This window comes from Silene latifolia, chromosome 9, assembly GCF_048544455.1.
Source record: "Silene latifolia isolate original U9 population chromosome 9, ASM4854445v1, whole genome shotgun sequence".
NCBI lineage: Eukaryota > Viridiplantae > Streptophyta > Magnoliopsida > Caryophyllales > Caryophyllaceae > Silene > Silene latifolia.
In genome coordinates, this window is record NC_133534.1 from 186,762,032 (window position 1) to 186,834,120 (window position 72,089).

The 72,089-nt window shown below is 39.5% G+C and overlaps 3 protein-coding genes across 3 annotated transcripts; 1 reads left to right on the forward strand and 2 right to left on the reverse strand.

Annotated features, from left to right (window-relative positions):
* Positions 1-18,515: 18,515 nt before the first annotated feature.
* Positions 18,516-22,969, reverse strand: LOC141600288 (putative glycosyltransferase At5g11130). The gene is made up of 4 exons (XM_074420486.1): positions 22,539-22,969; positions 22,148-22,305; positions 20,259-20,619; positions 18,516-19,245 (listed from the first exon to the last, which is right to left on the reverse strand). Exons 1-4 carry the CDS (start codon positions 22,620-22,622, stop codon positions 18,571-18,573), a joined length of 1,278 nt encoding a protein of 425 aa, XP_074276587.1. The 5' UTR covers positions 22,623-22,969; the 3' UTR covers positions 18,516-18,570.
* A 28,365-nt stretch (positions 22,970-51,334) lies between these two features.
* On the forward strand, positions 51,335-54,748 carry LOC141601995 (uncharacterized). Its single transcript, XM_074422303.1, has 4 exons — positions 51,335-52,415; positions 52,717-52,781; positions 52,972-54,012; positions 54,101-54,748. Exons 1-4 carry the CDS (start codon positions 51,335-51,337, stop codon positions 54,746-54,748), a joined length of 2,835 nt encoding a protein of 944 aa, XP_074278404.1.
* Positions 54,749-54,840: 92 nt separating this feature from the next.
* LOC141600290 (putative vacuolar membrane protein YML018C) lies at positions 54,841-59,698 on the reverse strand. Its single transcript, XM_074420487.1, has 8 exons — positions 59,329-59,698; positions 58,368-58,748; positions 57,270-57,487; positions 56,484-56,554; positions 56,288-56,389; positions 55,841-55,958; positions 55,604-55,739; positions 54,841-55,176 (listed from the first exon to the last, which is right to left on the reverse strand). Exons 1-8 carry the CDS (start codon positions 59,407-59,409, stop codon positions 55,114-55,116), a joined length of 1,170 nt encoding a protein of 389 aa, XP_074276588.1. The 5' UTR covers positions 59,410-59,698; the 3' UTR covers positions 54,841-55,113.
* Positions 59,699-72,089: the final 12,391 nt, after the last annotated feature.

Below are 72,089 nucleotides of genomic sequence, written 5' to 3' on the forward strand. Positions count from 1 at the left end.
TTTAAACGACCCTCCCCGATAGTCGACAGACTCTAAAATGTTCCCGACGACAGGTCCTTGGTTCAAACCCCTTGAGCCGCCTCGCGTCGCCATAGTCGTCAGGTTGTAATCTTCGATTGACCTGATGGCTATACTTTGACTTTCGCCTTGTCCAAGCCTCAGTCAAAGTGGGGGCTCTGTAGACACCTCGTTTCTGCACCCCTCGCAAACCACCCGGTGATGATTGGGCCGCATGTTTGATTCGCGGAACGATTTGTGACAGTTCGTAAGATTATCGTCAAGTGATTGCTCAAATATTAATGTCTACCTCTTAGTTGTCATCTACGCGCCGATACGGTCGTTTTGACAGTAATTAGAGTACATTTGGAGTCCGGGTCAAAAACCGTCTTCATTTTCTAAAACCGTCAAATCCCGAGTCAAAACAATGTGCTTGTCTACCTAAGGTTAGGATGTCATAAAATGTTGAGATTATATCTCATTTTGAGTCCCATGTCACTTCATTAGGCTAAACTAAAAGTTTACATTACAAAATGTGCATTTCATTTAGTTAAAATGACAACCCGAGCTTTAGGCCCATTTTACGAGGTCATAACGACTTTTGTGGGTCAGGCCTATTTCACATAAAGTTCTAGATCTTTCTTTTAGCTTTCAAACGCCACCGAAATCACCTAAATACGAGTCTTGTAGAGAAAGTTATGCCTAAAATACGACAGGCTGTCAAACGCGTTTTCTACGCGCAGAGGAACCTACCCGGGAAAGGACGCAGCAGGTGCTGCGCCTCTTCCAAGGGACGCAGCACCTGCTGCGCCTTTTCCCAGGGCTTTCTTTTTGTCCAAGTTTCCGCGTTAAACCTAAGTCGGTTGTTTCCGGATCTTTCCTTCCGTATCCTACTCTTACCATAATTCCTCCGCGTGATTAGTATAAATAGGAGCTTTCGTTCCTCATATTTCTCACGCGAGTGTCCGCCCTTCTCTTCTCCCTTTGCATTCTAGACTTCGTTCTTACTAATTGGCGCCTACGTGCTTGGACTTCCGACCACGTAAGCTCGGATCCTTCCGGGTACCAGCCTCTCCGTTGCATGACCGACCAATTTGACCACTACACTCAATCAATCTAATTAATCAATTTGTTAAATCGTTTTCCTCTTTCGAGGGCATTCTTTCCTTGCATTCGCGTCGAGCATTCACTAATCGATCTTCTTAGTTCATCTCGTTTCGTCAACATGTAAGTCTGAGGGTGTAATAATTCTCTTTATTTATTGTATTTTAATTATTGTATCAATTGTAAGGTTTACGTCGAAAGTACCATTAAAATCGATTTCTAAAACCCTTTGTTAAAATCTGTTTTTGCGGATTTCCAGTAAGTAACCGTCGAGAAAAGACGCAGCAACTGCTGCGCCTCTTCAAAGGAGCGCAGCACCTGCTGCGCCTCTTCGTGAGGCTGCCGCAGTTCCTGCTTCTTTTCTTCTTCGTTTATTCTCTGTAATTCGTTCGCGATTTTGTTTGTGTCGTTTGTTTTTGTTAATTCCTCGTCTTCATAAAATTATATCCCACATGTATATTTATTATTCATCATTAACATGTTTAGTTCGTCATTAATCCGTCTTAAATCCCTTATAACCAATATTTGCGGGTTTTCGTCATTAAATTCAAACCCGGATTTTAGAGATTCAATTTGCTCATATTGAGTCTCTGGAATTCGTCATTGATACATTCTAATCTGTTTATTCACATGCTCATCATTAATTCATCATATATATATCATCATGGTTAGTCTAATTAATTAGTTTAGTTTGTTTATAATTCGTTAATCACTCATTCATGTAAATTAATCCGTTTGCATCCGTCTAATTCATGTTTTACTGTTTTTATGGCTTTAATAGCATGTAAATAATCCATTAATTACTTTCGTCCGGGTAGATAATTTAATCGATCCTTAAATTAACCAATTAACATTAACGGTTTGCAGTTCCGGCTTCACAGCCAGAACTCACCCTTGGAACAGACGCAGCAACTGCTGCGCCTCTTCCAGAGGGCGCAGTCTCTGCTGCGCCTGTTCCAGGTTGAGTTCTGCCTCTGAACTCCTTTCTGCTTTGACCTAGTTCGTTTAGTCTACGTAATTAACTAACTAATATTCGTATTATCGCTTGATTCCTGTTCGTTAATTTATTTATTTATTTCTTTTATTCCTTTTTCTCAAATTATCCGTTTTAAGGGTGTTTTCGACATAAATCGCCTTTTCCAATGTAATTATTCCAATGTAATTATTGTAAGTTTCTATCATTGTAATCTTTATTCTTTCATTGCTTGTATGTTTTCACATGTAATCAACATTAAATCCAACTTCGACATTAATTGTATGCTAATTACGTGTCAACCGACTTAGTTAAATCTCACATGCTAGGATTAATCTATGGATGTTGCATTGCATGCATATAACCGACGATATATCAAGTACGAATAACTTCCCTAATCATTAGTAGAGGCCGCTATCGAGGCGGGCGGGATTAGGTGTTCGATCAAAAGAGGTTCCTAATACGTACCCTCACCCCTTACTCCAGATCTCCGTGAGCACCCGTGTTCATTGGCATCCACGAGAGTCATTCTAGACATAGAATGCTAAGGGTAACGATTGCTTAGTGTTCATGTCACTACTTTGTGTCTTGACATGACACGAGGTATTCGAACGGTTCCAATTTCCCATAAAAATTGGTGGCGACTCCATACAAAATGCAAACGCTTGTTTTCGAGCCCCCCTCACCAAGCGCCCCCGTGGGCGGCCCGCTGTCCACAATATTTTTTTTCTAAATTGTATACCGGGGTTAAATCTACTCTTGCTGCACACAACGTTGGTGTTCCTCTTAAACCTAGAGATCAGACCGATGATTATAAGAAAAAATTGAGTACTCCAACGTTCGTAGCTTTGCACCAGCTTGCTGAAAGGAAGCTAGCTGTCGGGGAAGTACTCATGATTGACATCGAAGAGGATGTTATGGGTTTCGGTTTCACTATTTATATGGATGGGGAATCACTGTGTCAGTTTCTCGACCTTGACGAGTTAGATGCTATGCACATTGGAATTTGGATGAAGTAAGTTTTTTAATTAAAACTTGGCATTTGGTTTTACGAATAGTGATGTTTATTTAAATCATCAATGAAAATAACATTCTTCGTTCCATTTGACGTAATAGGTACATGTGTACACACATGGCTGAGGGGAACTATGTTTCTCATGACTACGGATTCGGTCACCTGAATTGTTCTCTCATAAGTCCTTTGGATACACATACAAAGAGTACAACGATAGAATTGCTGAACGGTTGATGATGCCCAAAAGCCTATGGTTTTCCCCATACAATGAGAATCAATCTGTATAGTAGTTTATTATAATGAATCACGATTCTATTCATTTATTAACACGCTTACATGCATGTATATGAACTAACAGTTCAATTTTCAATATTTCATAGAAAGCATTGGCTTCTAACAGCAGTCAGTGTGCAAAAAGGCATAGTGTACTGGACTGACTCTTGCGGACATCCTCCCACTGAGAAATTTGTAAAGATGATGACGGAGTAAGTTTACAACCTTACATTATAATGTCAATTGTTATTGTATGACCTTTAAAGACTAGGATCCTTTTAATGTCCCATCAGTATTACTGAGCCAAATGCTAATTATAATTTCCTGTATATATTTATGAAGTGGTGTGTTTCAAACAGTAGGAGCATCAAGTCCAACTTTTGTCACGATAAAAGTAAGTGTATTCTTAATAATTACTCCTATTATTTAATTTATGTTTATGCCAGAGGTTGATCTAATTTAGCTTATTTGTATGTGATTTATATAATAGTCTTTTGTACAACAACCAGGCAGCAACGAATTCGCCTTTTTCTATTGTCGGTCCATGTGGGAGATTATCACCTGAATTATATCAACATACCCTCACCGGTTAGTGTGTTTTAATAACTATTTCAAACGTAACTTGGGTTTAATTCTGTGTAATATTTCACTTAATCTGTCTATTTTGATTAAATATATTTTTATTTGTAGCTCCCACCTTCAAGCAACAACAAAGACCCAACCTATTCGAAGGAAGACATCGCTGACATGAGAAATAAGTGGGCCACTTATTATCTTTCATTATCAGAGTATCAATAGTTCGCTCATTATGTATGTGTGTATATAGAGCCATGTGTATTTAGTTTTGCTCACCATGGTTATAATATTTTGATGCTGGGTTGAATAGATCATATTTTGATGTTGCAGGATTGAAATTTTGCAATGCGCAGCTGCTGAAATGCTATTTTGCAGTAGTATTTCAGCGGAACCTGCTACTGCAAAAATTAGCATTTCAGCAGCCGTTGGAACCTGCTAAAACAATTTTTTGAAAAAAATATTTATAAATTCAATCACGGTTAAAAATAAAACCGTGGTCAATAAATCTATTGAAAACGGTCGCATTTAAATAGAAACCCATTGACATATTCATCCATAATATAACGGTTTAATAATCACAAACCGTTGTCGAATTCATGGCATTTAAAACGGTTTAATAAGCATAAACCGTTGTCATATTTACTATTTTACAACGGTTGTGTTTTAGTAAAACCGTTGTCATAGGTTTCCATAGAGCATTCAGACTAATACTACCACGGTTTCAATATTATAGACAACGGTTTTTGAACCGTTCTTAATATTGTATTACGGTTATCTGAACCCGTTATGTACATTTCATAACGGTTCCGCCTTTTTAACAACCGTGGTCACGAAATAACAATGGTCGATGTAATAACGGTTCCGTATTTTGTATTACAATGATATATCATTTTATCTAACCGTTGTTGCACCAATTATTTGGCGTAGTGTGGTGGTGGTGTAGGCTATGACGAGCGTGGTGGAGTAGCCGGCGAGAAGCGGTCATGCTATTACCGACAAGGCGACTTGAAATATGAGAACAGAGTGGTGAATGTTGTCGTGGACGGCGATGGTGCCAGAAAAGACTCCCACATTGGTGGTTGCCGATCACGCACAATGGTGGTTGATGCACACTGGTGGTTCACCTAATCTAGTGTTCGCTGAACATTTTTTGTGTTAGGGTTAGTGTAGCACTAGATTTTAACTTTTGAAGGGGAGTGAATAAGTTAAAGGGTAATATTACTCCGTGTATATATTATTATAGAGCGAGATTTTTTGCGCCAAATATTAATAGTTGGATGCACATCAGATTTATTAAAATATATGATGTAATTTTTATTAGAAATACATAGGTTATTATAATGTCCGATGTGTATTAAAGTTATAATTAATAAACATCGGTTTGTTAAAACAACTGATGTATATAGAATTAAATAGACATCAGTTTTCTTTAAAACTCTGATGTCCATTTTTTTTTACAACGATTTTTTAGAAACTTCATTGTCCATTAAGTGATGTATATAAGAAGTTTTGTAGTAGTGAGAGGCGATGTTCAAATATGAATGTGGTTTGATTGATCGGGATTTGTGGTATAGTGAGTGGTGGAGGTTGGAAGGAGGGCTTTAGCGGTGCCTCTGGGTGGAGAAGAATCACAGTCGGGGGGGGGGGGGTGTGGAATTGTTGTTGTTTTGGTGGAAGATGCGGTGAGGTGGGAGATATGATGAGGGGAGGTGACAATGGAGCAGAATTAGGTCCGGCTTCATTTTGATGAGGTGTGTTTGTTTTTTCTGAGTTTGGGGATTTTGTTTAATTATTGGGTTTTGAATGATGGGAGAGAAGAGGTTTAATAAAGAATCTAGTGGGAAAGGGAAGGGTAGGTTGATAGAGGAACGGATTAAAGGTTTGTGACTCAATTAAAAAATCAAATTTGAATGAGGAGAAGGGGGAAGGTATACTGGTGTTATTCGCCATATTAAAAAGGTCTAGGGCGGAGGGAATGAGAGCTTGATTTAGGTGGGGTGCAGTTTTTGGAGTAAATATAGGGAACTTACTTTTCCCTCTAAATGGAACAATAGTCCAAATGTTATCCTATGACATATTTGGATTTGTCTTTTGTTGTGAGCCCAGAATTGTGCCATCACCATCACCAGAGACTTTTCTGGGACCCGCCTCCACCGGAGCATCTGTCTTGACCACACAAGACTCGTTGCATCTACACTGACACTTGAAACAGAACACTCGATTGTCGGCGAGTTTGACTTCTTGACAGAAAGAGCCAATCCACACTTTGGTTGGCGGCGGTCGTGATTGATCAAGGTGGACAGAGAGGCGTGAAAACCTCGCATTATTATTATTTAAACCATTTGGATCAAATTTGATGAACCCACCAAGGGAGTTCCCAATTGCTTGAAGGATATCAGGACGGTGGTACTCAATCGGCAATTCAGGAAGGATTAGCCATGTTTGGTCGGAGTTAATAGTCGCCATGGAAGGTTGGAAATTAGGACATGATATGTAAATAATGCCCAAGAACAAACCAAGGACCATTATTATTGATGTTATGAAGGTTAAAGGCATGATCAATTTTGCATGAGTAAAAACCCTTTCCTAATCTAATTAATTTGAACGGATTGCGACATTTCCATAAGGAGCGAAGGGAGGTTATCAGATGGTTCGAATCAACTGATTTTCGGTGAGTTTAATGATGAGAGTGTTTTCCCAAGTTGATCTAATAGAATTGATAACCGCCTGATACGCCGTCGCAACTTTATCAAAAATAAACCAACCTGCTCAACTAATATAGTAGAGGTAAGTCGGGTATCATACTCCACAGGGAGGCTATTATATCTACTTGTTATCCTAGTCCGTCACGGTCACAATTGGGGTGTTTTGATTTGTTTTCTAAACTACTAAATGAGATTAAGGCAGAGAAAAAGAGCGATAAAAATAGTAAATGAAATAAGTTGTGATTAAATAAAGAAAAGAATGTTAGGGTGTCGGTTCACCATGGTATTTAGCCAATTTAGTCATAAAGAGAACAGTCGGTCTAATGTGAGAAGGGGTAAAAGAAAGGTCCTCTCGGTCCGCTATCTGCCCTAAAATACTACTAACTTTTCTCTCGCCCTCATTAGTGTAGTCTACTATTCATAACAGGTCTGTTGATTCCAATCTCTCGATCTAGGTCTGAATTTAACCGGATTAACTAATTAGAAGCGTGCAGTCAACTAAACGATTACGATTAAATTGCTATGAAATAGTTCTCACAATCAAAACTGTCTAATCTAGTTATAACATCATTGTTTTACTACCATGGCTCCCCTAATCCTAGCATAGAAGGATTTAGCTGCTCATGGCGATGAAATAAACAATAACAATAATTAATGAAACGAAAAAAGACATGATATAAAGAGGATGATTAATAAGAAATAACATAAACCGATAATAACACTAATTAAACAGAAATTAAGAATAAGAATTAAAGATAAGCAAAGAGAGAATTAAATTAAATCAAAGAGTAAAGAGAGATTACAAAGTTTCGAGATCCAGCAATGAACCGTTGAACAAAGGAAGAAAATTAGTCTACTGAGTAACTAGGAGTAAAGTTTGCTGAAAGATTGATAATTAAACCTAATGACGTCCTCTCATTTATATAGAGAATATATTTTATTAACCTAAAATAACTTAAGATAATAATTAAGTTATCGCGATATAAAATCTCGCGTATTAAAAGAAATCTTCTCGATCGAGTAGAATGGAACTCCTCGATCGAACACTTCCTTGGCATAACCTCTCGATCGAGCAAATCAACTACTCGATCGAGGAACCTCAAATGCCACCTTTCGATCGAGTACAACAAGGACTCGATCGAGCATTGTTGACCACCATATTCACTCGATCGAACAGAAAAGGCCTCGATCGAGTACTTAGCCACTGAACCAGCTCTATCTGGAGGGTTCTTCTCTACTCCTTGGCCGCTTGTCAAAATACTAGCAGCTCTATCTCTCTGGGCGATCTGGCCCACATGTATAATATCAGGTCCCTGGGTAGGGGCCAATTCTCACTCTGGGGCTCTGGAGAGGCTCCTTTCAGGTATGTGTCCAAATCCCGAGATGAGAAATGGTTCGAGGACTTCTTCTTTGTGAGGAAGGTTTCTATCCAGTCGCCTGCCGATTACATCTTTAAGACATGGGTCATAACCTCGAGTAGGTAGCTTCCTTGTCACCTTATTTGTTTATCTTGCTGCTTACTATCTTACTTCATCGTCCTCGTGCAGGTCCCTGCTACCTGACTCGTATCGGTGCCCAGATCCCTGCCCGCAACAAGTTGTTCTGCATCTCTGAATCCGAGAGAAAGTTGCCTGACCTGCTTCCTGGTTTTTCGCCTGCTTGTTCCTCCAACCCACTTCAATCAGCTCACAACATGTCTTCCGGTAAGCTTCTTACAGTCGTTTCAGTTTGCATGCAACCTTACTGACAGCTCAATTTTTCTGGCGCCTGAAATGATGCCTGCCCGTTATTTCTACTATCTAACAATCCGTCTGCCTACAGGTTCCAAAGTCGACCTCCTGGAAGTCATCCTCCAGAGTGCCAAAAGAAAAAGATCTGATGCAAGCCCTGATGTGGCATCTGCCTCCAAGAGGAGTGCTCCTGCTACCTCTTTTCAGACTCTTCCTACTCACTCCAGCTCTGCTAGGCCTGAACCCTTGGAGGTCGACCTGCTGTCTCGTCATCCCTCTACTCCTCCTACCATTCCTCGTGCCTCAGCTAGCGGAGGCATCATTGCTCACTTCCTAGAGGGCTTTGGGAACGTTAATAAGGTGCATACTGGCCAGAGATCGACCAACTGCTTTTTCCTCCTCTAAGAGAGGCCTTCTCAGAATTTTCTCCAGAGGAAATAACTGAGAATGATGTGCACAACGCGTTCATGGTGAGTGATCTTCGTCTTCCACCTGTTATAAATTTTTACCTTTAATTCCCTGCTAACTTTTAATTTTTCTCGCCCCAGAACCTCCAGTCTGCTCTTTATAACAGGAAGATGATCAACATAGTGCAGACCACCAGCCGTGCCACCAATGTCAAAAACCAAGAGCTGAAAGGGACGATTGCTGACTTAGCGCAACAGCGATCTGACCTAAAGGAACGCGTAGTGGAGCTGAAGGCCGAGCTTGCTGGTGCCAAGAAGAAGTATAAGGAGGGGGCTGATCAGCTGGCTCACACTCAAGAAGTGTGCATCACCTTTTCAAATTCCCTCAAGCGTTCTGACGAGAAAATCAGCGAGCTGATCTCCCTGGCCACCAATGTCGTTGCCTATGCTACTTGGCGGGGAAAAATCAGCGGGATGCTTGCTCCTCTTGAGGAGGCTCCAACCCAGAAAACCATAGAAGAGGAGGGGAGGCAGCTGGAGATGCTCTAACCCGCTCAACCTGATCTGAGTGCGCTGATGCCTGAGGTTGGTGAGGTGAATTCTCCTGCGCTGGCTGAGCAGGCTGCTGCTGGAGGTGCTGGGTTGCCCTAGGATGCTGCTGACGGAACTCAGGAAGTTATGGCAGCTGAGGGTGTGCAAGCTGGTCCGGTACCTGAAACAGAAGGTCAGCAGGCAGAGGAGATGCCAGATGTGGAGGTCATTAATGTGACCGATATTTAAGAAGTTTTTTTTTTATATCAATAAAATTTTTGGTAGTCTGGCCCAGTGGTGGCAGACTTGTAAGTTTTTGAACTTGTTCTGGTAGCTCGTCATGGTGGCGATTAAACTCTGGGGCCGTACTTTTGGCCTTTTTTTTTGGAATGCCCCTTGCCCTAGTTTGGCAAGTTTAGATTACATCCTGTGTGCTTGTCTCTTAGGTTTCCTTAGTTTAGGAGGTTGCCGTGTCAGCCTGCTGGCTGATTTAGGCGATTCCTGTCACCCTGAGGGGGTTGACTTTTAGACTCAGCTAGCTGCCGTTCCAGTCTGCTGACTGTCTTAGGCGTATGCCGCAATGTAAGGAGGGGTGGCCGTGTCAACTTGAGAGGTTGATTTAGACCAGTTGTGTCAGCCTGAAGAGGCTGATCCAGACTCAGCTAGCTGCCGTGTCTGTCTGATGACTGATTTAGGCATATGCCGCAGTTTTGGACTACTTAACCTTGTTCATGACGCAAGGTGTGTTCATCATGTTTAAAGCCAACAGGGGCGTAATTTAGGCAAGTTTATCGTCGTTCTAGGACCGATGGGACGCTGCAGGATTCTGGTAGCTCAGAGATCCCTACGTTCCATATTTGTGTGCATGCATGCTGGGGCCCTGATTAATTGCGATTAGCGCGAGCTATGTTCAAGGGGTGGTATCAGGGGTAGCTGGGTAAGCGTGTTTAGCTGTCAACCAGGCTCCCTTTCGTATGTTCCACAGTCCGCCTGGTGAGGGTGCTCTTGATGGAGAAAGTAGGTTAGGCATGTTAGAGTGCCATGTGCCTTGTCACCCCGCATTGGTAGTTGACAGTCCTACTAGATACACTTTCAACATACCATAGACATTAGGATTCAGGGTGATGTACTTAGAGAAGCCTGAAAACAGAAAAGCCTATTAGAATGATGTGAAGTACCTGACGCCATCTCATGGGGTACCAGAGCAATTGTGGTCCCAGGACGCTGTCAGACCACACCATCCAATAGTAGTTTAAAATTTGAAAGAGTCAGAGACATCAGAAATGAGAATGAAATTCGTAGTATGCCTACTACCGGACTTTCTTTTATTTTAAAATAATTTGGCTTTTCATAGTACATTACCCTGTAAGCTAAAATCTACTTATTATTAAAAGTAATATCTCTTCAGGTGAAGTATGTTCCATGGGCGTTGTATGATTTGACCGTCCATAGTCATTAGTCTGTATGCGTCATGGCCAATAACTCCTTCTACCTAGTATGGTCCTTCCCATATGTAGGCAAATTTGCATGCCTTTCGATTTTTAGTGTTTTGGAACACTTCTCGGAGAACCAACTCTCCTACCTCCAGGAGCATGACTTTCACATTCTTGTTGTAACTCCAATCCACTGACTGCTTGTAGGCAGCTAGACGTATTTTTGCACTTGCTCACAGCTCGTCTATTGTGTCCAGGTTCCTGACCATCTCTGCATTGTTTAGTTCCCCCGTCATACATCCATACCTGTGAGTTGGAACCAGAACCTCTGATGGAATGACCGCTTCCGCGCCAAACACCAGGCTGAAGGGTGTTTGGCCTGTTGCTTTCTTTGGTGTCGTTCTATCTGACCATAATACCAGTGGCAATTCATCTGCCCACTTTCCTCCTAACTCCTGTAACCTCCTTCTCAGATTGTCCATGATAATTTTGTTGCTGGACTCAGCTTGCCCGTTGGACTTTGGAGTCCTAGGTGCTGATTCTTTAGGGTGATGTTCCACCTGACACAGTATCCCTCAGCATCGTTGGAGATGAATTGTTAGCCATTATCACATATGATTTCTGACAGGATACCAAACCTGAAAATGATGTTGCGTTTTATGAAAGAAATGACTTATTTGTCCTTTACTTCCGTGAATGCTTCTGCCTCTATCCACTTGGAGAAGTAATCTGTCATCACCAGCATCCATATCCTATTTCTTGTGGCTCTTGGTAGAGGTCCTACTATGTCCATACCCCATGTCATGAATGGCCAGGGAGAAATGATAGGGTGTAAGGGCTCTGCTGGCTGATGGATCATTGGTACTGAGCGCTGGCAGGCGTAACACTTGCGTGCGTATTCTGCTACATCTGCCTTCATCATGGGCCATAAGTATCCTTGTCTGAGAGCCTTATTTGACAGACTCCTGCCCCCTGCATGGTTTTCACATTCACCACTGTGGAGAGCATGTAATACGGTCTGTGCTTCCTTCTTGTCCAGGCATCGCAAGTAGGGACCTGCCAGTGACTTCCTGAATAGTGTATCATCAATAAGTATAAACCTGGAGGCTTTTACTCTAAAAGCCCTCACTTCCTTCTTGTCAACTGGTAGATTGTTATGGCACAGCCAATCTAGGTAGGGTGTGCGCCAATCCCAGTTATCTGCCTGTTTAGCTGGTTGGTCAGACGGCTGGTCGCCTGGTTGGGAGCCTTCCACTCCCTCCGTAGCTTTCTGGACTCCCACTTCGTTCTACGAATCCTCCAGTTCTCCTTTATCTATTTCATCTGCCTTTTGGATAGAAGGCTCTAGCATGTGCGCGATGGGAATGCTGGAAAGTTCTGTCGGCTTGAATGTTGCCCCCAGAGTTGCTAAGGCATCTGCTTCCACATTCTGATCCCTGGGAATCTACTTGAGCTTGCAAGTTTTGAATTTCTGCTTTAACTCCTTTGCTACATTTAAGTATGCAATCATCTTTGAATCTCTGGCTATAAACTCATCATTCACGTGGTTGACTATTAGTAGAGAGTCACTGGATATGTGCAGGTGCCTGACTCCTAACTCCAGAGCTAGCTGCATTCCTAGTATCAAAGCCTCGTATTCTGTTTCATTATTGGTTGCCTTGAATTCACATCTTACTGCTTGTGCTATCAGATCTCCCTGCGGTGACCGCAGGATCAACCCTACACCTGCCCCCCTTTGGTTGGAGGCTCCGTCGATGTGCATCTGCCAGACCTCTACCTCCATGTTCCTCTCTAAGGTGAGGATTTCCTCATCTGCCATATTTTGTATGGCTGGACTGAAGTCTGACACAAAGTATGCTAGTGCTTGTGATTTGATTGCTGTTCTGGGGTCATACTGGATATCATACCTACTAAGGTGTACAAACCACTTTGACATTCTGCCTGACAGTTCAGGTTTCCTCATGATAGACTTCAGTGGTTAGTTGGTCACGACATGTATGGTGTGGGATTCAAAATAGGGGCGGAGCTTGTAAGATGATACTACCAGTGCTACTACTAATTTTTCGAGAGATGTGTACCTGGTCTCTGCCGGCAGCAGAGACTTGCTTGCATAGTATACTGGCCTCTACTCCTTCTCCTGCTCTCTGACTAGAACAGCACTCACTGCCACCTCTGTGACGGACAGGTAGAGGAATAGTGGTTCTCTTGGTTCCGGTTTTGACAGCAGTGGTGGATTGCTGAGGTCGTGTTTCAGTTCTCTGAATGCTTGCTCATGGTCTGCGGTCCACTCGAACTTCTGGCTCTTTCTTAGTATATCGTAGAATAGCCTGCATTTATCTGAGGACCTTGAGATGAACCTGCTTAGGGCTGCTACCTTGCCAGCTAGTCTTTGAACGTCTTTAGGTTTTTCAGGTGACTCTAATTGCAAAACGGCTTTGATCTGCTCGATGCTGGCTTCTATCCCTCTTTGAGTTAGAATGTAGCCTAAGAATTTGCCAGAGGATACCCCGAAGGTGCATTTAAATGGATTTAGCTTCATTTTGTATTCTCTCAGGGTGCTGAATGTTTCTGCCAGGTGCCGCATATGATCTTTGGCTTTTTCTGATTTTACCACCATATCGTCAATATATACCTCCATAATTCTTCCTATATGTTCTTTAAACATGCGGTTGACCAGCCTCTGATATGTGGAGCCTGCATTCTTTAGGCCGAATGGCATGACGTTGTAACAATATATTCCTCTTTCAGACATGAATGCCGTCTTTTCTTGATCTGCAGGATCCATCTTGATTTGATTGTATCCACTCCATGCGTCCAGGAATGTCAGCATCTCATGTCCAGCTGCCGCATTTACCATTGCATCGATATGGGGTAGTGGGAAGGGATATTTAGGACATGCTTTGTTAAGGTCGGTGAAGTCCACACATACCCTCCACTTTCCATTCTTCTTAGGCACCACTACCACGTTAGGCAACCACTCTGGATACTTTATTTCCCTTATTTTCTTTGCTGCCAGAAGGCTATCTACCTCTTGATTAATTACCTTATTCCTTTCTGCTGCAAACTTCCTTCTTCTCTGCTGGATGGGTTTACACTTTGGGTCCACACTGAGCTTATGCGTTATGATGGACGGATATATTCCTATCATGTCGTCGTGTGACCATGCGAAACAGTCCATGTTATCTTGCAGAAATTTGACTAGTTGTTGTCTCAAGCTTCCTGTGCATCCAGCTCCAATTAGCACGAGTTCTCTCGGGTGCGGCTTGTCCAGGTTAATTTGATCTAGTTCTTTATTTGGGGGCTCAATGTACTCGTCCCGGACAGTCGCTTCTATAATTGCTATCTTTGGAGGGTGGGGCGGTGCACTTTAGTGCCTTCTTGTAGCAGCCTCTAGCTTCCTCCTGATCTCCTCGTATTGTCTCTACTCCCCATGGCGTGGGGAATTTTATGCACTGATGGTACGTTGAAGGGACTGCTTTCATCTGGTGTAGCCACGGCCTTCCCAGTATGACGTTCTAGGTAGAGGGTCCGTCTATGACCATGTACCTGATCTGCTTGTTGACTCCTCCCACGTAGGTTGGGATGACTATCTCGCCCAGTGAGTTGGCTGTCTCCCAGCTGAAGCCTACCAGCGGGATAGTTTTCTTCTGTAAATCCTTTTCGCTGAACCCCATGTTTTCTATAGTCTTCAGCATGATCAGATTGACCGAGCTTCCTGTATCTACCAAGACCTTTCTAACTGTGCAGTTAGCCATTGACAGGGTGATAATGAGTGCGTCATGGTGTTCTCGTTCGTCATATGTATCTCCTTCATCAAAGGTGACAGCTGGTAAATCGCTGTGAGAAATTCTGCAAGAATTTGCTGGTCTATCTCCTTTGGTCTCGGTGGCATGCCTTTTAGCTGCTAAGTATGTCAATCCACTTAGGTCTGAGCCGCATGTTATCACGTTTATGATTTTGGTGCAGGTGGGTGGGGTTGCAGGCTTCGTAGAGCCTACCTTATCCTGCTGCTTGCCCTCACGTGGTAATAGGTGGCTCAACTCCCCTTGCTCATACATGCGCTTGATCTCTTTTCGTAGTGTGTAGCAATCTTCAGTGTTGTGCCCAATGTCACGATGGAATTCACACTTCTTTTTGCTATCTTTTCGCCATGCCTGTCCTTCTACTGGTGGCTTGGGCCACCTTACTCCATCTCCCATCTCCCTGAGTGCCTTCAGGATTCCTCCGATGCCTATAGTGAATCCATATTCTGCCAGAGTAGGGAGTTGCTGACTTTCTTCGACTCTGTTGACTCCCCTTCCATATGGCCTATATCTCTCATCTTTTTTGCTGGTAGTTTGCTTTCTTCTTGATTTCTCTACGGCTGATGTACTGGAAACGCTTGGTGTATTAGGTAGGCTTGCTCTGGCTAGGATGTCTTCCTCTAGTCTGATTGCGGCAGCTACCTTTTCTTGCACTACTTCAAAGCTGTGGCAGGGATGCATGGTCAGCTGCTTGTATAGGTCAGAGTCATGGTGGAGGCCCCTCCTGAAGGCTTCTACTGCTGTCGAAACATCACATTCTCGTAATGCCACCTTTTCATTGTTGAATCTAGTATTGTATTCTCCAATGGTTTCTCCTGCCCCCTGGACGATTCTGTATAGATCTCCTGCATGCTTTTGCGGTTTCCTGCTGCTTGCAAACTGCTGGGTGAACGCGTTTACTAACTCAGCAAATGTGGATATCGACTTGTTGGGTAGACTTACAAACCATCGAAGTGCCGGTCCCGTTAAGGTGGATCCAAATCCTTTACACGTGCAAGCCTCCTTGACTTGTCCTACGGCTGTTACTGTCATCATTTTTTGCTTGTACTGGCTTATATGGTCAAAGGGATTTGTTGTGCCGTCAAAGAGAGGCATATTTGGATTTGTGAATCCCTTTGGCATGGCTGTGATGGATAATGGCGTCCACGAATGGCGAGTCGGCATAACTGCCAGGTGCTGCTTTCTCGAGTGGGGGTGGCAGTCCTGGGACCCTACTTAGTATCTCTCTTAGCTCCAAGTACTACTGATTTGTTATGCTGCCTGAGTCTGGGGTCCGCCTGTCAGCTGCTGGCTTATTCAATACGCTACCTCCTGACCCGAACTCTCGAAGGTTCTGATGTGTCTCAACAGCTAGAGGGGTTGAGGTGACGATCGTTCCCTGCTGCCAATTCGCTTGCTGGTTCACCTCGGATCCTGCTCCACGTGTCTGGCCGGTTGCTGCGAAATTGCTAACAGGGGTGCCACCTGTTCGTGCTTCCATACGGCTGGCTGGCGGCCAGTTATCCGGTGTGAGGTATCCCAGCCCTTGTGGAGTTATTCTTCCATCTAACGGTATTGTAGCTAGATCCAACCTTGTTACCAGTTCAGCTGGTATCTGCCGAAGTGAATTCCTGCTGCCTGATGCTCCCTATGTCAGATCCACTACCGGGGATCTTCCTTCACTTGTCCTGCTTACTGGGGTGACAGTCTACTATTTTAGGATATTTATCTGCGCCCAGAGCTCTCTGTCTCTCTTCATTGCTTCAGCTTCAGCTTTCTTCTGGTTTTCTCTCATGTTTTCCATGGCCTTCTGAAGGTTCTCTACGCCAGCGAACAAGATTTGTGTGGGACTGGGTGGCGGGGCGAGGCCTGAGCTTGCTGTTCCTTTATCTGATCTAGCTTGGGTTGTGACAACAGGAGTTCTAGGAAGCAAAGAGGTTTTTGCCGTTGGTGTGATTCTTGAGGTATGTCCGGGAGCCTGCGTTGCCACCGTTGATGCTGGATTTTGAGTAGAGGTCGGCGGTAGCGACGGTTGACTGCTCCCTGACATGGCTTCCGATGCTTGCTTATCCATTGCGTATTTAGGTTATCAACGATTGACGACCAAAATGCCCCACGGTGGGCGCCAAACTGTTTAGGTGATTTTTACCAAGTTGATTGTATTAGGTCAATGCGGTCTTACTCGTTGTCTATTTGATGATTATCCGTATTCGATGCGTAAATAAGGAAATAAAGTGTGTAAAGTAAATTGACACGTAAGATTTAGTCACGCGGAAAACCCAATGTGGGAACAACCGCGGGAGGGGCGGTACCCTGCCAAATATTGCACTATTCTTGTATAGGAGGATGAATAAAATTGAGGCGTAATGTAAATCTTGCTAACACGAGGTATTGTGTGTATGAGATCTTGAATTGAATGGTTGAATGTATGTGTGAATGTCCTTCTTTGATTGCTTCCTTGGCTATTTATAGGGTAAGAACCCTAGACGTATCCTACCTTGATTATGGAAAGGGAATATAACTTCCATAATAACTCTTTCCATGTTTGGCCGTCTCCCTCAATTCTCCCTGACTTCTCCCTGACTTGTCTTTCCTAAGTTCGGATGCCCCCTTCAATGGGCTTTAGCCTTCTTCTCACGCGCGTACTGGCCCAATCGTCCTATCTTGTGTTTTCTCCATCCACGGGCTCCCCTTCTCCTACTCCTTCTTTCATGATCCACTATTTATTAAGTGGGCCTTTCTTATTACGTGATTTTTAGCCCAAATAGGTTTGTATGGCGATCGTGCGGTGACTTCCTCGGGAGACCCATGGTGGTGGTCGGAATGCTAGGGATGGAGCCAGGAACTCTCGGTGGTTGACGATGTGGTGGATCAGATGAGTTAGGGTTGGATTTAGTTTCCGTTATCACTCTTTCTCACTTTCTCACTCTATCTTACATCTCTCTAGAGTATTGAAATTATAATAACATTTTGATTATAACCCAAACATGTGTAATGACTAATGATAATGATCTATAAACCACAATTACTTATATATAACGGTGTTACACAAATACTTCATTTGTGTAAAACCGGTAGTTAATGGATTTAAACATTTCTAAAGTGATTACTTATAATACCTTTAAGAAATTAGGGTTGGTTGTTGGTTTTGTATGGCGATCGTGTGGTGACTTCCTCAGGAGACTCATGGTGGTGGTCGGAATGCTAGGGATGGAGCCAGGAACTCTCGGTGGTTGACGATGTGGTGGATCAGATGAGTTAGGGTTGGATTTAGTTTCCGTTATCACTCTTTCTCACTTTCTCACTCTATCTTACATCTCTCTAGAATATTGAAATTAGAATAACATTTTGATTAACCCAAACATGTGTAATGACTAATGATAATGATCTATAAACCACAATTACTTATATATAACGGTGTTACACAAATACTTCATTTGTGTAAAACCGGTAGTTAATGGATTTAAACATTTCTAAAGTAATTACTTATAATATCTTTAAGAAGTATTTGTGTTATTAGTTTTACATATTAAACGGATTTACGTAAGACTTTATATTAGGGTTTGGAAGGTACTCCAGTATAAACTTGTTTAAATTTGAATGTTCTATGCATAGCTAGGAGTATGTTGAAGAATTCGGCGAGCATTCTACAGTTGTACGAGTAGTTTCCATGCATGATAATGATTACAAACGGCTAAATATGTTATGACATATACTATGCATATACGATCTACTCGTCCTACGTACAATATATGAATCATTACATTTATCCTAGGCAATCCATCCTTGACACCACTAATTTAATAACCAGGTCGTGCATTCGTACCACCCAATTATATCTATTATGATCCAGAAAGGAATATTATATACTAATCATCTACAAGTACTAACTTTTTATATCGGACAAACGGATTAAACAGGTTAGATCATTCAGGTATAGTAGAATTCGGGTCGGATCAGACATCATGTTACTAACTAATAGCCTCATATGATCATGCAAATTAAATACGTTTATATACAAAGTTACGTTGTGTACGACACATACTACATCAAATGATCATAGGATAGTTTAACATTAAGCCTCCTAAGCCAAATGGAATGAAGAATCATATGAACTGCATCAAAAGGCTTAGCAGGCTTATTAATCATAAAATGTGGCCTAACTTGGATCACTCTCTTTTGCATCATCAGGTATCTTCTATTAGAAATCCCTTCTAATATGCTCTTTATCTTAGGAATTTCCGCCACCGAGACCTGAACGGAGAACTTAGTCCAATCCAACACATCACTAAAGGGCAACGTATAATTGTCCGAAACAATTACCGGGACACAACCCGTGTATATTGACTCGACTACCCTTGGGCTAGCCACTTCCCAACCACTAGGGCATAAACAATATTTGCTTTTACCCATCAAAACATTGTAGTTTTGTCCCTTGGGTAGGTACCCGTGTACTTGGATCGACTCATCCTTGTCTTTCCAATGCTTGAACAGGATGTTTCGGACATCACCGTGGGGTCCACCCGCGAAAAAGGCCAGTATTCGACGATTGCGAGGGCTTTGATTGATGATAGGGGAGCCTAGGGTTCCAAAAGGGATGTAGATTTCGGGAAGGGATACGTCACGTGAGGGACGGAAACCTTCGCTCACGTTAGCATTGCATAGTACTCTTATGAAGTTTTTGAATAGTTCAGGATGAGCTGCTGACACTTCCGGCGCCTGAAAATATCTACATAATTAGTGATTTTGCAATTATAAAAATCTACTGAGATTGAGAGACAAACTTGAGATATATTTTTTATATAAAAAAGCTGTGTAATTTGTAAAGATTTTGTATAAAGCAAATTAAACTTCAATTGGTTAGGTTATTGCTATGGACCTATGGTAGTCAAAATACTAAAAAAAGAAAATCATAGATGTCTTATAATTAAAACAAAAAAAGTTAAATGCTAAAGTTTTTAAAAGACCATTTTTATTTACCCTTCGACTTTTTCGTAACCTCATTATATATCATTGACCGTGATTTAGAGTTACTCTCTCATTTGGTACCTCTTTCATAATGAACGAGCTTTTTTTTTAATCGTATATTATGACCAATTTTTATTGGTAAATTATTTTATATTTTATGTAACTTTTTATTACCATTGGTGCCACTTTTACGTTAAATTATAAAAGTTTTAATAACTTATTTCGTAAAAGCCATCTCTGAAGAGACTAAAAGTTAAAATGTAAGGATGTCATTAGAAGTCAAGAGATCTATAATTTGCTTTCATAGTAGTATGAATCATATTCTACATTTATAGCCGGCATGATGACACTATTTTTCATTGAATACCCTTAATTCCCTAGACCCTAGAAGAGTATGTTTGGACCAACATTGTTTGATGAAGCAGTCTTGTTAACTATAGCTAAGTTAACCTTATTAAGGATGCCCTCATGAGTTGGTATGGGCTTGTGGCAGTCTCAACAATGTTACCATGAATTTCGTTCTTTGGGACCATACTTTACTAACCTGTCACAAATAATGGTCCATGCATGTGTACTCTACTCCTACTAAATTCCCATTTTACATTGCTAACTCTATTCATATTGCACGGAACTTTGTTGATTCTCTTTGTAAATTTGATTCAGCTACTGTAACTTTGTCCCCTAAACCGTCCCTTTTGCCTAAAAAACCAGGTGAAGAAAATATTGACGATGATGATGAAGAAGAACATAAATAGGAAACATACCCAGTCATGACAAGAAACGAGGAAATGATCAGCACCATTGCTTCTATTCCAATAAGGATACTTGTCCGATATAACCCTAATATAGTCAGCCACAATGTTCTGAAGGCGTTCCCGGGAATAGTTGGTGTACGGCCGGTAGACGTATTGGATTATGGACACAATGCTAACAGGAACGAAATAGGCTAAAGCTTCATTAGGGTTTTCAGCCATGAACTTAGATTGAGTTGCTGCATTACTCAGCTCATCTATCATTTGCCCTTCTATGGAGTAGATGTTATTCATAGGACCATGATGAAATATTGGTGCTTCTCCTTCTTTGTATGTCCATATTTTTAATCTCTTTTCCATTTCTATATGACTTCTGTAATTTTGTAACAAAACAACGACCAACTTTATTATTAAGTCTTAATATATTTGTACGTGTTAATTGAACCAGACTTTTAACAAATAAAATTAGGCTTGGATGCTTGATTATTCATTATTCATTATTCTCCGACGAGCCAAAATAAAGTATCATATACGGGTCCAATGAGCCAAAGACTTTTTACATATAAAGGTGGTTATTTATAAACACTATTATTATTGGGTTTGTGCTTTGATTATGTTAGTCGTCGCTTCGAACGACTATATTTATAAACTCTATATTTATAAACTCTTTAAGCTTCTACCTAGGAGAGGTGTTTATCATACCGTCTGAATCTGTAATCTGAAAACTCCTCACATATCAATAAAACTCTCTCCCTTCTGCCATGTCGACGTAGCTAACACGCCGTTAGTGAACGGCATAAATCTGTAAATTTGTCTCTTTATTGCTCTTTATTTGTTTTTTCTTACTTAAGAAAGTTAATTTGGACCACACAAAATACACTACCCCACATGCAATTGAATTTGAACCCCACAAATCAACCCAAAAAAGAAAATTGGGAAGAAAACCTAAATAATCCGAAAAGGAAAATAGGGAAGAATATAGTAAATAGGAGGTATACTGATGAAATCTCTAATCATCCGATATTTCAGACATGGAATGTGGCCATTATATTGGTAATTAGTTATGTACCAAAAAGTGAAACATAAATCATCATTTCTTTAGTCACATGTCTTTTATTCTTTGTAAATGTTATTTTAATTAAAAGCAAATAAATAAATGAGATAGAGGAAATAGTATATATTTAATTTCTTATATTGCATGTTCCAATTACTCGTACTTGGTTTAATTTAATTTATGTTAAAAACGTTTGAAGTGGATTATTAAAACATTTGGAATTTTTTGAAAAGTAAAAAACTTGTTAATTTAATTTGCCTAATATTATTTGCCTAATATTTTTGTTACCAATTAAATAATAGCTATAGATTTTCTTTGACTCTCTACAACTTATATATATACTTATAAGATTCTTTTGCTTAAAGTTTTGTTATCAAATAATATAATATAATAGTTGTTGGTTTTGTTGGATTCTGCCTCTCCTAGTCATATGGAATTCTTATCTATTCCTCTTTTCCCTCCCTCTTTTTATCTTGCTTCAGTTTCTCCACCCCTTTTGACTTAATAAACCTGCTGCTAATCTGCCTTGTTCATAGATTTATTTGTTATCACTACTAGACTACTCCCAGTACCGGGCTCTTTCAGTCTGGTAATTCCAATGAGTACTACTCCAAATATGTGAATCCTGTAACATAATATAACGATGGTTTACCGTGAAATCGTTCTCTGACATAATAAAAGATGGCGGTTCTTTTTAGTTTTTCCTTAAAGAGATCGACTAGGAGCCATTTTATTTTTCCTTTTCCGGTGTAGTATAATTTGATACCAATGCATACTTACAGAAAACATATTTATATATGCAAATTAAAAACACAAACGTTTAGATGGAAAAGAAAGAGATCTTAACTGGTAAAAAGCATAAGGATTCTTATATATGACCCCTTTCGGAATGAAACCACCTTGTTTGTATGAAGTATAGTTTCTAGCTCGAGCCGCTTCTCTTATGGCCGCCCTTGCCCTAGCCAACCCTTCTTCTATCTTCTCCAACTTAATAACATTATCTACCTTTAATACATACAAACGAAGATATGATTAATACGAGAAACAAATGCTAATATACAAATGGTTTTTTTAACGTGTGATCGTTGTCTGTCTTCATCATAATTCATATACATGGACTTTGTCTAATAGTATGAATATTAAGTATGTTATTGCATACAATTGGACCAGTTCATCAATTGATGCTAATACAGCAGCGGAAGCGAATTATAAGTATAAATAAGTGCAAAATAACTCACTGATTCGCCATGAGAGAGCTTCGTGACAGAGGAGAAGATCACAAGTACAAAAAAGATGAGGCTTAGGCTCCCATTGTAAGCCATAACAACGTGCTCTAATTAAAACTACTATGGTTGTTTACAAATTTGCTAATTAATATTAATATTAATATTAATTTTCTTAGAGGAACTACAAAGATAATACTTATTTACATAAAATATGATATGGATATATAGTGAGAGAGAGACGTGAGACGACTAAACAATCTTATTCGTATACGTATATATAATAATTGATTGAAATTGGGCTAACCATTTTTTTTTAAAATTATTTTTTGGTAGGGAAAAAAGATGGGAAAAAGAGATTTAAATCCGTGACATGCTCCTATATATTCTCCTCCCAAAACGGCAATGCAGGTTTGCTTAAGGTCACTGAGGCCTGAAACTAGCTACTCATCTGAGTTTGTTTTTATAGGAGACTAATAATTGTGGCACATACCTTAACGAAGCCGAGTGAAACATTAATTAGGGTTGATCGAGAATTATTTATTTTTATTTTTATTTTATTTATTTATTTATTTTGGAAAAGAGGGTTTTTAAATAGATGATACTCCCTCCGTTTCACTCAGTAGGTATCAATTGAATTCGGCACAAAAATCAAGGGATGTGGGGGCTAACTGTGGTGCGTGAGCTAGAGTGGGAGCCTCATTTTGCAGACGCGGTTGCGGTGTTAGATGGTCTGCAGGAAGCTCAGGTACGAGGACATCGAAATGTGGTGTTGGAAAGCGACTGTCTCCAGGTGATCGAGGCGCTTATTGAGAAGCAAGGGGCGGAACAGTTTCTCGCTTTTAGTGGACGACATTTTATCTCTTTGTAATGAGTTTCACTCGGTAGTTTGGTCGCATACGGGTCGTATTAATAATTCTGTTGCTCATGCTTTAGCTCATGTTCTACCTAGGAGAGTCGGCAAAACTGTGTGGTCGGCTGTTTTACCTCCTGTTGCGAACTCTGCAGCGGTTTTTGATTTATCGTTAATGAATTAATACCCTACAGAGTATTTTCCTCAAAAATAATAATAATAATAATAATAATATTACTTCATAAAGGTGCCACTTGCACCTGTGATAAAATATGCTATAAATAGAAATGATACATATTGACTCATATGCATAAAAATAAAAGATGATTATTTATCGGGACAGAGAAAGTAAACGAATTCAAATTACAATCTACGTAGTGGGTGGGAGGGATGGGTGTGTGTATAGGGGACAACAGATAAATAATAACCTCTGAGTCACTATTACATACATCAATTACAAAAGAAGGTGCGATACTCCAACTAAAAACACCCCCAACACAACATTAGAACTTACACAAATAGAAAAAAAAATATGTGAGAGAGAGAGAATGACCCCATTTTCCCCCGCCTCCCTCTACCCTGGCCCACCAACTCCACCTCCTTCCTTGGACACCATCACATCTCTGACTCAACCGCTAGAATCACCTGGTCTTCCTCACTTTAACCCTAACCCCCTTCCCTCTGTCCGTTCCTTCCGCGACGTCACCCTAGGTTCCTCCACCACCACCTACCCAACCTCCACCCTTCCCCTCGATGACCTCCGCCTTTCCCTACACCTTGGCGTCCTTTCGTCCCTCAAATCAGAGTGGTCCTCTTCCTTTATCATCAAACTCATCGGAAAATCACTTGAAGTCAACCGCCTCACCACCAGTTTGCGCTCTCTTTGGAAACTCCAAGGTAACATCAAGCTTATCAGCCTTGGCAAGGGATTCTACTCCTGCAAGCTTGAGCGAGCCGCTGATCAATCTCATGTTAAATAGAATGGTCCATGGTTCATCCATGGCCACTTCCTGCATGTCCAACCTTGGGCCCCAAATTTCAAACCCTCTGGTGTAAAAATTTTGCGAGTTCAAACTTGGATTATTTTGCCGAAATTACCCGTCGAGTACCACCACTTAGATATTCTCCGTGCCATTGGCAACCAACTCAGAGGTTTTATTAAAGTTGATCTCACTGGCATCTCCATTAACAAAGTCCGATACGCGAGACTATCGGTCTATCTCGACCCTTCTGTCCCCTGTCCAAAATCCATCTGGATAGAAGATTTATGTCAGGAAATTAAGCTTGGAGAAATACATCTCTTTTGCGACTTGTGTTCTAAACATTGTGGTGGGAAGTGTAAGCTAAGAAAATCGGCTCCGGGTCCTTTTCCGAGTGCAAACCCAGCGATTTCCTCCCTCTCGGCTGTGGCTCTGACGGGTAAAGGCAAGTCCGTAAAGCTTTCTTCGAATCTTTTTGATAGTGACGTCTCTGACTTAGGATGGACTATTGTATCAAATAGGAAAAAAAAAGGTGCTTTTCCTCCCTTTACTGGTAACTCACTTTATTCAGCTAAGTCTTTGGTTGGGTCCACAAATAATGACTTTGACCAACCCCAACCATTGGATGCTCCCCAAAATCCTGGTCCGTTAGATCTTACCTTGTGCACTCTCAACTCTCTAGAATTTATCTCAAACCGGACCCCCACTTTGAATTTAACCCAGCCCAAATTAAATCATTTTCCTCAAAAACCACGCACCTCTGTTATTCTCTCGTTTGGAAACCCCAAAATTTTAAAATGTTTAATTGACTCCTTTTTCTCCAGCTTACCCCCTCCCTTCCCCTTCTCTTTCAACCATCCCTTCAACAATGGAAAGCCACCGTCAGACCAACTATTCAGCAATACTCAAAATCCAAGAACCATTCTAAAGACCACCAATCACCACACCAAACCCGTTATATATCATCCAATTCAAAACTCATGTCCATCTGAATCCTGCCCTCGAAACCCCACTCCTAACCTTCCCAGAACTAAGCCCAAATACTCTTCAGTTCCGCTTCGATCCTCACTTCAGATTGCTTTCTCTAGATCCGCAAGTCATCCGAGGAGCGCTATTCAACCCTTATCAAGTTCCCTCAAACATTCTGACCTTGAAGATGATCAACCCACCGTCGTTTTGGGGCGGCCTGTATCTGGCTCATCTCCCCGACCTATCGGATCTAATGGGCCTACCCAAGCCCCTCCAAATTTTCCTCTTGTGGTCCCTCCAACAACCGGTCCCTCCAAGAATACCCCTCATTTTTCCGGAAGAATTAATATTCCTAATCGACTAGTTTCCAGCAATCCCTCAATTGAGGGAAATATTTTCGTTGAGCGTAACTGCCATGGAAATCAAAATGGCGAGTTATACGAATTGTGTGAAAATATTCCGGATGACCACTCGTGCTCGAAAAGTGGAAATTTGGGCAATTATGATCGCGCTGGAGAAAGGCCGTCTGACAACCCTGGAGTTCATTCCAACAATCCGAGAATTCCACAGCAAAAAGTTAAACAAAGTTATCTACATCCTCGAGGAGGATTTCCCAAAATCTCTCGACGAGCTTGTTGATTCTTTCCTTGTCCCGATTGGAATGTCGATTTTAGCTTGGAATTGTAGGGGTATCACATACCCTCCTTTACTGACCATCTGAAACACCTCATTAATACCCACAAACCCGATATTTTTATCTTAACCAAAACGCGTGTTTCCCGCGAAAATTCTCTTGATATTGTAAGGAAGCTACCTTTTGATTCTAGCGAGATCTCGGAGCCATTAGGTTTCTCGGAGGGCATTATTGTCCTATGTAATTCTAGAGATATAGATGTATCCCTGCTAAACAAAGATGATCAATATGTTCATTTGATGGTCCAGGTTAGTGTCCTTAATTTTACCTTCCTTTTAACTGCAATTTATGCAAATTCGAAATTTAGGTTTAGAAAACTTTTGTGGAGTCACCTTGCTGATTTTGGCCCCTCTGTTAATATTCCTTGGGTGTGTATGGGTGACTTTAATGAAGTCACTAATAGTAGCGAAAAATTTGGAGGCAATCCACTCAAACTAAATCGAACTAATCTGTATGCCGGCACTATGAATTCTTGTGGTCTCTTTGATATGGGCTTCTCTGGTCAGCGTTTTAATTGAACAAATCGCCGCCGTAGGCTACCTATTATGGAATGTCTTGATAGAGTTTAGGTCAATCAAGCTTGGTTGGATGGTTACCCTGAGTCGTGTGTTCAACATCTCTCACGCCTGTCCTCTGATCACTGTCCCATCTGGCTTCACCAAACCACTCCCCCAAGTATTTGCCCTAAACTTTTTAAGTTTAAGTCCTTTTGGTTAACTGAACATAGTTTTTTTCCCCTTACCTCAAATATTTGGTCTTCTTCAACAAGAGAGTTCCCTGACAAACTTCTCACCTTGAGTCACTCTTTATCCCTTTGAGCTAAAGATGTTATAGGCTCCCCGTCCCACAATAAACGCGGCCTCTTAGCTAGAATTGATGGTGTCCGGAAACAGCTTTGCCTTCATCCAAATTCTGACCACCTATTCCATCTGAATAAAGCCCTCAACCTTGACCTTAATAGGACCCTTGACCAAGAGCAACTCTTTTGGCGTAGCCGGTCCCGTCATGACTGACTGATTGACGGTGACCGCAATTCTGCCTTCTTTCAGAGATCTGTTACCCATCGCCGGAAAATAAATCGTGTCACCTCCCTCATGGACAATGTAGGCAATGTCATTACCAACCCTATCGACCTTGATTCTCATGTCCATTCCTTTTTCTCCTAGTTGTACACCACGAAATAAATTGTCTTTTGACCTGCTCACACTCCCTCTGGCAGTTGAGAATTCCCAGAAAATTTCTTGTGTCTCCCTTCCTGATGAGAATGAGATCCGCTCTGCTCTTTTCTTCTTGGGTTCCAACAAAGCCCCCGGGCCTGATGGATACCATGCGGCTTTCTTTAAAACATGTTGGGATACCATTCAAGCTGACCTCATCCCTTTTATCCAAAAAAATTTCCATGGGAAATCTGTCTCTTTCAGTATTAATAACACTACTATCTCCCTCATCCCTAAGATCCAAAACCCTCAGTCTACCAAACAGTTCCGTCCAATTAGCCTTTGTCATACAATTTACAAAATCGTCACCAAGATCATTGTCTCTCGCCTCAAGCCTCTTCTCCCAGCTTCTCTTATTTCCCCGAACCAAGAGAGCTCCATCCCGGGAAGAGGTTCGGACACCAACTTTATAATTGCCACTGAAATTGTCCACTCCATGAAAACCTATAAAGGAAGTAAAGGGTGGTTCGCAATTAAACTAGATCTCGAGAAAGCCTTCAATAGACTTGAATAGGATTTTATTGCCAAATGCCTTGCTAACTTTAAATTTGACCGGGATTCTATTGCACTCAATTTGAGTTGTGTGTCTACCGCCTGCTACCAGGTTTCTTTTAATGCCCCCCCCCCCCCCCCCCCCCCCCCCCACCCCCCACCCCTCTTCTCCCGTCCTGGGGAATTAGACAAGGAGATCCCCTGTCTCCTTACCTTTTTATTTTGTGTATGGATGCGCTTTCTGTTTCCATTCAAGCTGCCTATGAGACCAATGATGGGAACCCCTTCATCCTTGGCAAAGACGGCGCGCCTTTCTCCAACCTTCTTTTTGCTCATAACATTCTTTTCTTCGGAGAAACCAATGAGAGAACCCTTAGTGCCCTTCAGAACGTCCTCCACCAGTTTTGTCATTCTTCGGGTCAAAAGATTAATTTTAGCAAGAGTAAACTTCATTTCTCCCCCTTTACGCCCCCCTCTGCCAGACTCTTGTTTGAGTCCGACCTCGGCTTTAGCCACTCGCCATCCCTTGGAACTTATTTGGGTTTTCCCCTTACAAATAGGAAACCGAGTCTTTCAGATGTCCAACCCATCATTGACAAAGTCCACCATAAGCTTTCTAATTGGAAAACCAAATTTCTCTCTAGGGCTGGAAAGGTTTGTCTTATCTCATCCACTCTCAACGCCATCCCCGCTTACTATATGCAATCCCGTTCCCTTCCCTCGAAAGCTATCTCCATCATTGACAAAACCATTAGAGACTTCCTCAATGTGGACATATGCCACCCGCGGCGCGCGCGAAAGGGCTTGAATAAGCGTGCATTTGTGGAGTCGCCACCAATTTTTATGGGAAATTGGAACCGTTCGAATACCTCGTGCCATGCCAAGACACAAAGTAGTGATATGAATACTAAGAACTCGTTACCATTTCCATTCTATGTCTAGAATGACTCTCGTGGATGCCAATGAACACGGATGTTCACAGAGATCTGGAGTAAGGGGTGAGGGTACGTATTAGGAAGCTCTTTAATCGAACACATAATCCTGCCCGCCTCGATAGCGGCCTCTACTAATGATTAGGGAATTCGTTCATAGTTGATATGTCGTCGATTATATGCATGCAATGCAACATCCAATGGATTAATCCTAGCATGTGAATTAAACTATGTCGGTGAACACATATTTAGCAAACAATTGGGGTCGAAGTTGGAAGTTAGATTAATTACGTGTGAATGCCATACAATTAAATCATACAAGATAATAAGAAATACTACAAAGGAATAATAAATAAATTACAATGGATATTTGAATTTGCATCATAAACATGCCCAAAAGAGTTCAAGAAATAAAAGAAAAGAAAAGAATAAATGAAATAAGGAAAGTTAGAAAATAGGAAAATTAAGGAAATTGGAAATTGATTTAAATAAGGAAATTAAAAGAAAATCGGAAATAAAATAAATTAGGAAAAATAAACAAATAAAGAAATAAAAATAAAATAGAAAATATGAATTATATGGAAAATATGTCGAATTATGGTGATAATAAGAATAATAGTTAATTAGAAACCTAGTTAGAAGCCTACGCCAAAACGAGAAGAGTTCAGAGGCAGAAGCCAACCCAGAACAGGCGCAGCATCTGCTGCGTCCTCTAGAAGAGGCGCAACACTTCATGCGTCTGTTCTTGAGATGGGTTCTGACTGTGAAAATCAGACCCGCAGGTTAGTTATTGTTCTTTGGTTGATTTACATTGATTATTTATGTACGACTCGAATATAAGTGATTTAGTCAGATTACATATGCTAAAGGTCATCATAAGTCAGATTAAAACGAATTATTATAATGAATTAAAGACTACGACGGTTTACGATGTCGGATTTACAAAGATTGAAACTTTAGATTTGAAAACGGAATTAAAGTTATAAAACTGGAAAATAAGGAAAATTATGTACAAAAGACGAATTCAAACGACTCGATATGGAGAAGTCGAATCCTTTAAAACCGGGTTTGAATAAGATGACGAAACCTCGCAAATATTGAATTATAAGGGATTTAAGCCGTAAGAGGTTGAAAAAGAATATAAAAAAAACTAATTTGAGAATTACTAGATGAAATAAGAGAAAAAGAACGAAGAAAGAAAATATAAGGTGAAAGGAGCAAAAACCCGAGGAAGAAAAAGAAGCGCAACAACTGAAAGCAGCCCCTAGAAGAGGCGCAACAGATGCTGCGGCCTTTCCAGAAGGCGCATCAGTTGATGCGATTCTTCCTCGCGTCAGATCTCTGCTGTTTCCATCAAAAGGTTTTAAAAGGTGGTTTTAAAGGACGGTTTTGAGCATACTTATGATATAAATCCTTACATAAATTAAATACAGAAATAAACAAGATTAAATTGGGATTTTACACCCTCAGACTTACATGTTAGCGTCGCGAGATTTAACTAAATCGGTTTTTTAGTGGTAACTCGACTCGATCTATACAAATATGAAAGTGCCCTTGAAAAAGAAATTAAAAGATTGATTAATTAATTGTGTAGTGGTCAAATTGGTCGGTCATGCAAACGTGACTGGTACTCATAATGATCGGAGCTTACTTGGTCGATTTATCAAGCACGTAGGCGTCGAAAGGCAAGAGCGCGGTCTTAGAATGAAAAGGTAGAAGAGAAGGGCGGACACTCGCGTGAAAAATATGTGAGGCGAAGGCCTCTATTTATACTAATCACACGGAGGAATTTTGGTAAGAATAGGATACAGAAGGAAAGATCCGGAAACAACCGACTTAGGTCGAAACAGGGAAACTTGGACAAAAAGAAAGCCTTGAGAAAAGGCGCAGCAGGTGCTGCGTCCCTTAGAAGAGGCGCAGCACTTACTGCGTCCTTTCTCGGGTAGGATTCTTCTGCGCGAGAAAATGCGTTTGACAGCCTGTCGTATTTTAGGCATAACTTTCTCTATAAGATTCGGATTAAGGTGATTTTGGTGGCTTTGGAAAGCTAAAAGAAAGATCTAGAACTTTCTGTGAAATAGTCCAGGCCCAAAAAAGTCGTTATCACCTCGTAAAACGGGCCTAAAGGTCGGGTTGTCATTTTAGCTAAATGAAATGCACATTTTGTAATGTAAACTTTAAGTTTAGCCCAAAGAAATAACATGAGACTCAAATTGAGATATACCATAACATTTTATAACATCCTAAACCTTCGGTAGACAAGCACACTTTGACGGGAGGTGTAGAAATGAGGTATCTACAGAGCCCCCACTTTGACTGAGGCTTCGACAAGGGAAAAGTCAAAGTATAGCCCTCAGGTCAATCGAAGATTACAACTTGAAGACTATGGCGACACGAGGCGGCTCAATGGATCTGAGTCAAGGACCTGTCGTCAGGAACATTTTAGAGTCTGTCGACTATCGGGGAGGGTCGTTTAAAGTCCATTAGACTACGTAAGGAAACTCGCCAGCCATAAGAAGAAACCATACCTAAGACACCCCTGGGTGAAACGGGACTGAAGGCGCTTCGGCAAAACTCTTTGGTTTTAAGATAACTTGGTGTCTGAAGGCATTAGGGATTACAGGGCTTTTGAAGAAACTTCTTAACACTTCTGAAGGCTAACTCTAAAGCCTGTCTCTCTCTAAAAGGAAGGCTGAAGGATAACTCTCTGAAGGACTGAAAGGAGGACTGAAAAGAACTTCTAGAATTTACTGAAAAGGGGGTTATCTGAAGGTTACCGAAAGGGAAAAAAACATATGAAGGATTATCTTGAAGGGATAAGGCTGGAGGAAGGATTATCCTGAAAGGGTTATCTAAAGGTTATCTGAAAGGACAGAACTCTCCGGGAATTATTTCTCACGAACTCCGTGGGGAAATATGTTGAGTCAACAACGGCACGCCCTTGGCACCACTGAGGAGAAAACAAAGGAACGACAACGACGCGTCCTTAGCATCGCTGAGGAAAAGGTGTTTGATCGACAACGACGCGTCCTTGGCACCGCTGAGGAGAAAATCCGCTCGGGTCGTCGCAAGCGAAATTCTGATAAAGAGGAGAAGCTCATGAACTGTATTTAGTGATCATGAATTCTTGCTGGGGAACACATTGACGATTAGGAACATCTTGATCGCCATGGAAGAAACCTTGAGCATTACTGTGAATACTGCTGGGGAATGTCATGACCGTCGCTGGAGAGAATGAAGATTTGGGCGAAGCCCCCAGTTGGAGCGAGCTATACTTCCGATACTTACCTACATGGTTAATAGCCACACAAGAACGCAATCTAACAGGAAAATACCACATAAACACATATGCACGTAAGCAATCTGCACATGGACCTCAAATGAGGAAGCACATAGGCTTTGCAAAAGTTGTTTCTTTATAAAATTTATTGAAAACTTGCTTAAAGGTGGAATTTGTCGTTTATAATGCGTTATGCATATTCAATGGGCTTTAGACATATGACTTGATACGACATCGACTCACTAGGACGCAAGACGCAACGCTGACTTAGATTTGATGTGACACAGGGATGAATCTGACACGACACAGGAATGACCTTGACAGACTTTGCTTAAGTATGCGCAACCCCTAGCCAAACATGGGCGATAATGCGTATCAGTTCCAAAGTCAAACGAATTGCAATAGGTACATATAAAGGCAAGGCATGAGCCATGGATCATCTGTTTACTTGGATGTCTTTCGCCATCGTTTGCTATAAAAGAGACCCCTCTTGAGGCACGATAACTTGGTTAATTGTTCTAAGATCTTTGTCATTATCCGGACCGAGCACTAGTTTGACTTAAAATAAGAGAGGAATAAAAGAAGGGTGTCATCTCGGAAGAGAACCCCCCAGGATGAGAACATGACTCTGGAATTTGGGTAAAAAGGAGACTGGGCGACGAGAAGGAGCCCCCAGTAAAGAGGTAGAAATGAAAATTGTGGTTGGAAGGTTATGAAATGGAATGGGTGTTGATAATTGAGGTTGAAGGTTGATGGTTGGAATGGTTGTGTCCTTGAGGACTGCCTACGTATTCACGTGAAGTGAAATCAAACCAGATCGTAGTTCTGAGGTTTGGTTAATTTTGTTTGTTGTTGTGGTTGTATCCTTCTTGTGTAAGAAAAGGACTGCTTACGTATCCACCTGAAAAGGTGAAATCAAACCGGATCGTAGTTCTAATGTGTGACTAAGCTATGTTGTCAGGGCCTTAAGGTGCATGGGTTAGAAGGGTAATATTTCTCTGGTGACTCAAAGAATCTATTTGAGATAACTTCCTCTGATCATAGACCAAATAAGTGTAATTAATTTTGTAAAAATTTCCTTGTCGTGTGAGCGCACTCGAAAGTGGACCCTAAGGATGGATATGGGTTCGTCCCGTCCTAGGTAGCAAAGTATCTGAAGACTCCGTGTCTGGGTCAAGGTGAAACTGGATTGGATATTTGGAATATAGGGCTCGGAAATAAGAGGCTTTGATGAGCAAATCTCTGGAGCTTGATTTTGTGGAGTTAAGGCTTGATGGGATTATGGCTTGGAATGTGGCTCGGAAATGGATTCTCTTGGCTTGATGTAGCCTGAGCACATAAAGGTAGGTTAAAACGACGCGGGTTCAAACTTCCATGTCTTGGCCCTAAAGGATGGGTATATTTGACGAGCTTGAGAGGATTCTCAAAATTCCTAACTATCTCCCTGTAACGGTCTCGAGAAGGACTTAGGGTGTGTGATGTGTGAAAGGCTAAGTGAGGGTGCTACCTGACCATCTTCATTAACGTCTTGATGTTTATAGACTTCAGCAGCATTCTGTTCAGCACTTGATTTCATACTCGTTCTTGATTCAGACTCAGATTCTTGGTGTAGAATATATCTTGGTTTCTTACTCAGATTCTTGATTCAGGTTTTTGAAGATAACTTTGATTTTGGATATCGACATTGACTTGCTTGATTGAGCCTTCTTCTTTGACTATTTTGTCTTGCATTACGGGCATAACTACGGCCTTGGATATTGATCTCGGTCATTTCTCTTGATTGAGCCTTTGTCTTTGATCGGGGCTCGTACCGTCTTGGATTTGATTGCTACCGTGGATTTGGGTCAGACTAGCACCTTTGGTGTGAAATGGGTTGGTTTTTAGTAAACAGGTTGTTTATTGTGGGGAATGGGCTTGCCTCCATCATGGATCTTAACAAGGGAGATGGTTTGGATTCGTCCTAGAATCTCTTGAGATAGGCTCGTCCTAAAATAGGGTTTATAGCGAGGTTTCTGTTGCCAGACACGGAATAGGTAAAAAAATAGACACGGAGTTTCGGGTCTTCTACAACTTGGAATGGAACATCGTTCAAGTGTACTCACATCGACTGACACGTGTTGTTCGTTTTAAAATATCTCAAATCAATCTTTGTTGTCACAGGAAAAGGGTAAAGGAAGAGATAGGATAGAATAGGTGGATTGAAATATTTACTTTTATTGAAATGAGTAATAAATGTATTTAACATAGACTCAAGAAGACATGTGACTCGTGGGACAGCCTCCAGGTTGTCACTAGAAATGGAAATGGACACAAAAAAGACACTAGAAAAATTATGGGAAAGAAAACCTAGGACTCTGACACGGACTCGATCTTATATCTAGACTCCTAGTCATCGGCCCATGCTCAAACATTTATTCTTTTGGCAACTGGCTTCGGCATCTGACTTTGAGCATTCACCCATTTGAGCACCTCGTCCTCATCATTGGGAATACTGGGAGGATAACAGTCAAGAAGAGTTTTCTGATAAGTGGTATATCCATGAGGATTGTCTATGGTGCCTTATGGGCTAAAGATTGAGAGGGATAATTTGCCACTTTCGATCATATCCTGAATGACATGTTTTAATTTGAAACATCTCTCTGTATCGTGCCCTTTGCCCCTGTGATACTGGCAATGGGCATTACTATCCCAGAATCTAGACTTCTTTTCTGGATCTGGTGTAGGACCGATAGGCTTCAACATTCGTCGCTCCATGAGTCTCTGAAGGGCATCGTTGTATGTAATACCAATGTTGGTAAATTTCCTAGTAGGCGTATCCTTCTTGTCGGAAGCCTTTGTGAATGACCTTGGAGAGTTTTTAGGTTTCTTTGACGAAGGCTCCATGAAGTTGCCTTTGTTGATTTTGATTCCTAGATGAGAAAAACTAGGAATAGATTGCTCACTTTTTGCTTTCTCCTTAGGACTGTCAGGTTGAGGGTTTCTCTGGACACTTTTCATCTTGAGAGGTTGGGCTTCGAGCTTCTTACCCATTTCAGCAAACTGGTTCTCCATGTTGGAAAACCGAGAGTTTAGGTTATCAATGGCTCCTTCTAACTTGGAAAATTTACTGTGGAAAGCAATGAAAAGCATGAGCATTCCACTTTGGATATCGTCATTTTCGAGGACATTGATTTCTTCATCGTCATGAGGATCGAGGAGATGAGAATAGCCCAGGGATGATTCTTCATCATGTTTAATGATATTAGACCCAAGAGGGTCGATCTTCTTGGACTGCTTGACGGAAGGTGGCACAGGAAGCTTTCCCGCTTCGATCATATCTTGAATAATATGCTTTAAACAAAAGCATTCCTTTGTATCGTGTCCTCTACCTCGATGGTACTGACAATATGAATTGCCCTTCCACCTAGGAAATATCTTTTCAGGATCTGGGGTTGGACCAATTGGATGAAGTTTTCCCTGGGAAACCAGTCTTTGTAGAGCTACTTCATATGTGGTCCCGAGGTCAAGGAATTCCCTATGAGCTCGTCCCGGCCTTCTAAGTGGAGTTTCCAAGAGGTTGACTCTCTTGTCTTCATTGGCCTTCTTAGATGGGTGAGTTGTGTTGAAGCTATGACCTGGCCTTGGGGTACGAGAAGATGGTAAAAGTTTCATCATGCTCATCTTGTTTTCCATATTGATGACACGAGTGCTCAAGTCTTCGACGGTGGCCTGGAGCTTAATGACTGCAGCACTTAGTTCTTCGACGACGAAAGATAAACGTTCTTGAACATTTTCATTGGAAATCACAGAATTCCTACTGAGAAGAAAAATGACGCACGTTACAACTTGATTCGACATGGGATCACGCATACTAAGGCGACAAGCTACGAACACAGGAAGGGATAAGTAATCACGAGGATAAGACGACAAATCTAGACTTGACTTGTGAATTTGCGAAATGTCGTGAGCGACTTCTCGTGTTTGGACGGTGTTTGACTTTGACCTTCGACTCGAGTGTTGACTTTGACGGAGTGATATTTAGATGGTTGACCTTATTGATGGGATTGCAGTTAACGTGATTCTAAGTCGTGTGTTTAGGACAGACTGGACTCGAGGTTTGGGTATGTGTGTACCCGAACGTGACACTAGGGGAATTCGAGAGAAGGATTTTGGAACGACTCGACGTGTTAGCCTCGAGTGTGTGAGTCGAGATGTGGAAATATTTGGATCCTAACTAAATTGGGGTAGGGGGTCCAAAATAATGGAGTGACACCTTAGGACTTGACTTGAACTTGAAAAGACCCAAAATGTAAGGGAAGACGGGTTTATGACTCGAAAGAATTCCGACTAGGACATAGTCGGTTTAAGTTTTGAGTCTAACATAGCCTAATTGAATTTACATATTTACATTTACGTGGTTTGAAAATATTTAGATTAAACATTTTTTTGTTGTTTTTTTTTTATTTTTTGAGAATTTACGAAGGATTTTATTTATGGAAGATTTAATAATTGACTTGAACTTTGAAAATAGAATTCTACAGAAAGTGGTTTTTGAAAGAAATGGATTTTACATTTACAGAAAATTGGACATTATTTAAGTTACAAAATGGATTTTTGAAAACGTTTTTTTTGTTGGAAAATTTAAATTTGAAAATCGGAAAATTCGGCATTATTTGGTTTACCAATGTGATATTTGAAAAGGTTTGAAAACGAATTCTATTTACATTGACATTATTTTGTTTATAAATGAGGAATTTAGACACGTACAATGTATACATACAAACAAGCATTATAACAGTATGCTGTGACACCCCGCGATAAAGCAGAAAATATAACTAATAAATTAAAGCGGAAATTTGTGATATTTTAAAAAAAAATTAATATTAGTTAAGGATTAACTCGCGGGTGCCAAAAAATTAAATGAAACAAAATACAATAACAGCCGAACTTAGGTTATTACAACCCAAGTCAAGAAAGCGGGGAAAAGATATCCCACGAATAAACAAATAAAGGGTTTCTAAACTAGCAAACTAAGGTTCAAGGGTTTAGTTCTCGCTAGCCCACACGTCTTCCCTACGTAAGCATCTTCACAACCTGTCATTCATGTAAACATGAACGCCACAGTCAGTGGGGAGTAACTCAAGGTTCTCTCAGCCACAATATGTCGAAACGAACATAACAAAGAACTAAAACAGGTAAGTCATGTAAGACACTTACAAAAGATATGAATAACAAGTTTATAATTAAACATGACAATTAAATGATATGGAACAAGATAGATCAACATTAGCATAATAAAGAATCAACTATTCATGTGAGACAATTAAATAATATAAAAGACAAGTATACGGTCATTTATACAAAAGCACGCATTTCAAGGAAATACAACATAGATATGAGATTAGAATCTGAATCATGTGAAGCAGTTAAGTAAGGGATCAAATAGAAACTGTAGCCATTACTTTTAAAACCTCTTAACAAACATTGCATGGGACGTGGCTACTAATGTCACATTCATACTTATGGCTTGCATCTCACCATAAGAACGGATGGGAACATCAATCCCGACGATCATATCGCAACTAGAAGGATTGCATCTCACCTCTAGTATCCGATAGGACCAAGACTAACAACACGAGGCATAACTCTTGCCTTGAAAGATAGATACCAATATCTATAACCAAGCAAGACCTTTATTACTCAAATAAGATATCCAACTCTCGGCAGGACGGCCAACGAGAGAGGTATCGAAAGAGTATGGTAACCAACTCTCGGCAGTGCGGCCAACGAGAGCAGCGTAAATAAAATAAGATATCCAACTCTCGGCAAGACGGCCAACGAGAGAGGTATCGAAAGAGTATGGTAACCAACTCTCGGCAGTGCGGCCAACGAGAGCGGCGTAACTAAAATAAGATATCCAACTCTCGGCAGGACGGCCAACGATGGAGGTATCGAAAGAGTATGGTAACCAACTCTCGGCAGTGCGGCCAACGAGAGAGGTATCGAAAGAATATGGTAACCAACTCTCGGCAGTGCGGCCAACGAGAGCGGCGTAAATAAAATAAGATATCCAACTCTCGGCAGGACGGCCAAAGAGGGTATCGAAAGAGTATGGTAACCAACTCTCGGCAGTGCGGCCAACGAAAGCGGCGTAAATAAAATAAGATATCCAACTCTCGGTAGGACGGCCAACGAGAGAGGTATCGAAAGAGTATGGTAACCAACTCTCGACAGTGCGGCCAACGAGAGCGGCGTAAATAAAATAAGATATCCAATTCTCGGCAGAACGGCCAACGAGAGAGGTATCGAAAGAGTATGGTAACCAACTCTCGGCAGTGCGGCCAACGAGAGCGGCGTAAATAAAATAAGATATCCAACTCTCGGCAGGACGGCCAATGAGAGAGGTATCGAAAGAGTATGGTAACCAACTCTCGGAAGTGGGGCCAACGAGAGAGGTGACCTAAGTCCAATGAATAGAACAAACTTAGCCCAACAAGCAGGCTAGACAAGTCCAATTAAATTAACAAGACAAATCCACTTAAATTAACAAGACAAACCCACTCAAATAAACATGTCAAACCCAACTAAATAAACATGACAAGCTCAATAGATAGAACATGTTAAGCCCAATAAATAGAACATGTGAAAGAGCGATATTTAACGGATTACGTTACACAAAACACGAGACGAGAATTAATAATATTTTAAATAACCCAACTAGCGCTAAACAATTTATAAACATGACTAGCCCAAATTACCAATTTTAGCTAGTCCATTTACTAAAATCAAATGAGCCCAACAACTAAATATGTGAAAGCACGATATTAACGGATTATCGTTATATAAAATACGAGACGGAAATTAAACAATTCGAAGAACCAAACTTGGCGCCAAAAGCACCCATCTTGGGATCAAAATTAAGAAGGAAATATATTTAAATAACGGAATTGCATAATCATAAATCATGAAAAGAAAGTATTTAAATGAACGAATTTAACGAATTTTGTTTTATAAAAACACGAGACGGAAATTCAAATATTTCAAGCAATTCTCAAAGGCGCCAAAACAACCTCAACCCACGACTAAAAGGAGCCACCTTGGCAGCTAACCATGGTCTGATGGCCGCCCACAACACCATCCAACCATCATCATTCCACCCCTAAAGCAGCCACCAGTCGTCTACCCACACAACCATCCTTCACACTGCCCTATGTCCCATCCCCGAAACAGACTCGAAAACTTTCCCAAAATAGCGTGATAAGGACCACCCGCACAAGTAACCCAAAACAGTCTCAAAACGCATAAACCGTGTTACATAAACAATCGAGACAACCTGAAAAAGGCCATCAAAACAGACCCAACCAGGCCGTGAGCAACCCCGACACAGCCATTACTCGTCTACCTACAACAACCCTTCACACCACTTCATAATTCGTCTGAAATAAGCCAAAAACAGAATATTAAAATGCATAAACTACACCCAAACACAGGTCCTGTCGAGGCACTATGACACGAGATTTCAAGACATACGAAGGATGGCTTTACCATGTAAACAGGCAAGTACAAAAACGGTCTGAGAGACTACTCTACCCGTCCCCAAAACCGAGTCTGTGCAACCATTTCTATTTGTCTGACTGAGTCATAAACTGCGTTCAAACAAACAGAGCTCATGACAGAACACGAGCTCGACACAGTCCACTCCAACACCAATTCAAGATGATATTTACCAAACAAATGGAAGAAAAATGTAAAGAATTTAACTTTATCAAACAAGAGCATGAAAACGACATGTAAGACGGAAATATCGACTCATTGTCGAGTAACCTATCACCGTTACCTTTAACCTCACGAATTTCGAAGTAAAAACGTCCAAATGGGAGTGTCTCATCAGTCTTCTGCTAAAAGGAGGAAAACGAGTCAATTAAGACAAGAAATCGAGTTGTCATTTAAGACGGTATTTTCGAAACCTCAACAAAATCGAAGCTTTCTTACCTTAAAAGAATGAGGAAGGGAAGAGGAAGAGAATGGTGTAAAGTTTATGAAATTTGGTTGAGAATTGGAGGAGGGATCTTGGGTTGAAGCTCGACTAAAAATCGCGTAGTACGGTTGTTTGTGTTTGCTGCTGATGCCTTTGTTTCTCGCAGGAAAAGGAAGAAGAAAGGAGGTGGGGGTGTGGGGACGTGAACAAACAACAACAATAATAAAGTAATAATATTAATATTAATAATATATAATAATAATAATAAAAGAGTTATATAAAATATATAATAATATATATAAAGGAGATATTTAGAGGTAGGGTGTAAGAGGGTAGGTGAGCATGTTGTCGATTTTCTATTGGTCCGTGTTTAGATAAGATTCCCCATTGAAATGTGACGGTCTAATGTTAGACGGAATTTATGACGGAAATTATTATTATTACTGTCTTTATTACTGTCCGACCAAAAATATGTATACATAAATTCTTATATAAATTATGCCTCAAAAATATAATTTAATAATACGTATTTTTATAAAAATGAGCTTTTATATAATACGTTCATAAAAATCGTGTTTGACATTAAATTAATTAAATTGAATAATTCAAAATATATAATAAAGTGGTTAAACGGTTTAATAAATTTTAAATGTCAAAATGGGAAATTCGCGGGTGTTACATATGCTGAGTGCATTTAAAGGGGTTTTGGCTTGAAAGGTGGGTTGCCATACCAAGCAATCAAACTCTGGTCTGTAGAGAGGTCTGTGCCAAACATGAGTAAGGTCGGTTCCTAGTCCATTTCCTCGAGTAGTGAAAACCCTTGATACAAACAAGAGTATGTACCACGGTATGGTTGACGTCAATCGCTGTCCATCTTTAGGCCCAGATAAGAATTTGGACCGTCCAGACGGGACGATTGGTCGAATGGGTTGGGTTAAGCCTAGGAAGACCGAATGAAACGACCTAAGAAGGTCGAGTAATAAAAACCGACAACTGTCTCGTATAACCTATTCCCAAACCTCGTTCAAGTTTCACCCTGGGTAACACGTAAGTGTATCATTCCCCAGCGGAGTCGCCAAACTGTGGACATGGGCCACCCGCGGTGCGCGCGAAAGGGCTTGAATAAGCGTGCATTTGTGGAGTCGCCACCAATTTTTATGGGAAATTGGAACCGTTCGAATACCTTGTGCCATGCCAAGATACAAAGTAGTGACATGAACACTAAGAACTCGTTACCCTTAGCATTCTATGTCTAGAATGACTCTCGTGGATGCCAATGAACACGGATGTTCACAGAGATCTGGAGTAAGGGGTGAGGGTACGTATTAGGAAGCTCTTTAATCGAACACCTAATCCCGCCCGCCTCGATAGCGGCCTCTACTAATGATTAGGGAAGTCGTTCATAGTTGATATATCGCCGATTATATGCATGCAATGCAACATCCAATGGATTAATCCTAGCGTGTGAATTAAACTATGTCGGTGAACACGTATTTAGCAAACAATTGGGGTCGAAGTTGGAAGTTAGATTAATTACATGTGAATGTCATACAATTAAATCATACAAGATAATAAGAAATATTACAAAGGAATAAGAAATAAATTACAATGGATATTTGAATTTCCATCATAAACATGCCCAAAAGAGTTTTAGAAATAAAAGAAAAGAAAAGAATAAATGAAATAAGGAAAATTAGAAAATAGAAAAAATAAGGAAATTGGAAATTGATTTAAATAAAGAAATTAAAAGAAAATAGGAAATAAAATAAATTAGGAAAAATAAAAAAATAAAAAAATAAAAATAAAATAGAAAATATGGAAAATATGAAATATATGGAAAATATGTCGAATTATGGTGATAATAAGAATAATAGTTAATTAGAAACCTAGTTAGAAGCCTACGTCAAAACGAGAAGAGTTCAGAGGCAGAAGCCAACCTAGAACAGGTGCAGCATCTGCTGCGTCCTCTAGAAGAGGCGCGCAACACTTCATGCGTCTGTTCTTGAGTTGGGTTCTGACTGTGAAAATCAGACCCGCGAGTTAGTTATTGTTCTTTGGTTGATTTACATTGATTATTGTTGTACGACTCGAATATAAGTGATTTAGTCCGATTAAAACGAATTATTATAATGAATTAAAGACTACGACAGTTTACTATGTCGGATTTACAAAGATTGAAACTTTAGATTTAAAAACGGAATTAAAGTTATAAAACTGGAAAATAAGGAAAATTATGTACAAAAGACGAATTGAAACGACTCGATATGGAGAAGTCGAATCCTTTAAATCCGGGTTTGAATAAGATGACGAAAATCCGAAAATATTGAATTATAAGGGATTTAAGCCGTAAAAGGTTGAAAAAGAATATAAAAAAACTAATTTGAGAATTACTAGATGAAATAAGAGAAAAAGAACGAAGAAAGAAAATATAAGGCGAAAGGAGCAAAAATCCGAGGAAGAAGAAGCGCAAGAATGGAAAGCAACCCCTGGAAGAGGCGCAGCAGATCCTGCGGCCTTTCCAGAAGGCACATCAGTTGATGCGATTCTTCCCCGCGTCAGATCTCTGCTGTTTTCGTCAAAAGGTTTTAAAAGGTGGTTTTAAAGGACGGTTTTGAGCATACTTATGATATAAATCCTTACATAAATTAAATACAGAAATAAAACAAGATTAAATTGGGATTTTACACCCTCAGATTTACATCTTAGCGTCGCGAGATTTAACTAGCTAAATCGGTTTTTTAATGGTAACTCGACTCGGTCTATGCAAATATGAAAATTCCCTTGAAAAAGAAATTAAAAGATTGATTAATTAATTGTGTAGTGGTCAAATTGGTCGGTCATGCAAACGTGACTGGTACTCAGAATGATATGAGCTTACGTGGTCGATTGATCAAGCATATAGGCGTCGAAAAGCAAGAGCGCGGTCTTAGAATGCAAAGGAAGAAGAGAATGGCGGACACATGCGTGAAAAATATGTGAGGCGAAGGCCTCTATTTATACTAATCAGACGGAGGAATTATGGTAAGAATAGGATACGGAAGGAAAGATCCGGAAACAACCGACTTAGGTCGAAACACGGAAACTTGGACAAAAAGAAAGCCTTGAGCAGCAGGTGCTGAGTCCCTTAGAAGAGGCGCAGCACTTACTGCGTCCTTTCTCGGGTAGGATTCTTCTGCGCGAAAAATACGTTTGACAGCCTGTCGTATTTTAGGCATAACTTTCTCTACAAGACTCGGATTAAGGTGATTTTGGTGGCATTGGAAAGATAAAATAAATATCTAGAACTTTCTGTGAAATAGGCCAGACTCAAAAAAGTCGTTATCACCTCGTAAAACGGGCCTAAAAATCGGGTTGTCATTTTAGCTAAATGAAATGCACATTTTGTAATGTAAACTTTAAGTTTAGCCCAAAGAAATGACATGAGACTCAAAATGAGATATACCATAACATTTTATGACATCCTAAACCTTAGGTAGACAAGCACATTGATTTTTGACTCGGGATTTGACGGTTTTAGGAAATGAAGACGGTTTTTGACCCGGACTCCAAATGTACTCTAATTACTGCCAAAACGACCGTAATGACACCTAGATGACAACCAAGGGGTAGACACAATTGTATGAGTTACCTTTTATTAACCCATTTACAAAACGTCATAAAATCGCGACATATGCTAGACATGCGGCCCAATCATCACTGGATGTTTGGCGGGAGGTGTAGAAATGAGTTATCTACACTCTAGTCAGGCTCTTCAAACTCCTCAAATCATATTCATTTAATTAATTGGAACCATCTTACCTTTCCCAAGTCTAAAGGGGGGGTGGGTATCCGTAACTACAAAACTTTAAACCTTGCCTTTTGTTGTCACCTATGCTGGAAATCTTTCTTTCTCCGACAGAATGACGCCTCTAAGGCTATCCTAAGCAAGTACCTTACTGGTCACCGCCATCCCAAACCCTTCCACCTTGGATCCCACATTTGGCACCGAGTAGGAGTTGGGTGGCCCACCGTCCAAAATTCCCTCATTTGGTTCATTGGAAATGGGGAAGCCACCTCCTTGTGGAATGATAACTGGATTTCCCTTGGTCCTCTTCGTTCCCTCGTCATCGGACCTTTAAAATTTTCTTTCTTAAACCGTTTGGTCTCTTCTATCATTGTGGATGACTATTGGGACCTCTCTGTCCTTGAATTCCTTCTCCCCCCTTATATTTGTAACACAATACTACGAGCAATCCCATTACCTTCCTCGCCTCAAACTGACCGTGCTACTTCCTCCCTTTGCTCCTCCAAGGGTTTCTCCCTTAGCCTTGCCTATACCAACCTCAGCCATAACCCTTTTCCCCATAGTTGTCTTACTTGGCTTTGGTGCGTCCCAACCCCGCATCTCTTTCTTCTTGTGGCTGGCGTGGTGGGACAAAATCCCCCACAAGGCCACCCTTTTCTCCCGCTCCATTACACCCTCCTCGTGTTGTGACCTCTGCAATTCCCACACCGAGAACTCTCTTCACCTACTCCGTGATTACCTTTCTTCCCGTGATGTTTGGAATTTTTTCTCTCTGCCCACCTCCTTCTACACTACTGATCTTACGACTTGGATTTTTGAAAACTGCTCCCTGCCCTCTTGGGCTTATACCTTTTCCTTTTTCCTTTGGAGTATTTGGCTCCGGCGAAACAATATTATTTTCAAATCCATCTCCGAGCCAATTAATGCCAATTGGATTGACCGCGTCCAGAAACTCTGCCATGACTGGTCCTTTGCCAACTCACCCCCTCCAAACCCGAGTGTCCCCCCTTTCAACTGAATTAGTTGGGCCCCTCCTGTGTCCTCTTGGTCAAAAATAAATGTAGACGCCTCATTTTGCTCCTCGTCTCGCTTGGTTGGTATTGGGTGTGTGGTTAGAAACTCGTCAGGCAGTTGGTTATGTGGATGGACGAAGAGATGTTTGGCCATTTGTTCCTTCATGAGCGAGGTATTGGCTATTCGTGAAGGATTATCCTTCACCACGACTAGTCCGGGTTGTTTTATAATCAGTTCGGATTGTCTTGCCACCGTGAAAGCCCTCTCCGATGATGCCTTAGTCTCTAACAATCTTGGGTTTGCTGTGAATTTAATCTTGGAATGCAGGGAACTATTAAGGGACTCACAATCTTTGAAGATCGTCTTTGAGCCTAGGAGTGCTAATGCCGTTGTCGATGCTCTTGCGAAGTTCTGTGATAAAGTTGATGGCATTAATTATGGAGAGTTTATTTGGAATGATGTTCCCTCCTTTGTTGAAAATCTTTGTAACTTAGACTCTTCTTATTGTAACTTAAGCTCGATGGTTTGTAACGAGCTTTCCCCCGACCCCCCTCCATGAATTATGCTACTGATTTGTAATCCTCTCTGTTTAATCTAAGTTCCTTTTTAACCAAAAAATAAAAAACACCCTCAACAATAAAATTATCTCTTTGCCAAAGAGTGATCAGCAACTGTATTGGCATACTTTTTCTCGTATATTATCATCAAAGATAGCAAGATCCCTAATAATCCCTTGTAATAAACAATTATGTTATTAGTGAGTGGGTAACAAGGCAAAACATTTCCCAAAACCAATCGAGCCACATTCACACAAGAACTGAGATCATATAAATAGAGCTAGCAAATAGTGATGGCCCGACCCGATAACACAACACGAAATTATCGGATTACGGTTGAGACATTTTTACCCATTTAAATAATTAGGTTGACACGAACACGACACGAAAGTTAAATAGGTCGGGTTAGGGTTGGGTCTTATGACACGAATAACCGATTTATTCTAAATGGGTTAAAAACTTGAAATAAAGTTGGCTTGATATGTTAACCTATGTACCATATAACCTTATATATTACATAGAGAGCTCGACCAAGACCAAGCTAAATAAATATCAGACGAAATGTTAAAATCATACATTTTGCCTAGACTACCGCATAACATTTTTTTTTTTAAAAAGGAAAGTATTAGTTTTGTTTTTCACACTTTGATTAAGTCATCTATAATGTGAAAGGATTTGAACCTTTTGGGTTAAACAAGTTATTGAGGGTTAAATGGGTTAGATGGTTGAGTACTTGAGTATGAAGAAATTGAGACATTTAAAAGGAAATGTGTTAATAAGTCGGGTTGGGTTATGAGAAAATTAAATGGGTTGGGTTAAGGTTGTGGTGTATGAAACATTTAAGTAAATAGGTTGGATTAGGGTTGAGGGGTGGATGACTCATTTATATGTGACATGAACACGAACACAAATCTGACACGACCCGACCTGTATAGGTCAGGTCTACGTACAAACCCTGTCAGGGAGTTCACAAGCCACAGGACTTGGAGCCAAGCACCTACTAGTCGTCCAACCAACCATCCAAACACCTCTCGGGTCTCTCCCTACATACCGAGTACCCACAAGGCCACAAGAAACAAAAGGATGCATCGACATTAATTTTCGGTCAATGATGAGAAGGGGAGCCCAACTAGATGAGGTTAGGTAAAGGATTTTGTTCAGAATCGGGATTTGGGAGTTTGACACACTTGAGCGACAGTCCAAGAGAGAAATTGTCTGACGGACCCCATCAAGCCATGGCTGGGCGGGTTGGTGTTACTGGGAGTTGTAGGGTGTACAAGTTCATGCTAGATGAGCAAACGTGATTTTTGTTTTTTGTTTTTCTCCAAAACGATTTTTCACAATCTACTTTCGGTAAAAGATTTAACTATCAATTAAACTCTCATACATTCAACCTAATTTAAACAGAGTAGGACGGACTACTTTTGCGGTAAAAGTTAATGAACTCATTAAATTAAATGATGAATATTTAAAATCAAACTCGAGAATAATAAGTTTGTGAGCCATATTTGATTTCAACGTAAAGATAAAGACAATAGGAGTTGTTTTTGGACGAGAGAGAGAAAGTCACCTTCACCCCCAAATTAAAAACCCCCAAATCAAACACTAACCTAATCCACCACATTCAGCCACCACCCGACACCCTCGCTCCTCTACCGACCGGCGGTCCGCCGGAGATGTGGCGGTGTCTTTGCTCATCTCCGGCGGATCGTTTTCCCTGCCGCCGTTTTCTCGTCTCCCCGTATGCGGTTCACCTTGGAGTGCGAAGTGCGGTACCTCGTCGTCTCTACTTGTCTGTAGCTAATGTGGGTATGCGTGGTCTTTATGAATCAGTGGCGTCTTCAGCGTGACTCTAGCTGATTTTCGCGAGTGCGGTTTCTGGCGTCTTCCAATTAACTTGATTGATTTTGAAGAAAAACTCATACAAATCAATTTTTCGCTCTTGGATTGCATCACGATTGAATTTTGCAGGTTTAATTGGGAATTTAAGTCCTACTTGGTAATACAAAATGAATGGTATGGCCGAGTGAGGTGGAAAGTCTGACAACTACAACGGAGTTTGTGGTATGGGTCGACACTCACTGGCTTTGTTCAATCACGATGACTGTTAGCGGTCATCCCATTGGTCGGAATGGAAGGCGTGTGGAATTTTTTCAATCCATTTTTGTTTAATGGATGTTAAGACCGTCTGTTAAGTCTGGTTTATGCCCCATTTGTGTCGGACTCTCGTCCCTCCGTACCCTTGTCCTGTCACCGAAAACCATATTTGCAACCTAGGGGTGATCCCCCCATTCCCCCCACCCCTGGTTTGGCCTGTTTATTGTGTTCTTGTGTCTCTTGTGTTTTGTCTGTGTTGTCCCTTAGTTCGGCCTTTGCTTGTATGGCGGTGGTCCTGGGAGGTGTCGTTTGGTGAAATTGGGTGTCTTTTGCGGGGTTTATGTTTAGTGCTCCACTCCTTGTTCTTTGCCTTTTATGGTAGGGGTCTGTGTGTGTTGGCCCTTGGCTGGTTTCTAGCATGTTGGTGTTATTTCGACTTTTGGGGTGGCTGTGGTCATGAGGTTTATTTCTTGTTCCTGGGTTTGTTGCGGGATTTTTAATTGGTTCTCTCTTGTGTTGGTTGGATGTGTTTTGCGAGTGCGAGACTGATTTGGTATGGGTTTGTAGTGGCCTTTTCGCTCCGTTTTTCAATTGGTTTTCTGTTAGACGTTTGGAGGGCTACTGTTTTCTTATGACCGCCTCTGGTGAACCGTTATGGGTTGGTGTCGTGGTAGGGGAATCGTTGGGTTGTGTCGGTATGAGCCCGGTGTGGAGTTGGTTGGTATTGCTGTGGTGGTTTTATCTTCATGAAAGGACTTTGTTGGAATGTCAGGGGATTTAATAATCCCCTTGCCCCTACAATCGCTAAGACTAGGGCGCTTCTTTCGAGTACTTATTTTGATTTTGTTTTCTTAGCTGAGACAAAATGTAAAGTAGCTTTAGTTGATCCTATGTTTCGTTCTTTTGGGTTTTCTCGAAGTTTTGGTGTCGATGCTGATGAAACCAAAGGAGGTCTCTGGTTTGGTTTTAGACATGATGCCAATTTTGAATGTCTTCTAGCATGTCAAAACTTCATTGTTATCAAAGTCACGCAATGTAGCGGTAGGTTCTGGTACTTATGTCTTATCTATGGCGAACCAGTCACCCATAAACGTGAAGCGGTTTGGAATGATCTTAGTGAATGGATTCGATCTTTTGACAAACCTTTCCTTCTTATAGGGGACTTTAACCAAGTTGACTATCAAGAAGATAAATGGGGAGGTAGTAAGGGTCGGATTCCGGGGGCTGCTCTGTTTAATAAATGGAAAGCTGAGCATCTTCTGATGGATATTCTGTTGGGGTTGGTGTCCTTAACAGTTAGTGCAAGGACTTATAAACCTCTAAAAGGATCAAAGGGCATACTTTGGTATTATTATCAGTTGATCCACGTTTATCAATAACGGTTGGCTTGCTAGATAAGTTTGACGTTATTGTCATACAGATGGCGGTGATCAACTGGTCCCTAAAAGTCACACCTATAGGATACGTTCGAGAGATGTGACGGTATGAAAATACTGTCATGTAGATGCCAAATATTGACTAACCAGTTAGTCCGAGTAATTTGACTAAGTAATTAGTCAAATATGTGATGTTGAGATATTATATTTAATACGGATTAAATATCATGGGCTAAGGCGAATTAACCAGTTAATTCGTAAAATTAAATATACGTGATTTATATTTAATTAAATGTATATTAAAAATAATTATACAATACTGTTTTGTCGGACACGTATTAATATTTCAGCTAACCCGTATAATTAGCTGATGCCTTAATTTCCGATAACCGATAACAGTTTATAATATAAACCGCGTCATATACATTTTAAGCGAGACGGGTCGGATCATCGGATCACTAGTCAAATGAGGAGAAAGTGGAAAGCCCACTCCCTCCTCTCTTGACCCGCGGACCGAGGCAACAAAAGGAGAGGCTCCCTCTCCTTTTGACCTAGCGATTTTCATTTACAGATAAACTAGGGTTTTGGAGATCAAGCTTTTCTCTGAAACCTGAGATCTCTCATCTCGACAAAACTCACATCAGTTCTCCCTATATTGCAAGGCAATCGGAGAACACTGTTCTAGCACAAGGGCATATCTCGGACCAAGTCTTGGGTGCAACGATTAGGAGGGAATCTGCTTAGATTTCTGATCTTTACGCCGCAATTAAAAGGACCCGAGGTTGATTTCTATACACTTATCGTTTCCATTGTTTTTATCGTTTTATGACTATAAATTGCATGTAAATTTTACGTTATAGTCCTGCAATTTAAGGGGTAGTATACGGATATTAACCCACAAGTGGTATCAGAGCGAGGCCACGTAAATTTTTCATGTGTTTTTCATAAAACGATCTTGAAACGATTTTGTTTTGGCTAAAAATTTGTCTCGGCAGCCTATTTTTCACTCGGCAGATTTTTTTTTTAAAATTTGCTGCGTTTTTTTATGGTTGCTTTGGGAACCGTGTCTTGTTTAAACGGTTGCTCTCGATGTTTTTGTGCTTAAAAACCCGTGCCCAGATATACGGCGAGAATTTGCTTGAAACCGTGTCATGTATTACACGGTTTTATCATCTTTCTCGATTTGGTTTTATGCATATTGTTGTTTTATACAGAGATTATAACAATATGTCATGTTTTATCAATTATCAAATTTGTTTTGATGCGTTTTGATCAAAAATTTTAATTGATTTTGTCTCGAAATCAGTTTTCACGAGGGTTTGGGATTTTTCAGAAATTTTTGTACTTGATCGAATAAAGTTTCAATCGATCGAGTGTTTTTTCTGCTTGTTTTTGTTCGATCGAATCCCTGATGTACTCGATCGACCCTGTGTCAAAAACCTTTTCTCGATCGAGTCCTCATTTGTACTCGATCGACCCCCTTTCTAAACCTGCCGCTCGATCGAGTTGTCCTCGTACTCGATCGAGTAGTGTTCTTGATATAGGTACTCGATCGACCACCGTTTAGTCGATCGAGCACCTCTGATTAGCATTCCTCTCGATCAACTTGCGTTGATCGATCGAGCTCCCCTCCGTCCCTCGATCGAGCACTTATGTCCCTGGATCGAGGGATTTCGTCTTTAATGACTTTGAAAATTTGTTTCTTTTGATTTAAATTTTCCTTTGGCTTTAATATGTACTTTATCCGGATATAGTACACTCGCTTAATAGTGAATCGGTTCACTCACGTACCATATAGTTGTTTTAAAGTGTTTTTAAAATGACGGATTATAATAGATTAAAATTAAATGATAGAAGCGGTTTTATCACACGAATTTTAATCATTAAAAGGTGGTTTGGATAAATTTAACATAATTACAGAATTATGTCACGAATGAATTTGTTTTAGTTGATGCATTTTTATTTATCGTTTTGTTGAATGCCGTGAATGCCTTTTTATTACGTATTTAATTTTACAAGCGATTGTAACTTAGTGTGGCCTTAGTAGAACGTGTTACCGTAATGATGGAACACGGTCTTGGTTGTATTTTGAGATCTTGTATCTCCGTTTTGGATTTTTCACTTGTAATTACAGTTTTAATTAGAATGTAAATAGGTTTATATTTGTAATTTTAATTGTAATTTTTGAGAAGACCAAAGATGGAGACCGGATGCTCACTCCCGCTACTTGGATCAACTGATAATAATACCAAAGTATGCCCTTTGATCCTTTTAGAGGTTTATAAGTCCTTGCACTAACTGTTAAGGACACCAACCCCAACAAGCTCCCACTTGTCCGTACAAGTGTATGTGCAATGACGTTATCCGCACTAACTGGAGGACACAAGCTCCAACATATTCCGTATAAGGGGCCTAGGTTTACTTGGTGCAACAAGAGAGAGGATCATAGTGTAGTGTTGGAACGACTTGATAAGGGATATGGATCGTGGGATTGGAATGATATTTTTCCGAATTCTGGTGTTACTCATCTTCCTATTCAAGTTTCAAATCATGCGCCTATTATCTTTGAAACAAATTTAATTACTTGTAATGGTAGAAGACCTTATCGTATGGAGGCTTGGAACCTGGATTATGAGGAATGTATTCGCTTGGTTCATAACGAATGGACTGAGCCTGTCTCAGGCTCTGCCACCGTCAGAATGATACGTAAGTTATCAAGAGCTAGAAATTGTATGTGTCTTTGGTCTATCTCCAAGAGGAAAGAATGGAATAAGAAATGGAGTGATTTTGATGACAATTTGGTCGAGGGGCTCCACGAAATTGAGACGAAGGGAGTGACTCGAACTTTCACCACTGCATTTGCTAGTCAAGTGGAGTATGCTAAAGTCTCGGCTAAATATTGGAAACAAAGGGCCAAGATGAAATGGAACACCAAGGGAGATACATGCTCCAAGTACTTCTTTAATTGGGTTAAGGGTAGGGCTGGCAGGAATTACATTGCTGGGATTAAAATGGATAATGGGGAGTGGAATTTTGACGGTGAGAGTATTAAGGGTTTATTTGTCCAATTCTACTCTAGACTCTTCCAGGAAGGAGCAAATCAGATCAATTTTGAGGAGTACCGCCCTACTGTGAAAGATTTGTTCAGTATTAATAAAGAGTTTCTTTCTCCTGATGATAGAGATGCTCTTGACATTCGCTTTACCCCTAAGGAGGTTCGTACGGCTGTGTTTCAACTTGGTCCGTTAAAATCTCCGGGACCTGATGGTATTCCTGCTATCTTCTTCCATAAGTGTTGGCATTTTATTAAGCATGATGCTGTTGGGACTGTCTTGGCTATCCTCAATGGTAATAGCTCACCAGAATTTCTGAACAAGACTTTCTTAGTTCTTATCCCGAAATCTAGTGCCCCTGAAACAGTTGATAACTTCCGGCCGATTAGCTTATGCAATGTTATAATGAAAGTCATTACTAGATGTATTACTAACCGATTGAAAAAGTACATGGGAAAACTAGTGGGTGACTTTCAAAATGCTTTTGTTCCTGGGAGGAATATTAGTGATAATATTTTAATTACAAATGAAATATTACACAAAATTTCTTCTTCTAGAAGTGGTAGGATGGGTAGGATGGCCTTTAAAGCTGACATGAGTAAAGCCTATGATCGATTGGACTGGAACTTTATCAGAGGTACGCTTATCTTGATGGGATTCCCTCCTTATTTCATTCAGCTGATTATGAAGTGTATCACAACGGTGTCTTATGAAATTCTGGTTAATGGAGTTCCTTCAAGACGTATCCACCCGAGTTGCGGCCTTCGTCTGGGGCGATCCTCTTTCCCCTTATATTTTTGTTTCGTGCACGGAAATTCTCTCGTTAAACATTCTACGCATGGAGAAGGAGGGGATTATACGAGGAATAAAGATCAGCAGAAATAGTATACCTATCTCCCATATGCTTTTTGCGGATGATTCTATGTTTTTTATTGAAGGTAATTCTAAGAGTTGCGAAAGCCTCGACAAAGTTATTAAGGATTATTGTCATGCCTCCGGCCAGGTTATTAATGATAATAAGTCCTCTATGATGTTAAGTTCGAGCTCTAGTTTGTCCTTTGCTCGAATTTGCTTGAACCTTCAATATACCGTGTGGCACTAATTTGGGATCCTACTTGGGTATTCCTACGGACGTGGGACTCTCAGGTGCGCATAAAAGTAAAAGGGAAATGTTTGAGTTTATCATTGATAAGGTTAGGAAGCGATTATCTTCATGGAATTGCATTCTTCTATCACCGGCGGGTAGATTGGCTTTGATTTCTTCTGTCTTGTCCTCCCTCTCAGTTTACTTTCTATCGGTATTCAAAATACCGGTAAGTGTGACAAAAAGATTAGATGCTATTTTGTCACATTTTTGGTGGGCGGGCCATAAGAAATCTCCCTCTATTAGTTGGTGTAGTAGGCTTTTCCTAAGTCAATCCAAAAGGAATGGTGGCCTGGGTATTAGACGTATGAAGGAGTTCAATCAAGCACTCCTAGCAAAGATTGGATGGAGAATGATCACCCACCCAAACTCTATTCTCTGTAAGTCTATTGGTGCTAAATATGGCCTAAGGTGGTGTGATGGTGATCTGCTCTTTAACGATGGCAAGAGTAATTCTTCGTGGGGATGGAAAGGTATAGTTTGGGGCCTTCAACTCATCAAACCCCTTTTAGCGTGGAACTTCTCCCCATCTTCTGACCTTGGTGTCTGGAATTCGAAATGGGTTCATGGAACGGTGCCGAGACCACGATGTGTTGAGCTTCTTACTGATTCACCCAACTTGTGTAATTTGAGAATCAAAGATCTTATTTGTGAGCGCAAAAGGTGGGACCATAGACTTGTGTCTATGTCTTTTGACGAAACGTCCATTAAGAACATTCTTGCTATTCCTATTCGATGCTCTGACGGCAGCGACACTTTCTATTGGTCTGCCTCGTCATCTGGGAATTACTCAGTTAAGATTGGCTATCACATTGCTCTTCAAAACCACTGGAACTCTTCAGCTTCCCCGAAGGACCGATCAAGAGTTCCTGCTGCATATATGGGTGTCTTTCAAAAAATCCTTTGGAACCTGCCAGGACCGAAAAGCTGGATCATTCTTTTATGGAAACTCCTCACGGAATCGTTGCCCACTGGGGAAGGATTCCTAAGGAGAGGCTTTGATGGCCCTTTTACTTGCGTTCTTTGTGATTCACAAGAAACGGAATCAGGAACACTGTTGCCCGGATGTTTCTTTGCTAATGCAATTTGGGTGGAAGTCTCCGGGGATTAGGGCACAATCAGGGGATAATTTCAGTCTCCGGTCTTGGGTTTGCAATTGGCTTGCTGTTCTTTTTAAGGCTGATAATAAGATTGAGGCTTGTCTCTCCTTTTTGTGTACCTTTTGGACTATTTGGGTGGTAAGGTGCAGAAGGATTTTTGAGAGTACCGAGTGCTCTCCTATTGGTGCTATCTTCCTTTATCAAGACTCCCTTAACCTAGCTCTTTCTGCTGAAGATGGGAAATCGGGGTCCATGGCTATCCTAACACTGATGGAAGAGGACTTGACTAATCTTAGGAATGGAGAACCCTTTCCTCTGATTCAGAGTTCTGTGAGTTGCTCTCGATCTCATATTTATGTGGATGCGGCGTGGTCTAAGGAGCTTGCGGCTGGGTTTGGCGGATGCATCCTTTTTGATAATGATATTGTTTCTGAATTCTGTATCAAAGGAATGGCGGAGAATGCTGAACAAGCGGAAGCTTTGGCAATTAGGGAAGCCTTAAAGTGGGCGCTCTCGCGTAACATCCTCCATGTTAACATTTTCTCTGATTGTCTTCAGGTTCTTGCCCAAATCCTACGGCTATCTCAACTCAAACATTGGACAAGGAACACTATTGACGATATAACCGATCTAGCGGCAAACTTTCATTGTGTTACTTTTGCTTATGTTCCTAGAATTTGTAATAAAGCCGCTCATAGGATAGCTAAGCGTGCTATTAATTTGTAGGTCTCGTTAACCCGATTGTCAAAAAAAAAAAAAAAAAAAAAAATAAGTTTGTGAGCCTATTTTATCCTAGCGTTTGAGAAAGAAAGACATAATTGAAGACCAAAAATCGATTTGAATTTGAATATCCAGAAGGAATACAAAAAATGTTAAGAATTTATATATACACAGGGTGCAACTCACACACCCATTCATAGTTGGGCGTTTTGTGGTATGAAAATACAACAATGTCTTCACTTTACTATCGCCTTCACATCTCATAAACGCACAAAACTTATACATTTTCTGTTCTCTGTTTCTATTCTGTGCAAAAGCTGATAAACTGCCCTTTGGGAGATTAGCCTCTTGTATATTCATTCCCAGCAATACTACAGTCCCAGTTTCTTGGAGAACCAATCCGAAAGATTAGCGATTACAAATCCTACAAACACCTGCAACGTTGCACCGTTTCCATTAATGAACTCTCATTATAAAAGAAACTGAACTAACGGATTTGTGCATTGTGGATTTATGAAGATCAAGTACTCGGACCTACAAAACTAGGTTTTTACTTTTTGGTGCAAAGGGAACCAAGAGGGCAATCTTGACATTGACGGTTTCCGAACCCATGTCATGAGCATCATCTCTCAATGAATGACTTTAACAGGTCATTTGACATCTACCGTAAATCTCGAGTTCATAACATAAGGAGACTACATGACAGGTTTCATTCATGACTAGGTTCGAAAACAATCGGCCATCATAGTGGCTCCTTTTACAACAAAAAGATAGCTTTATTAAGATACATGATATAACCACTAATGATGACGAAATTGACAAATGGTCACAAATGCATCAATACTGAAACAAAATCTATACCTGGATAGAGCCAAGAATATATACTGCTGAGTAGTGTCGACCATGAATAACCATGTCCGCCAACATTGCGAGTGGAATTGTAAGCGACATTCCTAGAGTTGCAACTAGCGGTGTTGTCCATACAACAGACAACGCCCTGACGACAAGCAGCATTGCATTGTTTAGCAAGGATACAGAAAATAATAATGACTAACGAAGACATGAATTGGAAGAAACAGGAATTTGATGGTAAAATACCAAAAGTAATCTGATAGGACACTTCCGATCAATCCATTGGCAAGAACTACTTCGTCTGTTTTAGCAGAGTGGGGAATTGTGAACTTTGGTTCAATTCCTAACATCGTTAACGGCCACACTAAAAGGCAAACAAATAAGAGTAAATATTAGTAATCCACTCGAACGGACAAAATAGTCAATAAGATGTATAGATGCTTATGAAAGGTGGTTTAACAGAAACATCACTGTAAAACCATATCTAATATACTCAAATAGTCAAATGCCTTATAGAAGGTGGTATTATTTATAATGTCTTAGTATGGCACCGGCAATGTTCTAACACTTGTAAGAGAGTTCAAATGGCAGTCGTAATTAGAAACACACCAGTATAAACGTGCCAAATTTACCCTAACCAAAAAAATTGTGGACATGAAATAACTTCAAATTAGTGAAAGAAGAATGAAATACCAAGCCACCAAAGCGCTATTAGAGTGAAGAGACCAATGTATCCAAAAAGCTTTTGGACATCAACTCGTTCTCCATCTTCACCAGCAAACTTTTTCAGTAGAACTGGTGAAATTTACAAGTCAATAGTAAGCATTGATGAGAAAAATAGTGTTAGTTACATACCTAAGTCTTTGATACAGAAATAAAACTCCCCAACCTGTGAACAGCCCATATGACATGGCAGAGAGAAGGCCAAAAAGATCCCCCACGAGTGAACGTTCTCCATTGCTGGTAGGACAAAAGGTTTGCATTATCAAATTATCACCCAAAAATATAAATTTCGAAAAGAAACTAACAGAAGAAGAAGCATCGGGTAGAACGTTCATCTCAACTCACTTGAAGCAAATAGGTAAGACTAACAAAATTCGCTTAATGGAATGACATACAGATGTACGTGACCTTACCTCTATAAGTCAGTGGTTTAGAGACGCTCTTTCTAAATGGCCCATGATGAAATTAAAAAAAAATGTTGATCTTAATTTTGATATTTCATTCATGAGAAGAAATGGAGATTATGAACTTTACAATCAACATCGGTGTAAATTATCAATAGTATCTCTTCTCTATTTTTGGGATAAGCATATTGGGTTTGGGTAGATTAATCTATATCACTAAATGAAATACTTGAGAAGTGGATGCCAAACTCTCTTTTTTGCTACACAAGCATATAAGCTAAATTATTAGCCTTGTAGAAATCCTCTTGATTTTGAAATGGTTTTGTACATACACCTTCAGTGCAAGTATTGCCAGGCCAAGGAGTAAAGAAAAACCACCAATACAGTCATTCAAACATGAATAGAAACAAAGATACAATCTTCCAAAATTTATGGGAAACATTCATCAGCCACAAACCTTTCGTTTAGATCCATTCACATCAAACTATGACTCTACGACTACAGAGAACGTCAGCAAGAAAGTAAAAAAAAAAAAATGAAAGACTTACCTTGCACTACTAAGCTGCGAGTCGTCGGTAGACCAAGTTTTGCCCAGCGTTGTCATGGCAACACCAGCCATGCTAACAAAAACAGCAACGACCTTCGCCATATTTAAAGAATCTTGACCAAGTAGCACCCCGACAAATAGAGTAAACAGTCCGGAGGTTGAGGACAAAACTGTAGTACTTGCAACACTTGTACGTGCAAGGGCAGCATTTGAAAGATACTGCACCAGAATAAATGACCATATAATGCCTGTTAGAAGTAAATAATCTGATCGACAGTACTAGATAAGAAAACTTGGCAAACTGATCATTTGAGCATCAACATCTCAGGTGCATCAATTAAATCATTTTTGGGTCGTGGCCACTACAGGTATTTGAGTTGTTCTTTTGGTTCGGGTAGGGTTTGCCAACTCTAGGCTTGAGTAGTTATAGCTCCTACATACAACTTTCCAGTTGTTGAATCTCAACCTTCACAACAGAAGACGTAATTTCCAATAATGAACCTTTAAGACTCCTTTTAAAGCCACTCACAATTCACAAAGTTCATACCTTCATACATCAGCACATTTTAAGTATAGTGTCTAAGCATCACCATAAAAGTACCACTACATAATACGGAGTGTAAACTAATCAAATTGTTTGGAATTCGGAAGTAAGAGAAACCATTTTATCTACTATGCCTCAACAAAAGCAAGATCGAGTGAAAGATACATCAACTTATATCTTATGGACTACAGGAGAAAGATTAAGACGTAATGAGATAACCCTTACTAAAAGTCAAATTTTAATATCTCAGCAATTATAAAAAATCGAGTCTTAGAGGGCATAAAGAGCTCCGAATATGTAACTTGTCAAAAATCCAGGAGTTTCAAGATGCAACTTCTCAACAAAAGAAGTAGAATGCAGATTTCAGTTAAGAAGTCATGACTATTGAAGGGTGGAACTCATGACCTGGGTTCAATCCCGTCTTACGTTTTTGCTCTTGTGGCTCCCTTTACTCCAACAAAAAAAGATGTAGGATTGGTATATGAGATGCAAGTTATCATGCAAAACAAAATTAAAAAAACCGAGTAACAGACAGGAGACCAGTTAACTACTTACCTCCACCACAAACCAAAGTGGGGCCAGATAAAATCCATATCTAACAATATCCCATTTGGTGACTTCCCTGTCCGCCTTCTTCTGACTTACATTGAGAAATGGTTGTTCTTCACCCACAGAAAGGTTTAGATCACTGTCCTTTCTTGAAATACCACCCTCAAGTTCCATTGCAGATACTTTCTGCTCTATGAATTTGAGAGGAGAACTAAGTTTCTCAGCAGCTTCCATTACAGTTTCGGCTAAATTTCCGTTTTTTGGAGAGCAATTTTTCATTTTATTGTAAAACCAATCTTTAATAAAAGCTATGGGGAGATAAACAACCATCAAAGAAGCTCCAAGATATGTCACTGCAAACGGCTGTTTATATGCATCATATATGCCCTGTCGAGTGTATGATTGTCAGATGTGACTGTATATGCTTCAATCGCATTCAAAAGCTTATACCAATACTAAGAATATGTATTAATGTGTAAAGCAAACTATTTCCTTAATCACTAAAACAAAAGGCAATAACATTTGAGCAGTGCTACGATAAGATGCAGTGAGATGTATTAAAATTATAAGGCGAGTTTTTTTTTTTTTTTTTTTGAAATTTTACATCTTCATCCCCAACATTTAAATTCTCATATGTCATACCCTAAATTATTATTACCGGTCATACGCAAAACATTGCCAATAATATTTTGAAGGAATCTGCATTTGGGATTGGGAATGCTTTTGGGTTGAGCAACCCCAACTACCCTAGTAGCTAAATTCGGCATCAAAAAGATATAGGAGTAAGATTTGGCATTAAAATTGAGACTGGTGTAGAATACTAACAATCTTCAAGTTAACCAAATGGGTGTAACTGTAAACCCACATCAAATATCAACATTTGATCCAATCGAATAACACCCCAATTATCACAAAAATAATTCATTCAAAATTGTAATAAATAAAATTGAAAATGAATTAAACAAACCTGGGTAACTTCAGCAGAGGAAACCCAGATGACAACAGTAGCTCCTAAAAGGAACAAACCACCTTTGTATTTCAAGCTCATCAAAATTCAATTATAATTACAACAACAATTATATTGATAATCTGATGTGAAGCAAAGCAAAACAAGAAAGAATTATGAATGAGATCTGCTTGTATAATATAATAATGTAACTCTGAAATTAATGAGATCTGGAGTTTTGGGTGTATTAAATATGAAGAGATTAATTTAATTAATTACAAAAATTGAAACTGATAAATTTGGAGAACGGGGTTGCTTAGTGCATAATTGTGGGGTTTCTTCCTTTGTGGGAAAGACAAGACTAGGAAAAAAAAGAGGAGGGAACAAGGGTAGTTTAACAAATTGTGTTTTTTTTCTTATTGCTAGTTATTTTAGTTTTTTAGTTTTTTGGAATTTTAACTGTCTTAGATTCATCAACTTAAAATCAACAAATATAGGAGTAATAGAAATCAAAATTCATGAATTCTTATTGTGCATATACATTATTGTTTACGACCAATATATGTTGCAGTCGTCTCTTGCCTTTGTTTTTGGTTATGTTTCTTAACTAATCTATTTACAAAAGTTAAAATTTACTCATAGACTAATGTAATGGATTTTCGTGTTCACAAAAATTGTGTGTATAGCATTAAGTTATTTTTAGCGAGATATTTTACGGAAATCTTCAATCCTAAAAGATTACACGGATCGACGGTGCTTAAGGGTGTTTTCAAGAGAAAAGGGATTATATATCAGATGTATGACACCAGACTGCATATATATTTGAGTTTTTGTGTATTTTTTTCGAACTTTATAAAGTTTAAAAATTACATGTTAGTTTTTTTTACGTCAAAACTCAAATTTTTCTGAGCTTATATGTAATGTTTTTGAGTTATATTGAAATTTTTTATATTTTATGTTGAAAAGAATGAATTCAAAAAACTCATAATTTTTAAAATAAAACTCAAAAACTTTATCTTAATGCTCAAAAACTATATCATTGATGTAGTACATCAGATGTATGGTGGCTAATATTTGGGCAGCTAATAGTGTAATTTTGGGTGGGGTCTGGATTGGTTTGTTGTTGGGGTTATTGAGTTGGTTGGTCTTGTCTATGGTGGAGGAAAAGTATTTCCAAGAATAAAACCATAGCAAGGAGAGGGTAAATATGGAAAAATGAGCTTATAACTCGTGCAAAGTTGCACGGGCATTCTGTAACAACCCGAATTATAAAACAAAGGAAAAACATATGATATAAAGATATTATCAGAGTATGTGATAATAAATGGGTCTAGGTGGCGGAAACACCTGACCAATCCGGTTTGCTACAAAATCCAAAACCAAATTAATACATCATTAAGGTTCTCAAAACATAAAAGCAAACTCCTAATTTATTATTAAGCTCGCTTCGCACATTCCCCAAGCAAGCATCAACCAGTCAGCAACATCTGAACAACCTGAGAATGGGGTTCGACAATCAGTCGGGAGTAACTAGATGCTCTCCCAGTCATGTTTACAACAATCGAATATAACCAACAATCAATAACAATTGAAATGCATAAACAGTAAACATGTGAGATCATCTACACTCATGAAAATCAGACTCAGACTTACTACTCATGACATTCATAACACTAGATGAATGAGACTATATGAACTTAGACCATATGCAACCACTAGACCATGGACACCTACAAACCAAAGTAAACACGATCCACAGCACATAAGGCACAAAGCTAGCAACAAAGCATAGCGAATAGAGCGAACGCCGCTAGAACATTTAACTGATGAACTAGCAGATGGAACGTTTAACTGACGAACCATCGATTGTGAAGTATTTAATCGATACTCACGGTACTATGTATAGCGTATCACCACCGCCTATATGCCTAAGACCTAGCGGACTTCTCGATGCATTAATCGACATCGAACGACACTCGGGACACGTAACGCTTAATCGATTTAATCTGGCCACCCCGAACATAGACCAATAAACCTCCGAAGAGCAGCTCTTGATTCATTCCGATAGTATTTAACTGATACTACCGTCATCTATTCGACCAGCCAACAAACAAATGCACAGTTTAACTGACTGCACACGACATGCGTGAAAAACATCACGACTCAACACAGTAGAACAGTTTAACTAACTATCCTACAAACATATGAATAAGAGTAACCAACGACACATGCACACATTGTCAGATAATAACTGAACACAACACAACATGTGAAGCAAGCATAAACAACCAAGGTTATAATAACCTTAGTCATAACATGAACTATGGATGTACCGAAGATGTCTTGGCCTAGTGGTTAAGACGGAGGTATTGTGGACAATAGGTCCCAGGTTCGAATCCCCCCTCCCCTCTATTGTAATGCGACTGAGTGCGCGCTTCGATTGACCCAAAAAAACATGAACTATGGATGTGAGGTTATAGTAACCTCTACAATAACCTTGAAGTTATACATACCTCAACCATAACCTTGACACGAAACTAAAAGTTATACTACTTCCAACCATAACCTTGAGCCATAAAAACATACGATATATAATCAATACATTAAAACATATAAAAACATGTGAAAACATAATTTAACATGATAATAAACAATCCAACACGTACCAATCATACAAGACAATCATTAAATCATATTAATTACATCAATTGACATAAACACAATTAAAAGAAAACACATAGTTACTTTATTAGCGATTATTAATGATGCAAATTAATGAAAACCTCCAAGAAAGACACGACCATCAAATTCTTGTCTCCAACACGTGTCAACATCCCGAAAGCGACACAAAATAAAAGCACAAACCGAAACCCTTGAAAACGTCATGAAAGGCTATTCTTCTTCTTCACCCATTAAAATAAGAGACCTTAAAGGTAGATCTAAAGGTCCATATAAATAATCTCCATAAAATTATTTGGAGAATAATATGTTGCAAGGATAAGAGCAAGGATTGTGAATATATAATTTTTGTATGAGTTTGAAAGAAGAAAAAATATTCAACAATAGAGTCAAAGGGAGAAAAGAGAACAAAAGAGAGAAATAGAGGAAGAGGCGTGCGGCATAACGTACATGAAAACAAAACATTTGGTTTGACCTAGTTACTTGCTAGGTTAAATCTATTTATAAGAGATTAACTAATGAGTTTTGGCTCCATTAGCTCACACAATGGATTATCTGATTATAAATTGGATTGAGCCATATTAAAACGCTTGGAGAGCTTATCTAAGAAAAGTAATTATTAAATTAAAGTAGTAAAATCGTGCACGGACATTTTAACCCGGTCAAAAGTAGATTAAAACGAGAAATAATAAAAAAAAAGAATGAAGACGATAAATATAAATATTTCCAAAATACATCCTTATACTTCGAAATAATTAATTTAATAAGGAACTTTTATAATAAAATATTATTATAAAATACGGGGTGTTACAATTCAACCCCCTAAAAAGGACTTTCGTCCTCGAAACTTGAAATTCAAATATAAGATCAAAAGGAGGTAAGAATTACAAGTGATCATCAATAAAAGTCATCTCGGAATCCTAACCGCTGCGCACTCTGATACATATCCAAACTCAAACCAAAGAAAAAGATATCCCAAATCCTCAACGTTATCATAATCTTCACACACTCTATAATCCCAAAAGTTACATCAAACTCATACCATCGAAGTCCATAAAGATCATTAAGCCAACATCCAGTCCTCATATTCAAACACTCATCCAACTACCATTAACCATCATTCAAAAACATATATGCCCTCTCAAAGTTGTAAACTCATTACTATTACTCCAAATCCACATAACTTTTAACAAATACTCCAATTCAAATATGTAAACAATTGAAAGATGAACAATAATAGAGAAGAGATTATACCAATATTGAAGACAAAATTGCAATCTTTGATTAAATAGAAGAATAATCTTCACCAATCTTCAATTAACAACCCAATACTAAATGTAAACAATTGATAACAACTAATTCTAAGCTAATCTATGAAATTATTAATATTTGATTAAGGAAAGATTAAGGATTTGATTAAGGGTTTGCATAAGATTAGGGAAATAATTTCAGATCTAGGGTTATGTGTCAATTTATTAAGGGAGGCGGTATTTATAGGTTACACAACAATTAGGGTGAAAATTACAAAGAGGGTATAATGCGGAAGAGGGGCTCTCAGCCGGCTAGCCGGCGGCGCCGGCTGCCGGTGCCTTACCCGGCTGGGAGTTCCCTGGAAGAATCAAGCTGGAAAAATTATCATCGGGTGCTTCTGGCCTGTGGGCTAGCTGCCGGTGGTCCACCGGGTGAGAGCTCATTTGACGTTTTTCCTTCTGTAGATACCCAGTATCTGCTGAGACTCCAACAAACACCCGATGATTATCGGACTACAACATGTTTTGGAATCGCGGCGTTTGATAGACAATTTGTGTACAACTTTACGTCGGAAAACTTAAAACGATTTCGAAAATAAAATATTTCAAAACATTTTGAAAATACATGGAGTGTTTAATGCACGACGACGGGGTCGCAATGACACTAAATAGGGTCAAAACCGACACCGGACTAAAAACCGACTCAAAAATTCAAATCCCGACTCCAACAACGAGTCAAACCGAGTCAACCACCAAAAACAAAACATTTCAAACCTTCTACCTTAAGTTTTCCGGGATTCATTTTGGTCAAATACCAAACATGTGACTACAAAACCTAGGATAGAACAAATCATGATTGCGTTTGTTGTAAAAGTGACAACACAACTCGAAGAACCGCGACGTGGCTCGTGATGGAAATGTAGATTCATATACATACTAACATACTCATATATGTCTAAATTAATTTGTCATAAAATTAAAACGGATTTTATGCATGCAAACAATAATAAAATAGAGGAGAAATCATGTCCTTACATTGGTGATTTTCGGTTATGAGGGCACAAAATAGATCACCTTTCTCTTTTGATCTTGAGCTTTCCCTTATGGATGAACAAGATCTAAGTATAAGATCTCTCCCTAAGCTTTATACCCAAGGCTTTCTCTTAATCAAGATTAATATTATAAGAACTAGTATAATATAAATCTAGAAGAAAATTGAACCAAAAATATTATTTAACACTTGAATATTTTCGGTTTTTATGAGAGAAGATTAGGAGGATTTATTCTCTCTAGGATTGTTATTTTTGGATGAGCAAGTGAATGAATATAATACAAAACATTTTGTATATTATTAGGTAAAAATATGAGAAAACCATCATGGTTTTCTCTTCTCAAAAACCGGGTGGTAGGGGGGCTTTTTGGGTGAGCCAATGCATGAAATTGTTGCTCTTAACAATGTTCATAGGCTTGCATGGCTAGACCATTAGGTAATCATTATGTTTACTTAATAAATTAATCAACACAATATTAACCTAATGCCCCATTAATTTCGGTACAATCATAATATGGTGTCCATATTATTTTTGTCAATTTCTCAATATGTAACATGTCACATGTAACATAATTTGTTATGTATTTTTAACATATTAAAAATCAACGTATTAATAAAAATACGTCACATACAAAAATTGATTTAGTAATTTCATAATTACTTGTGCCGAAATATTTTACCAATTTATAAATCGTATTTACAAAAATTCATTCAATTCCGATTGTTTCTTTAAACAATAATTTCATCCGAGTAATGAAACAATTCGATTACTCAGACCGTATCTCATTTAATCACATTTCAATATGATACGTAAATTTTACTTCCAAAATCGTCCGTCAATTAACTCGTAACGTTATACGATTAATTAAATAATCAATTAAGAGTGTTGCCCTATAGGTATGACCTAGGGGGTCAACTGATCACCACCGTCGCACGACAGTAATGTCAAACTCTAGTCAGCCAATCATTACCGATATATGTTGACCAGTTGACAGTATAAATACTTCCCAATTGTATTCTTTAAAATGAGATTTAATAATGATATTTAAATCATGTGATCGCACTATTGTTGAGGACACATTTCCCAACAATCTCCCACTTGTCCTCGACAAGTGTGCGTCACCAATTCTCTTGTCCTATTACTATCTCCCACTCAATGCAAGGTGTCTTTCAGGTCGTACTTGCAAGTGATCATATCGAGAGTGGTTTCCTCGATCTGGAGAATAACTGATTGACCGGACTTATCTATCATAGATACTTTCCGAGCGTGGCCACGCATTTCCAGTTCATTACTCCTCGAGTGGCCCTGAGATATTGTTATAACCCTGACTAGGGGTGGACAATTCCTATCGCACTCATTCCCTTCGACTAGCCACAACCATCATAACCCAAAATATGCCCATTTGACCCCATTTACGAAGGTCGTAGTAACACAAATCAAAGTTAATCTGGAACTGTGCCATCTTAGGCGAATAGTCTTTAGTCAAAAGAATCGACTCATTTGAATACTATAGTAGCTCTCGCCACGACCAGGCTATATAAATTTGCCAAACTCTATAAGCGGTCATAAGGCCCGACAAAATGTTCCCTGACCGCCTATGTGATCGACTAGTCATCACACATGACTCTATGGCACTTGAACTTGCCATCAATCGCCTCACACTCTAGTCACTTCGAGACGTCACCTCATATAAGTGACTATGGGCAAATACTATGTTAATCCGTGTTCACTTTAACGGTGTTCAATTGTCTCTACAACCCGTTTGGATATAACAATGTATAAATTAAAGGTAAAAGACAAATGTGATTATGAACATGAACAAAAACAACACTTTTATTTCATTTCAAAATCTAACAAAAACTTGGTACACGTTTAATTCCCATGGACATAACATGTCCATCATGCTTAGCCTGCGATAAAGGCTTGGTGAGCGGATCGGCTATGTTGTCATCCGTCCCAACCTTACAAATCGCAATTTCCTTTCTTTCAATGAAATCTCTTATTACATGATATTTTCTAAGTACATGTCTAGATCTATTACTAGACTTTGGCTCCTTAGCTTGGAAGATCGTCCCACTATTATCACAATGGAGAGTGATGGGATCATTGGCGGTAGGTACTACTTTTAGACCTTCCGTGAATTGCTTGATCCACATAGCTTCCTTGGCAGCTTCGATCTTTGCTATGTACTCACCTCCGTTGTCGAATCCGCATGATTCTGACTTCCTTGAAGCTTCTCCAGCTTACGGCACCACCATTGAGCATAAACACGAAACCAGCTTGTGATTTCATGTCATCTCTATCTGTTTGAAAACTTGAGTCCGTGTATCCATTGACACGCAACTCAGTGTCTTCTCCAAACACAAGGATAGAGTCCTTAGTTCTTCTCAAGTACGTAAGGATGTTCTTGACAGCAATCCAGTGACTCTCACCTGGATTTCCTTGATATCTACTCGTCATGCTCAAGGCATACGAGACATCAGGACGTATGCATATCATGGCATACATGATTGATCCAACAATGGAAGCGTAAGGGATCAACTTCATGCGTTCAACATCATGGGGTTCGGAGGGACATTGAGTCTTGCTCAATATCGTCCCGGTTACCATAGGTACCAAACCCCTTTTGGATTTGTCCATGCTGAATCGTCGAAGAATCTTATCTACATAAGACTCTTGACTTAGTGCCAATATCCTCTTGGATCTATCTCTATAGATTCGGATACCTAATAGGCGTTGTGCCTCTCCTAAATCCTTCATTTGGAAGTGGTTACCTAACCACTTCTTAACAGAAGACAACATTGGAATATCATTTCCAACGAGTAGTATGTCATCGACATACAAGATTAGGAACACAACATTGCTCCCACTGAATTTCATGTATAAACATGGTTCCTCAACATTTCAAGTGAAACCATTTTCCTTTATTACATCATTGAATCGATGATTCCAACTTCTTGATGCTTGCTTAAGACCATAAATGGATCTCTTAAGCTTGCACACTTTGTTAGGATTTTCAGAATCAACAAAACCGTCGGGTTGTATCATGTACACCTCCTCTTCTAAATGCCCATTTAGAAAAGCGGTTTTGACATCCATTTGCCATATTTCATAATCATGAAATGCGGCGATCGCTAACAAAATCCGTATGGATCTTAGCATGGCTACGGGGGCGAAGGTCTCATCATAATGGAGACCTTGAACTTGGGTAAATCCCTTTGCCACTAGCCTAGCTTTGTAGACATCGTCATGTCCTTCTATGCCATTCTTGATTTTGAATATCCATTTGCATTGGAGGGGTCTTGCCCCTTTAGGCAAATCTACCAAGTGCCAAACTTGGTTTTCAAGCATAGAATCCATTTCGGACTTCATGGCTTCAAGCCATAAGGTGGAATTAGGACTAGAGATTGCGGCCTTGTAGGTGGCGGGCTCGTCATTTTCCATAAGCAACACATCGAGTGTTCCATCTTCCTCGATAAGTCCCACATATCGATCGGGATGGCGAATAACTCGGCCCGTCCTTCTTAGTGGAGGAGGTACAACCGCGTTAGACGACGAAGGAACATCTTCTTGCGTCTCTACCTCGGTTTGTGGCTCTTGAACTTCATCAAGTTCAAAATTTCTCCCACTCTGTCTCTTAGAAATAAATTCCCGTTCTAAGAAGACAGCCTCGCAAGACACAAACACTTTGTTCTCTTGAGGTTTATAGAAATAGTAACCTCGAGAGGTCAAAGGATAGCCTACAAAGATGCACTTTTCAGATCTTGGGGCAAGCTTATTGTCGGGTTTAGTTTTGACGTAAGCATCACATCCCCAAATTTTCATGTAGGATAGATTAGGAACTTTTCCTTTCCATGTTTCAAATGGAGTCTTTTCGGTGGCTTTAGTGGGACTATTATTTAAAGATAGAATTGCAGTTTGGATTGCAAATCCCCAAAACGAGTTAGGTAACTCGGTTTGACTCATCATGGATCGAACCATATCAAGTAGGGTTCGATTTCTCCTTTCGGCAACACCATTTAGTTGTGGTGTTCCAGGTGGAGAAAGTTGTGATATGATACCACAACCTTTCAAGTGTTAATCAAATTCAAGGCTAAGGTATTCACCACCACGATCGGATCGTAGTGCCTTAATCCTCTTGTTCAATTGGTTCTCTACTTCGTTTTGAAATTCTTTGAATTTCTCAAACGCTTCACTCTTATGTTTCATTAAATAGATATACCCATATCTACTTAAATCATCGGTGAAGGTTATGAAGTAGTCATAATTACCACGAGCGGTGATAGTCATTGGTCCACATACATCGGTGTGTATGAGTCCCAATAGCTCACTAGCTCGTGTCCCTTTACCGCTAAAAGGATTACGAGTCATTTTGCCAAGTAGGCAATATTCGCATGTACCAAATGATTGATAATCAAATGGTGTAATCACATTAGTCGAAACTAATCTTTTGATGCGGTTCTCGTTTATGTGACCTAATCGACAATGCCAAATGAACGCTTCACTTGGGTCACTTGATTTGAGTTTCTTTGATTGAATGTTATAAATATCATTTGTTGGATTTGAGGTCTCTAAAATGTAAATGCCATTAATGGAAGAAGCTTGGCCAATAACCAAATCATTCCTAGAAATAGTACAACGATTGTTCTTAATGACAAAACAAAAACCGTCCATGTCTAGCATGGCGATTGAAATAATGTTTTTAGAGAGTGTAGGAACATAAAAACAATTATGCAAATACAACTCAAATCCATTCGGGAAAGCTAAAACATAAGTTCCCTTGGATTCGGCCGCTACCCGAGCTCCATTTCCAAGGCGTAGATCCACATCTCCCTTGCTAAGCCTCTCCACATCTCTTAAACCCTGTAAATGATTACAAAGGTGAGAACCACAACCGGTATCTAGTACCCATGTCGTAGTGGAAGTATAATTTATATCAATAACATAAATTTCTTTAGGAATTGTACCTTTTGGAGCAATGAGTCCTTCCCTTATATTTCGCAAATACATGGGACAATTCCTAAGCCAATGTCCCATGCCATAGCAGTAATGGCACTCATCATTAACTTGCTTGAAGTTTTTGATTTTCTTTCCTTTCTTCTTAAACCTCTTGCCCTTTGAAGCAAGAACTTGATTGCTAGAGCTCCCACTAGCTTTGGCATCTTTATCTTCCAGAGACAAAGACCCTATAGATCGCATGAGGCAGTCTTCCTGAGACGGACTCACACGAGGTCTAGTAGTAGTGGGTGGTTTAGAAGAAGTAATGAAGTTAAGGTTTCCATCCGAACCTATCCCGAAATGAAGTTCTCTAGTTGTATCGAAATTATTGTCGGAGCATACGTCGTCAAGAACATGGTGATATGATTCAATAGTTATCGGTGCGGTAGCATTTGATGGATTCATTGTAATGCACTACAAATATGGAGGAAAGGAAATATTAACATTTGTCTTTTTAAATCATACTTGCAAATTAACAAGATATGAACATTTATATAGTGACCTCTACCCAACTATAATAAATGATTCCAAGACCCAAATTCATATCAACTTAGGCACGGGGTAGCCGATGCAACCTTCATTAATATAACTCGGTGGATTAACCTTTTAATCGATTCTACTTTTAAAACTCTTGGTCGATAAAATTACTCTAATGTTTATCTATAGCCCAAAACACATCAACAAGGGCACGGGGTAGCCGATACATCCCTTATCAATAACTTTTGTTGAGTTCAATCCAAATTTCGAATAAATGTGTCTATTATCCAAACCCACATCAACTTGGGCACGGGGTAGCCGATACATCCCTTATCAATATGAATTCGGTGGATTAACATTCATCACCCACTTCCCCTACGTAACAAGGTTTGTACCCCGGGGTAGCCGAGTGCACTCCCTCGCGAAATAGGTTTTCATGGTTTCTACTATTTGGTAAGGCTATGTCTCAATTGTTTGTTTTAGCGAGAGGTCATGTCAATTTATTATCTATCACGTTTTAAGTGAACTAAAGCGGTGAACTACGATAATTCTAATTGACACGGTCGATAAACTCGATAAAATAAGGATGCATGTTTTAGTTATGGTGATTTAGCGATGCATGTGACATAAAATAAAATGCAAGCATAAAGATAAAAATCCTAGTATGGCCTTTCCTAAAATAGAAAAACTCTTTAACTATTACATATTCGGAAACCAACTCCATTGGTCCCTTGAACTTCGGTTGTGGCACGCATCTCGAGGTAACACCGTCTTTATGTATCGTCATTCTTGAAGAAATCCGTCTTTTGGAACTCCGGAATGAATAAAATTACATAATAAATTACATAATTTCCTATTATACATTTGTAACTAAAATAAAATAAATCTATTAAATTACAAAACGGTGATACGAGATCACAATAAAAAATTACAACCGAATCGATATTCCCATACATTTCGGGAAATACCAATTAAAATCTAAGGCCATACTAAGTAAAATTACATAATTCAAAATTACATAAATTAAAATTATGACAATCATAAAGAAAATGCAGCATTATAATATGTATGAACATGCTCAATTTTTATGCTAAATCGCCTTTAATTAGCCAATATCGCATATTACTCGGTTTTTACGGATTTGCGTGATTTTAACATTTTATAATCACAAAAAAGCATAAACTCATATTTATGCATAAGTTAATTACCCTAACCTCTTAGGACTCAAAATATAGTCTTCACTAATAATTTGACCATAATTAACCCATATTTACAAAATTGTTCATAAATGGACCAAAAATTACAAAAATAAGCTATTTAACTTCAAATAAATCACAAAATTTCAAATAAATTCAAAATTCAAAATTTAAATTCATGAACATTCTGGAAAAATTCCATGACACTCATAATGTTCAAAATCTTAGGTTAAAAATTTCGAAAATTTACCGGAAAAACAATGTTGCGGTTTATCGATTTATAATAAAATAATCATAAAAACATGGAAAAATTATTTTCACTAACTTTTCAATTTTAGATCTGAAAAAGATAATAAAATGCAACATTAGACGTTTTTCCTAAGTCATAGATCATGTTTTATTAATTTTCCACTAATAATGTCACTATTTATGCTATTTTTCTTCAAAAATCCATAAATCATGCAAAAAGACTTCTTTATAGCCAATTATTTTACACACATCTTGTAAAATTGCATGTGACAACATATTAATTTTCTATGACCAGATTCGAAATTTAACTCATATTAACCTATTTTTCACCTAAATCCGAATTTAATAATGAAAAATTCATTTTTCGAGCATAACGAGTCCAAAAATTATGAATATTTACAGGTTATCTCAAAATAATATATATAACAACATATCCAAAAACCAAGTGAAAATTCGAAGTATAGCTAATTTTAGACCAAAATGACATTTTTACTCATAAAATCACATTTAAATGCCATTATTGTAAATTATGAACAATAAAAATCCGAAAAATTAACCAAAATATCCTAAAATATTTTAGGACCAGAAATATTAACATGCATGGATTAATTTCGTGATATCTCATAATAACACAAATTTTACAAGTTTTATTTGTTATTCTTATAACTCGGAAAAACTTTTAACCAATTTGCATGCAAACAACCGTGGCTCTGATACCAATTGATGGAAATGTAGATTCATATACATACTAACATACTCATATATGTCTAAATTAATTTGTCATAAAATTAAAACGGATTTTATGCATGCAAACAATAATAAAATAGAGGAGAAATCATGTCCTTACATTGGTGATTTTCGGTTATGAGGGCACAAAATAG

Coding starts and splice junctions, on each gene's coding strand:
- LOC141601995 (XM_074422303.1), top strand. CDS start 51,335: ATGGAGGCTTGGAACCTGGATTATGAGGAATGTATTCGCTTGGTTCAT. Junction 52,416..52,716: donor GGACTGGAACTTTATCAGAG/GTACGCTTATCT, acceptor TTTTTATTGAAG/GTAATTCTAAGAGTTGCGAA. Junction 54,013..54,100: donor TCTTTGCTAATGCAATTTGG/GTGGAAGTCTCC, acceptor GTTCTTTTTAAG/GCTGATAATAAGATTGAGGC.
- LOC141600290 (XM_074420487.1), bottom strand. CDS start 59,409: ATGAGCTTGAAATACAAAGGTGGTTTGTTCCTTTTAGGAGCTACTGTT. Junction 58,749..59,328: donor CCTCTGCTGAAGTTACCCAG/GTTTGTTTAATT, acceptor TACACTCGACAG/GGCATATATGATGCATATAA. Junction 55,740..55,840: donor GTCCTATCAGATTACTTTTG/GTATTTTACCAT, acceptor GCTTGTCGTCAG/GGCGTTGTCTGTTGTATGGA.
- LOC141600288 (XM_074420486.1), bottom strand. CDS start 22,622: ATGGCTTACAATGGGAGCCTAAGCCTCATCTTTTTTGTACTTGTGATC. Junction 22,306..22,538: donor AGCTCTCTCATGGCGAATCA/GTGAGTTATTTT, acceptor TATGTATTAAAG/GTAGATAATGTTATTAAGTT. Junction 19,246..20,258: donor TCGTTTCTTGTCATGACTGG/GTATGTTTCCTA, acceptor AGATATTTTCAG/GCGCCGGAAGTGTCAGCAGC.